General features: G+C 46.2%; 12 protein-coding genes and 1 non-coding gene across 13 annotated transcripts; 8 read left to right on the top strand and 5 right to left on the bottom strand.

The window, feature by feature from the left end:
- Positions 1 to 17,384: 17,384 nt before the first annotated feature.
- On the bottom strand, positions 17,385 to 18,560 carry MYCTH_2306286 (uncharacterized protein). The gene is made up of 4 exons (XM_003663949.1): positions 18,307 to 18,560; positions 18,124 to 18,231; positions 17,965 to 18,051; positions 17,385 to 17,860 (listed from the first exon to the last, which is right to left on the bottom strand). Exons 1-4 carry the CDS (start codon positions 18,500 to 18,502, stop codon positions 17,619 to 17,621), a joined length of 633 nt encoding a protein of 210 aa, XP_003663997.1. The 5' UTR covers positions 18,503 to 18,560; the 3' UTR covers positions 17,385 to 17,618.
- A 1,070-nt stretch (positions 18,561 to 19,630) lies between these two features.
- On the top strand, positions 19,631 to 21,104 carry MYCTH_95158 (dehydrogenase-like protein; the record flags this gene model as incomplete). Its single annotated transcript, XM_003663948.1, has 2 exons — positions 19,631 to 20,272; positions 20,331 to 21,104. The coding sequence occupies 2 exons, from the start codon at positions 19,631 to 19,633 to the stop codon at positions 21,102 to 21,104; spliced, it is 1,416 nt and encodes a 471-aa protein (XP_003663996.1).
- A 559-nt stretch (positions 21,105 to 21,663) lies between these two features.
- MYCTH_2306283 (uncharacterized protein) lies at positions 21,664 to 23,096 on the top strand. Its single transcript, XM_003663947.1, has 2 exons — positions 21,664 to 22,076; positions 22,185 to 23,096. The coding sequence occupies exons 1-2, from the start codon at positions 21,769 to 21,771 to the stop codon at positions 22,963 to 22,965; spliced, it is 1,089 nt and encodes a 362-aa protein (XP_003663995.1). The 5' UTR covers positions 21,664 to 21,768; the 3' UTR covers positions 22,966 to 23,096.
- Positions 23,097 to 23,999: 903 nt separating this feature from the next.
- Positions 24,000 to 26,813, bottom strand: MYCTH_2306279 (uncharacterized protein). The gene is made up of 4 exons (XM_003663946.1): positions 26,472 to 26,813; positions 26,118 to 26,277; positions 25,945 to 26,056; positions 24,000 to 25,890 (listed from the first exon to the last, which is right to left on the bottom strand). Exons 1-4 carry the CDS (start codon positions 26,478 to 26,480, stop codon positions 24,123 to 24,125), a joined length of 2,049 nt encoding a protein of 682 aa, XP_003663994.1. The 5' UTR covers positions 26,481 to 26,813; the 3' UTR covers positions 24,000 to 24,122.
- Positions 26,814 to 28,076: 1,263 nt separating this feature from the next.
- Positions 28,077 to 31,530, bottom strand: MYCTH_2306276 (uncharacterized protein). The gene is made up of 3 exons (XM_003663945.1): positions 31,295 to 31,530; positions 28,526 to 31,084; positions 28,077 to 28,469 (listed from the first exon to the last, which is right to left on the bottom strand). Exons 2-3 carry the CDS (start codon positions 30,971 to 30,973, stop codon positions 28,218 to 28,220), a joined length of 2,700 nt encoding a protein of 899 aa, XP_003663993.1. The 5' UTR covers positions 30,974 to 31,084; positions 31,295 to 31,530; the 3' UTR covers positions 28,077 to 28,217.
- Positions 31,531 to 31,621: 91 nt separating this feature from the next.
- MYCTH_2127797 (uncharacterized protein) lies at positions 31,622 to 32,171 on the bottom strand (the record flags this gene model as incomplete). Its single annotated transcript, XM_003663944.1, has 2 exons — positions 31,622 to 31,775; positions 31,843 to 32,171. The coding sequence occupies 2 exons, from the start codon at positions 32,169 to 32,171 to the stop codon at positions 31,622 to 31,624; spliced, it is 483 nt and encodes a 160-aa protein (XP_003663992.1).
- Positions 32,172 to 33,111: 940 nt separating this feature from the next.
- Positions 33,112 to 35,422, bottom strand: MYCTH_2306275 (uncharacterized protein). Its single transcript, XM_003663943.1, has one exon. The coding sequence runs from the start codon at positions 34,964 to 34,966 to the stop codon at positions 33,284 to 33,286; it is 1,683 nt and encodes a 560-aa protein (XP_003663991.1). The 5' UTR covers positions 34,967 to 35,422; the 3' UTR covers positions 33,112 to 33,283.
- Positions 35,423 to 37,410: 1,988 nt separating this feature from the next.
- On the top strand, positions 37,411 to 39,046 carry MYCTH_2306274 (uncharacterized protein). The gene is made up of 2 exons (XM_003663942.1): positions 37,411 to 37,586; positions 37,735 to 39,046. Exons 1-2 carry the CDS (start codon positions 37,518 to 37,520, stop codon positions 38,920 to 38,922), a joined length of 1,257 nt encoding a protein of 418 aa, XP_003663990.1. The 5' UTR covers positions 37,411 to 37,517; the 3' UTR covers positions 38,923 to 39,046.
- A 661-nt stretch (positions 39,047 to 39,707) lies between these two features.
- MYCTH_2306273 (uncharacterized protein) lies at positions 39,708 to 43,836 on the top strand. Its single transcript, XM_003663941.1, has one exon. The coding sequence runs from the start codon at positions 39,855 to 39,857 to the stop codon at positions 43,683 to 43,685; it is 3,831 nt and encodes a 1,276-aa protein (XP_003663989.1). The 5' UTR covers positions 39,708 to 39,854; the 3' UTR covers positions 43,686 to 43,836.
- Positions 43,837 to 45,376: 1,540 nt separating this feature from the next.
- On the top strand, positions 45,377 to 45,718 carry MYCTH_27318 (uncharacterized protein; the record flags this gene model as incomplete). Its single annotated transcript, XM_003663940.1, has 1 exon — positions 45,377 to 45,718. A coding segment is annotated over one exon (342 nt), but the record flags the coding sequence as incomplete, so codon positions are not given.
- A 2,721-nt stretch (positions 45,719 to 48,439) lies between these two features.
- MYCTH_95166 (uncharacterized protein) lies at positions 48,440 to 49,372 on the top strand (the record flags this gene model as incomplete). The annotated part of the gene is made up of 3 exons (XM_003663939.1): positions 48,440 to 48,729; positions 48,800 to 48,903; positions 48,978 to 49,372. The coding sequence occupies 3 exons, from the start codon at positions 48,440 to 48,442 to the stop codon at positions 49,370 to 49,372; spliced, it is 789 nt and encodes a 262-aa protein (XP_003663987.1).
- A 270-nt stretch (positions 49,373 to 49,642) lies between these two features.
- MYCTH_108294 (cytochrome P450-like protein) lies at positions 49,643 to 51,595 on the top strand (the record flags this gene model as incomplete). The annotated part of the gene is made up of 4 exons (XM_003663938.1): positions 49,643 to 49,948; positions 50,004 to 50,366; positions 50,454 to 51,266; positions 51,351 to 51,595. The coding sequence occupies 4 exons, from the start codon at positions 49,643 to 49,645 to the stop codon at positions 51,483 to 51,485; spliced, it is 1,617 nt and encodes a 538-aa protein (XP_003663986.1). The 3' UTR covers positions 51,486 to 51,595.
- A 501-nt stretch (positions 51,596 to 52,096) lies between these two features.
- MYCTH_t127 lies at positions 52,097 to 52,178 on the top strand. The gene has a single exon. It is a non-coding gene; the product is annotated as a tRNA-Ser (tRNA).
- Positions 52,179 to 66,102: the final 13,924 nt, after the last annotated feature.

Here is a 66,102-nt window from a genome sequence, read left to right as displayed (position 1 = left end):
ATGTATTTAATCTTAAAGTCAAATAGCCAAATCTATACGATCTATTATATTATTAAGGCTCTAGATATATTACTAGCTATACTATTTAACCAGTAAACTAAGATAAAAGCGTCTAGTTTCATAATAAAGTAAATATTGAAGAGGTACTATTAGAAATTCTTTAATAGGAAAAGCAGTTTATAGAGCTTCTATTTAGTAAGGTCGTACCATTTCTCTACCTTAGACTATATTCTACTCTTAAATTAGTATAGATACCTCTTCTTATTAGGCCTAACTTGTTTAATAACTCCTCCTTGACCGAAAAGACTTATATCGGTCATTAGGTATATCTAACTATACCTAGGGTCATCGAAAACAAGCGGTATAAGGACTAGGGTAGTAGTTATCTAGGTTTAGAGTTCCTTTATAGCCTATTATTAAGCAAGGCCTTATTCCTAACAGGTATTCTTCTTTATTAGGTCGTATAGTAGCCAAGTAATAGTAGTAAAGTGCTCTATCTAGATCCGGTAGTAGCTAACGATCCCTAGGAAGGTATAAATATCCTTTAAATCTAAGTAGGAAGTCTACTTAAGGATTTTCGTAACTTTAGCATTATTAGGTAGTCGCCCTTTAGATATATAGAGGTAGCCAAGTAACACTACTTATAGACAGTACTACTAGGATTTCCTAGCTACGATAGTAGCTCTAGCAAGCTTAGTATTTAGGAAAACTATATTAACGTTTTAGAGGTGTTTAACCACGAACGTCTATAACCTAGGGGTAACTTCTTCCCTATTATAATTGGACTATAGCCCCTTTATATAGATATTATATAGATAAATGTAGCAGATATCCAGAATTAGGTTCTAGAAGATCTAGGTCATTGCTTATTGAAACTAGGTAATAGAGTTCGTTCTGCATATAGGGAGGGTATACATCCGAAAGAGGCCGATAGGCGTTTAAAAGGTAGTAAGATCCTAGCTCCTTTTATTAAGGCTGACTTAGTTATACCTAGAAAACAGGTCTAAGAGGGAGATAACTTTATAACTCCTAAAGTCTTTACTAAATTCCTCTATAGCCGGTAATACGAATACGTCCTATATAGTTATAGCGTTAGCTTTCTAGGCGTCATTAATTAGCCGGAGACTACTATCCTTCTTAAGGACCAGGAACTAGTCATTACGGTAGCTCCTATAGCTAGGCTCGATGATCCTATACTAGATCTGCTACTTTAGGAGGTTAATAACCTTTGGTATTAATAACTTCGGGATAGGGATGCTCTTTAATTACCACGTTATATAAAGGATAGTCTAGATAACCTAAAGGGGAATAATATTAGGGTAAATCTATCTACATTTAGTAAAATCCTATATTAGGGTAGCCTCCTTATTCTATAGAACCTATATAAAAAGTTCCTTCTTCTAGTTAGATAAAAAGCTTCCTATAGATATAAGTAACATATTAAGCCGCTTAGCTATAAGCCGTGTCCTAGGCTTTAGGTCCGAAAACCGTAGCGTAATAAGGCTATCTTACTCTAACCTAAACTTTATCTTCTTAGTAACTTCCCCTAGATATTGTTCCTGCTAGTTAGGGTCACCGTTAGGTATTAAACTATCGCTAATAGCTATATCTATAGGGTAAACCTTTCTAGCTATAGACTTCTATATAGTAAACCTCTATACCTTCTATAACTCCTTTCTAACCTCTAATGTAAGTTTCCTAAGCGTTTTCTGTCTATTTAGACGGCTAGGCTCCTCCGTTTCGCCCTTTATTTCCTAGTATCTCCGTTTTAAAGTGTTCTATCTAGTAATACAAAATATCGAAACTTTGATAAGCGTATCGATAAGAGGTAGGCAAGAAATCCTTAGTATTATATTAAAAATGGCTTTATTAGCCTAATTATTAAGAAATCTAAGTAGAATTTTACCGTCCTAAATATTAGCAAACGTAGGGGTAGCGATAGTCGTTATAACTAGGTATTAAAGTTCGTCCCTTATAAGTTAATATTTTCTTTCGAATATCGTTTTAGCTATAATATTTGAGACAACCGACGCTTTAATTAATTTATTCCTAGCGATAATATTTACTATAACTAGATAGCTAGCTTTATAGCTAAATGTTAGGCTTATATTATAGATAAATGGTATACCCAGCAAGATTTAGTAATTACTAGTATCTCTATCTAAAATGAAGAAATGCTTATAGATCGAGATAGCCCCTAAGATAATTATATTAACCGTTTCCCTACTAAACGGCCTACTATTATAAAGACCCTAGGAGATTACTATTATCGTCTATATAGGGAAATAGTATTTCTATACTAGGCTAAGGGTAATTATATTATACTTAGATCTAGTATTAATTAGAGTAAATACCTTCTTACCTATTAGGTCCTTAAAGTTATAATAAAGTATTAGTAGTATATATATCTATATAAGTATACCTATCTAGATTTTCTAGCTAGTAGAGAGTATATAGATTAGAGCCTAGAAGGATATTTTAATCTCTTATAAGTCTAGCTAGTCTTACTATCTAGTAAGGTAGTTACTCTAGAACCTATCTATTATAACGGCCTACTAGCTATTACTAGTAACCTCTAGAAATGCCGGAACTATAATTATAGACTCTTCTCCTTTGATGCTATTCTATCTACCTAGATAGCTAAGATATATCTTAACCTCTTATAGCGCTCTCCCTCTTGCTTATAAAGCCGGCTTATTAGGGAAGGGAATAGCCAAGCCCTTATACTCGATTACCTTCTAAGGACTCTTATAATCTTACTTAAGGAAAGTAATTAGTATGTTCTTAAATGTTAGGGAGATCCTTAAGACCTTATTAATAATAAGTATCTTTACTTAAAGAGCCTTATTAACTAAATAGAGTATATTATAGGCTATATTCTCCTTAGTTAATTTCTTTAATTCCCTAAAGCAAATGGTTTATTTCTATCTAACTAGGGAGAGAGCTCCTTTGCTAGTAGGGTTAGTCGTCCTCTTCATAATAGCTATAACTCCTTAGCTTATAGTTAGAGGTTTAGCTTCTTTTACTTTTATATTCCTTTTTAATAGTTAAATAGTCTTTACTTTATTAGTCCCCTCTTACTAGATAGAATCCTATATTAGCTTATCTTCCGTTTCTATAAAATAGCGCTTTATAGGGGTAGTGCTCTATATTATAGTTACTATATCGCTATCCCTATTAGAAATATCTTTACTATTAACCTCTGACTTAATAGTATTAAAAGCTTGTGTCGCTATCTAATCAGACTATAATATGTCTACTGGTAAGCCCTTATAGTTAGTAGCAAAAACAGGGTCGTCTGTCCGAGACGTTGTCCATTTTACCTGTTAGATAAGAGTATATCTACCTTACTTACGGTCTATCTAAAAATTAATCTCCCTAGCCTTAGTATAATTATAGATTAACTCTGGGGAGACTTTTTTAGTATTAGTAAGACGATTAAAGGAGGTTATAATCACTTCTAATAGGTATAAACCTTTAATATACTAAAGGAAGGCCTTATTAGTAATAAGATTTAGGTCTAGATAGTAGTCCTAATTATATTCCTTTTAGTAGCTCTCTATCAACTATTAATATAGCTTTTAGCTAGGAAGATCTAGCTAAAGAGAGGTATAAGCGTAAATGATATATTACTAGATCCTTTAATTAGCTATAATAGCTATATCCTTACTAAGGATTTCGATTTACTAGCTTTCTGGAAGACTAAAATCTCTCTTACCTAAGATCTACTTAAAACTAAGCCAATAGATAAGACTATTATAGATATCCTCTACTAGGACTAGATACCTATAGGCAAAGTATATCTAGTTACTATAGTAGTAATAGCTATAAGGTATAGCTAAAGTCGAACTTAGCCAGAACCTACTACTCTTCTTCTTCTACTAAGACTTTTAAATAGCCGATAGGTAGGTCCAAATCTCCTTAATCTTATCGTCACTTAGGTCGTCCGTCCGGTTATAGGAATGCCTACCTCTATCTAAGGATTTATAGCTAACTTTGCCCTTATTAATCCGAAGCTTATATAAGGCATCTATAAGCTTATCGACAATCTTATCGAAGGTAGTATCTCTCTAGGCAGATAAACCTAAAGGACTTTCTTATACCTAGGGAGCCAAAGGACTTTTCTTAATAGGTTAGCTTACCTATAGTTTAACCTTGCCTCCTTTTAGATCTAGCTTATAATATACTAACCTAATATTAACTCCCTTATATAGGTACTTCTATATAAAGTTATAGAAGTCTTCCTACTCTATATTATTAACCTGTAAGTCGCCCTTCTTATAGACCTAAAGACTAGTCTAGAGAGTAGGGAGAAATCTATCCTATATCTTCTAGATAGCTAACGACTAGTAGACCGCTTTCTTTTTCTTTGGCACTTAGATAAGCAGGACGTTAACATACTCTAGGTAGTTATAGATAGACTTAGCCAAATCCGTATACTAGGAATCTAAGAGATACTCTAACTTCTAAGTAAAGGTTTCCTAGTAAGAGTCGTTCTACTTCTAACGTTCCTTAATAGTAACTTCGAAAGTAGCCTAGTCCTTCTTCTTCGACTCTAGCTACTAGTCTAGGATTTCCTAAAGGTCGTCTATATACTATTACTTAAAGTAAGAGATCTTATTACTATTATCTCTACTAAAGATCTTATATACCTTTATAAAACGCTTAAGGTACTTAGTAGCGTTATAACTAAAGAAGAGACTAGGTAATCCCTTATTTATTAGTAAAGAGAATATAACCTAAATAACTTTAGTAAGTCTGTCTACTATAATATTTACTTAAGTATAACGTTTAACTTCTAAGTCTAAAGTAAGGTTTCTAAACTCTAGTAATTAGGGCGATTCTAATAGCGTTCTTCCTAATAAGGTTTCGGTATACCTAGATATAAGAGGCATTAAGAGTAGCGATTCCGATTAAGGTATTTACTAAACTAATAAGAAGAGTAATACCTAAGGTTATTATCCTTAATTATACCTTCCTATTTAGGTAACTTCCTTAAAGATGACTCTTTTATCTAAGTAGCTAATCTAGGAAGCCTTCTTCCTTTCTTTTAAGTCTTCCTATAACTAGTAAGATCAAATGTAAACTTAGTCTACCGCTTTTATTCCTTTAAAGTATACCTAGTAAAGCTATTCTTAAACCTTCTAATAGGGGATACCCTATAATAATAGTACTCTAACCCCTAAAGTTAGAACTCCTAAAATAATAAGACAAATCTACACTAGATCGCTAAAGAGTAGTAGTATATAGATAGATACGCCTTTACTAGCAAGCGCTAATACTAAGGTAACTAGGGCTAGGATGGCTATGAAGCTCTCCTCCTATATTTATATAACTCCAAAATCTCGTTTCCGAATCCTAAATAGTTCTAGCGTCACTAATCTGCATTTTAGAGTTTCTATCCCTCTAGACAGACATCAAACTTTTTTAAACTTATCGTCCTACGATTCCTACCGTCTCTACTAGTGGTATTATTATATTAGGGCAAGAGTAGTTCCCTAGCTTACTACTAGATATACCAATCTCTTGGCACTTATATTTGCTCTTCTCACTTTCCTAATAATTTTACTATATATCCCTCTATACGTATATCTTCGCTCTTCTATCGCAAATGTTACCATCCTACTACACTCGAAGTCCGGTAGTCTAGTTTAGACTTAGAGCTAAGCTCTTCTCTAATTAAGCCCCTAAAAATATAAGCTAATACTAACCCTCTAGGGCATTACTTAATATCTCTAGAACTAAACCTCTATCTAGTTAGATAGGGAGGAGCTTCGGCTTAAAATGTCTAGGGTATTTAAGTATTTGTAGTCATAGTAGGCAAGTCTGACTATCTAGATAGTAATAAGAATAGAGGTAAAGGTAGCGATAGCAATATCCCTTTAGACAGACGTAGAAGAGCCTACTTACGTAGAAAAGGATAATCCTAACTTACGAAAGAAAGAAGAATTATATCCTGTTACTCTAATCTATTAAAGTAAATGAGTATTGAAAGCTATTTGTTATTCTTATCTCTCCGTCTAGTGCTCCTCCAGATAGGTAACCCCTATTTATGCCTATTGTATATAGCAAAGCTTAACGGAACCGGAAAAACAAAACTGTACCCTATGCCTCCTCTAGTTATATTAAGAACTCCTAGCCTTAGTCTAATATTGACCTTGGCTTATTATCCCTATTAGTAGGTTAGTTAGATTTAACCTATAGATAGTTAAATATTATAATAAGTACTAGGGGTTCGAAAAAGAAAATAACGACCTATTATAACTTAGTAAATATATTAGCCATTTCATGGTAATAATCTTTATAATTATTCTTATTCTTCTATCCTATAGTTATATCTATCTACTTACCTATTAGTCCTTCTTATTATTAGCTAGGCCTAGGTTGTCCAGGAATGTAGACAGAGCCGATAGACGCTCTTACTATAGGTATATAAGAGTCCTAGCCCTAGCCTATATATCCCTAGCCAGGGTATAGCTACTATAAAATATACTAATAGCCCTTTTATATAAAGGGCTCTCTTATATAGGCGTCTCTGGCTATAGGCGTTTCTAGCTAGTAGTTATAGGTAGTAGGTATATGACTAGGTAGGCGATCGAGCTAGGAGGGGCACCGGCCCTTGTAGTAGCTACTAGTAGTAGCTAAGTTATAAGTACCTAGGCTCTAAGAGCCCTTTATAATATAGTAGCTAATATAGTATGCTTGCTAAGCTAGGTAATTATACCTTTAAGCTGCTATAGCTTCTTATCTATACCCTTCTTCTAGTTAAAGGTAGTTATATAGTTATTATTTATAGCTATTAAAGTCTCTTATAGTTATTTAAGCTCTTCCTTGACCCAGTTAAGGGCCTTAGTAATGCTATTAATAGCCTTATCCTACCTTTAAACTATAGTCTAAGCTAGCCTAAAAAGGTTAGCCTTAATAGCTAATTATTAATGCTTAGTAAAGTCTTTATTATTCTTATTATCTTTAGCTATACTCTAGGTGATAATAATTTATATAGGTATAGGCTATATAGTTTAGTAACTAGGTAAGCTATAGTATAGGTAGCTAAGCTTAAATAGGTAGCTATTAATTAAAGTGTTAGTATCTCCTTTAGGTATATAGATATAGACTATTAATAGTTCCTTAGGCTTAGATATACTAGTAGGCACTATACTAGTAGTATAATATATCTTATATATAGTCTTTAGTTTCTTTTTAAGGCTATATATAGCTAGGTTAGCTCTAAAGGAATTACTACTAGCCTTTTTATAGTAATAGTAGATCTAGTAATAGGTCTAAATAAGTATATCCTTATCATTATAACACTCCTAGCAAGTATAGGTAAGGCAATCCTTAATAGGCCTAATTAATGTACTTATAGATAGGTATAGTAGGCCGGACTTGATGACCCTAGTATTGGTAAAGGGGTTAAACTCTATACCTATAAGGGTATTTTCTGCCTCCTTAAGGCTATCGAAGATAATATAGGCATTATTAAATCTAGCCTATAACTTAGCCTCTTTGTCGTTATCAGGGTCTCTCTTACTCCTATAGATAAACCTACTAGTAGGTGCCTTATGCTAAGTATGCCTGGTTAGTATGATAGGCTAGGGTATAGGCTTAGGTAGGTAGAGTGTCGGATCTAGCTATAGCAAGGCTTAGAATATTAGAGCAGTAATAGTAGTAGCTATAGTTTTAGTAACGACCGATATACTCTTATCGTTATAGTGCTTAGTGTCTTATTATATAGTTATAGGTAGGCTAGTAGGTATATATAGGTATATAGTTATATTCTAGGTAGTGGCGTTAGTAGAGCTAGAGTTCTAGTAGTTCTACTCTAGCTAAGCTATATCTAATTTATAGGATAGGAGGTTAGTAGGCTCGAGCGTTAGAATTGCCTAGTATATAGTTAGGGGCATTAGCAGCCTCCTCTTATTCACTATATCCTATACTTTAGTAATAGTAACCTTGATTAACGATAGTAAGGTCGGCCTAGATTCTTAGTCTATTAGTTTGTTAAGGCTACTAGTAGCTAGTTCTTTATACTTACGTACCTTATATAGGTTAATTAGTATCTATCTAATTATACTAATATATTAGCTATATATAACTATATAGCTACCTTCTATTTTATATGCCATATTACTATTAATAGCACGAGGCTAGAATCCTCCTTATAGGTTTAAGGTCTTATAGTGCCTAGTAAAGAATAGTATTACAGAAATATATATACAGATACCACCTAAGCCACTAGCACAAATAGGCTAATCAAGTCGAAGGAACGAAAGGACCAATTATAACATAGGAAGCATAGTGATCACTACGCTCACCAGCAATCAGGGTGATCACCACCATACGATCACTCACGATCACCGTAATTAGGAGTAATCACTAAGATTATATATATATATAGATAGTCACTCATTAGATAGACTCTAAGAGTTCACTAGTAATAGTAACCTACAATTATGGTACTTATACCAAGTATTGCTAATTACTATAAGAGGCAACTCTAGTATTGTTATAAACCCTTTGGCTTTACTAAATCCCTTAGACGACCTGATTACTTGTCCCGTTTAATCTACCTTCATCTAAACCCTTTTAGAAGAAGTCTAAGTTAGGTTCGTTATACGTTGCTATTACTCCCTTTGTTCTGTTATAGTTTAGAATGGAGGTGACTTCGACCTCGATATCGATATAGCTACTAACGTTACAGCCGAACAGCTGCTCGCTTAGCTTGGTTAACTCTAGTAGCAGATCTAGGAGTTAGACTAGAGAGACAAAGCTACTTAAGCCCGAATTAAGGAACTCGAGAACGGTAAAAAGCACTTGTAGAAGTTAATTAACGAGGCCTATACTAAAATTAAGGCACTCGAGACTACTAAAGTAAGCTATATTAAGATTAAACTACCTAGCAAATACGGAGGAACTAAGGAGGATCTTATAGGATTCCTAATAAACCTCTGATCCTACTTCCGGCTTAATGATGATAAGTTTCCGGACGATAAAGCCAAAGTCCTCTATATAGCTATAAGACTAGAGGGTAAGGCATTTAGATAGTTTAAGCCTATATAGAACGACTACCTTACTAAGGAAGACAAAGATAACTAAGACGCATTTATATAGGTAGTCTTTCGATCTTACGACCGCTTCGAAGAAGAGCTTTAAAAGGTTTTTGGTAATAAAGATAAGAAGATTTATATATAAGAAAGACTTGCTAATCTCTAATAGACTAAGTTAGTAGCCTCCTATATTATATAGTTTAGATAGGATATACTTAAGTCTTAGCTTAATAATAAGGTATTAATATAATTGTTTTATAATAGCTTAAAGAAAAAGGTTAAAGACAAGCTATATAAGTATAATCGGCCTAAGACCCTAGATAAATATATTATATAGGCCATTAAAATTAATAATTAACTCTATATATAGGAGTAGTAAAAACGAGGTTAAATAAATAGAACTACAATTAAGGCTAATAATAAGAAAAAGCGAGCATATATTAATACCTTATATAAGATATACCCTAGAGCTATAGATATAGATATAGCATGGAAGCAAGACTAGAAGAAGACGACTAAAGACAAGTCTAATATTACCTACTATAACTATAGAAAGAAAGGGCATTATAAGCAAGAATGTTGAAGCCCGAAGAAAGAGTAGAAGACAATCCCTAAAAAGGAAATTACAGTCATCGACGAAACTACTAAGGACGTTATCGAAGTAGCGGCTACGAGCTACGAAGATAGGGGTAGTAACACGGATAGTCTCGGACACGACGGTAATAGTAAAGACGAATAAGTACCGTACTCCGAACTAGTTACTATAGACCTAGAAATAGGTCTTGCCAAATAAGATATGGCAAGAGAGTATATACTGCCAATTTCGATTCTTTCAGCCTTGAGGTAGTAGGGTTTTATAGTTATATAGAGGTAGGATAGATCGTAAATGACTAATACCTAAGGAATCGAAAGACCCGGACCTAATGTTCTATTCCTCTAGGAATAAATCGAATAGTACTATAATGAAGTTTTCTAACTTAATACAGAGCTACGTAAACGGGATAGACGCTTGACTTGACTTGCCTAGTAGAGCGATAAGATAAGGGATAAAATAAGGGAACTCTAATATATTATAGAAACTATTAAAGGAGAATAGCCTATAATATATAATAGGCTTGATAGCTATGCTAAGTACCTTGATAACTAGTAACTTAGTAATAATATATAGAACCTAGAATACTAGTTTATATATACGAACTACGGAAAAGACGAGCGTATATAGGAAAGCTACTAGAAGAAATACTCCTACTTTAGCATTAGAGTACCTATAGTCTACATATAATAGGAAGGATTCGGGAAAGAATTCTAATACCTCCTAGGCGACGTTACGTAACTATACCCGCGATATAAGGCATATACGCAAGTGCCCTAGTTCTAGTGTATAGTATACGAATGCTAATATTACTTCCATGATAAATTCGAAAATAATTACTAGCCGACCTAATAAGGAAATAAGAATAGAAGCCTCTACCCTATGGAATAGGTCTATAACGTAAGAAATAGAGCGGCCGAATTGCTCTAGAAAATCGAAGCTTGGAGTCTAGAAGGCATTATAGTAGTTCCAAAACGAGCCTAGCCTAAGCACTACAGAATAGGACAAGATATATAGGACTTATACTAGAGTAACGATTATCTTTATTATATAGACGAAAAGAAATCGCAAATTCGGGAGCTTTAGATAAAGCTATAGCACGTATAATAGAAAGCAGAATAGACTTAATAGTAGGAAGCCGTAAGCACTTAATGGCTTATAGAAATAAGTATAATCGACAAAGCTACTATTAGCTAAATAACTAAAGAGATTAGCACTGACCTAGGAAACGGGTTAGGGCCCTTCGAGGGGCCTGGAAACTATCAACACCTGTGTAACGGTAAGTAGTAGTGTGATATAGGAGGAACTAGCGTAAGAGACTACTATATCGAGATTGCCCGGCAGAAACATAGGAAATTGCCGTAATCTTTAGACGACGGCGGTAAGATAAGCGACTATAGATAATAGTATAATGGAAACAGTATAAAATGCTCGTACTAGTAGATAGTAGAGTAGAGATAAACCTGATTTTGCCGACACTTGTAAATTAGCTACAAATACCCTAGAGAATAAAGCGGAAGTATAGCATAGTCAAAGGGCCATTTCTAATATAATAGGTACGTAGGGAGACTAAACCGATTAATATTACTATGGTAAGGAAGACTATAGTAGTCGTATTTAGCATTATAGATATAAGTAATAACAAAGATATAATATTAGGGTTACTATAATATAAAGATTATAACCCGGACATTAGTTAGAAGAATAATAGCTACCTATGACCCTAAATAGAGTTATATTTGACTAGCAAGATAGAGAGTATATAAGGATTATAAGTAGATGATACTTAAGGGAAGGCATATTCTATAGATCTACTATAAGAGATAGATAGTAGTAGGTAGACTACTATAAACTCTAGAAGAGGTAGTATAATGATATTAATATCATAATAGAAGAAACAAACCGAACCGTCAATAGCTATTCTCTCTATTAATAAATATAAAGCATTGTAACTAGAGCAGTAGGTTAAGATAGGAGAAATCGCTAGCATTGCTATAGATAGAACCAAGTTCGTATACTATTAGAAAACCAAGAGACAAGACGAGACTAAGAAAGTACCAAAAGAATATAAAGGATACCTAGCATTTAAACCGAAGCATCTAGAAGGATTACTAGAACACGGCCTATAGGATCACGAGATCAAGCTTAAGGAAGGAGCACGACTAAAGTTCTTTAAGATTTACTATACAAGCTAGACATAGAATAAAGAACTTAAGCGATATTGAGAGGAGAACCTTCGAAGGGGATATATCTGCCTATTAATATCGCTAGTAGGCTACCTAATCCTATTTATACCTAAGAAAGACAGAAAGCTATAATTATATATCGACTATTAGTAACTTAACGAATAGACTATAAAGAACTAATACCTATTACTACTAATCTTACGGCTCTAAGATTAGTTAGTAGGAGCCTAATATTTCATACGTCTTGACTTACTATTAGCCTATAACTATATATAGATTAAAGAAGGCAATAAGTAGAAAACGGCCTTTAGGATACCCTATAGCTATTATAAGTACCTTGTCATGCTATTTAGATTTATAAACACGCTAGTAACATTCTAAGCCCTAATTAATTAAGCTATCTAACCCTTTCTCGATAAATTTATAGTATATTATCTCGACAATATACTTATCTTCTCTAAGATAATAGATAAATATTAGAAGTATATAAAAGTAATACTAGACACGCTATATATATATAAACTATTAGTTAACAAGGAAAAGAGCAAATTCTATATTAGGAAAACGGTGTTTCTAGGATACGAAATATCCCTAGGACAAATCCAGATAGAACCTTCAAAGGTCAAAGCCATTAAGGAGTAGCTACGACTAACGTTAGTCATGGAAATACAAAGCTTTATCGGATTTGTAAACTTCTATCGAATATTCATTAGGAACTTTAGAGCGATCGTACGACCTTTATACGAACTTACTAGGAAGAACGTTAAATTCTAATAGGAAGAATAGCATAAGCAAGCATTTACGTAGATCCGCGATGCTATTACCAAAGATCTAGTACTAGTATTATTAGATCCTAAGAAGCTATTTAAGATAGAAATAGACGCTTTAGACTATGCTATCGGAGGATAATTAGGATAACGAGACGAACAAGGAAAGCTATATTCTATAGCTTTCTTTTTAAAGAAGCTCGATAGACTACGTCTTAATTATCTAATCTATAACAAGGAACTACTTATAATTATCGAAGCTTTTAAGGAATAACGACTATACCTTAGCGGTATGATTAAACTAGTATAAGTATATATAGATTATAAGAATTTACGATACTTTATGACGACAAAGAAGCTTAATAGACGATAAATACGATAGGTAGAATTCCTTACGGAATTTAACTTTGAGATCTACTATAAGAAGGGCAAAGAGAACATATAAATAGACATCTTAAGCCGACGAACGGATTATATAGAAGGACGAACAGAAACAATACTACCGTTATTTAAGGAACGAATAGACGGAACGCTATATTATAAAACGTAAATACCTATAGAAGATAATCTACTTGACTTGTTCCTAGAATGCTATATAATCTTTCGAGAAGAAAGGATTAATAAGGTATAGTATTAAGTAGCACCTGGACTACTAGTACCTAATAGAGTAGAAGAAAAAGATAGGAAACTCTAGTACCGAGGCAAAGTATATATTTACGATAGGGATTAATAGCTATAGATGATTTAAGAACTTTACAAGTCGAAACTCGGAGGATATAAAGGAGTTATAAAGACTGTCGTATAAGTTAAGAAACACTATGACTTTCTATAGTTAACGGCACGAGCTAAGGAAGTTATACAGAACTATAACATTTGTAATCGAAGCAAAACGGTATGATATAAGCCGTATAGGCTACTTTAGCTACTACTAATAGCTGACAAACTATAGAGCTTGGTTATAATAGACTTTATTACGAAGCTACTGGAATCTAAGGATATAGCTATAGGAATAATCTATAATAGTATTCTTATTATAGTAGATTACCTAACTAAATAGGTATATTTCTTTCTCTATAAGGAGTCCTAGATAGCTAAATAGCTAGTAGACGTAATCTATTAGCAAGTTATATTAGTATATACTTGGCCGTAAGAATAGATTACCGACAGAGATACTAAGTTCGTATCAAAGTTCTGGCAAGCGTTAATATAACGATTAGGCATTAATAGTAAGCTATTAATAGCATATTACCCGTAGACTAATGGACAAATAGAGTAACTAAACCAAGTTATTAAATGGTACCTCTATTCTTACATCAACTACTAGCAAGATAACTAAGTTATACTATTACTAATAGTATAACTCGCTTATGATATAATACTAACGGAAATGACTAAAGTCATACTATTCTTCGTAAACTATAGATATAAAGTAGACCTTAGGCAAAGATTAGAGGTTATAGTGCCGAGAGTAGTAGTCAAAGCGGAACAAATGTATATACTATATAAGAAGCTTAAAAAGGAACTTGAGTTTATCAAGACTAGAATAAAGAACTACTATAACAAATATAGGCTCGAGGGACCTTACCTAGAGAGGGGAGACAAAGTCTACTTAATTATACAAAACCTATAAACCAAACGACTAAACACGAAGCTAGACTTTAAAAAGGTCAGACCTTTTATTATTAAAGAACGAATTTCGATATCTAACTACTAACTATTGTTACCATTATCTATATAACTATAGATAGATGTTTTTCATATTTCGCTTCTCAAACTAGTACCGAAAAACGCTAAAGTTGCTATATATATCGAAGTAGAAGATAAGGAAGAAAAATAGGACGTCGAAGAAATTCTAGATTTATGTATTATTAACAGGAAACTACAATATCTAGTTAAATAGCTTAATTTTGGATTAGAAGATAACTTATAGAAATTAGTTAAGAACTTAAACTACCCTAAGAAACTAGAATAGTTCTATTAGTAGAACCTAGATTGGCTAAAGGCAAACCTAGGACAGAACCGAAAATAACGCTCTAGTTAATAACGTCGACGCCACCGTTAAGTTATATAACAGCCCCCAATTCCTGCTATTCTACTACCTCTAATTTGTCTAGATTTAACAAATCCTATATAACTATGTCTGCTCCCTTCTCTACCAGGAACTCTCGTTGTTTACGAACCCGAGTTAGACGGGCTAACGCCTTAGAAGCTTTACGTTAATATTCTTATAGCAAGGCTTTAGCCTCTTTCTCTTTAGCCTTTAAACGACGTTACTTACGTATAATACGATCTACTATATTGCGATTAGAGACGTACCCTCGTAAGAAAATAGGAACTTATAAGAAGAAACTAGAACGCTAGAACCATTATAAGCACGACCCTAACGTACGTAAGCCTTATAGCGACGAGATTTTTTAATCATTTTATATACTTAGTTATACTCTACGTAATAGGAATATACTATTACTATAAACCCGTAATTAGAAATAAACTAAGCTAAACGCTTATAACGAATAGACGCTAGGGATCTATATACGTTAGATAGTATAATTAATAGTATAAAGGGTAATAAGAGGCTAAGGAGAAAAATATATATAAGGAATATAAGGGATGTTAGCGCTATTTAAAACGACCTAAAGAGGGCTTTTAGGTTGAAAGCCTTAGAGGGAGGGCATCGTATTATAGAAATATATATATAGATGCCGCCTAAGCCACCGGTACAAATAGGCTAATCAAGTCAAAAGAACGAAAGGACTAATTACAACATAGGAAGTATAGTGATTACTATACTCACTAGCGATCAAGATAATCACCACTATACGATTACTTACAATCACTATAATTAGGAGTAATCACTAGGATTATATATATATATAGATAGTCACTCGTTAGGTAGACTCTAAGAGTTTACTAGTAATAGCAACCTATAATCACAATACTCATACCAAGCATTGCTAATTACTGTAAGAGACAACTCTAGTGTTGTTATAAACCCTTTGGCTTTACCGAATCCCTTAGACGACCTGCCTGCTTGTCCCGCTTAATCTACCTTCGTCTGAACCCTTTTAGAAGAAGTCTGAGTTAGGTTCGTCACAAATAGCGTTAGTGTAATATAGTAGATCTTGGCCTTAGTAGCTTTATATAGGTTAACTGTAACTATAGTGCTAGTGATAATACTAAAGAGCATGGCCTTTATCTTGCTATCGACTCTAATAAAGGCAAATCTAGCCTCTAAGTAGGAGATCTTAGTAGTATTATCCTTATCTATATTATGAAAGGTCTTATAGTTAGCTATAATCATTTGCTCTCCCTAGGACTAACAGCTATTAACAAAGTAGTATATAGCTAGGAGACAAACTATATTATACTTACTAATGCTAATATAGACTATATTAATAATATTACCTAAGACTTAGGCTATAGCACCTATCTTACTATTATAATACTATTTAATAATAGCATTATCATTAGTAATACTTCTATTAGATAGGCTATTAGCTAAAGGGTTTAAAAAGACCCCTATTAAGGTTCTTCCCTTTCTAAAAGCTCCCTTAGTATATTAGTTATAATTATAATTTAAATAATTCTAATAGGTCTACTTAATACCTAATTACTCTATTAACTTAGACCTACTAAGTTTAACTTAGGCCTTAGTATCTCTAACAAATCTAATAGGCCGGTAGGCAAAGTTATCCTTTATAAGGCTATTTCTAGTAATATAGTAAATTATTAAACTAGGCCATCAGGACTTAGCATTTTTAAGGTCTCTAAAGGTCTCCTAAGTTAGGATTCCTCCTAAACTTATACTTCTAATATAGCTCTTATTTCTAATAGTAATAGTAGAATAAGCACCTAATCTAAAAGCTAGAGAAGATACTTAATAAAGCGATTTACAAGTCCTTTTAATATATACTTGTTAAGATTCCATAACTCTAGGTAATCTTCGTCAATTAGGTAGTTATTAAAGTCTTATATATAAGCTAAATACTAGTTAGCCTCCTTAAAGGATACTATTAACTCAAGGATTCGAAGTTCTATTAGAGTAAGCCTCTAAACCTAGCGCTAGTAAGCGTTCCTAATGATAAAGTAGTAGGTCTAATATACCTATTATAGTTTAGGCTTATTTATTAGATCTTAATGGAGTTACTATTACCGTTATATCTAACCATTTAGGCATTTACTTAAGCAGAGGGATATAGTCGCTTATCTAGGTAAATAGTCTCTTATAACATTCGAACGCTTGTAATTAGTAACAAGATCATAGATTCGAACTAGTAGTAGGTACTACTTCCTATAGCTTAGTAACTATAATTAGTATAGCTTAGAAAGGCTATAAAGGTATAATACTATAATGGTATTTACGTTATAGGCGGTACTCCTAGACTAACTATTATAGTCTGTAAAAGTAGGTAATAAAAGCGTTGATTATTCTAAGTGCCAGAGGCACTTAGAGAAGCTGTCTAAATACATGTTAACCCTAGCTCGTCATCCCTGTTGGTAGGTCAGTCAGATTTGACCTATAGACAGTCAAATACTATAACAAGAGTAGTCTAAGTTACAAATTATGACCTAGGTTAGTCTCTGCTGCCAGTGGGTCGGTCGGTCAGATCTGACCCCTGGCAGCCGAGTCCTGTAACACAAGCAGACGGTATCAAGACGGTGGATTGATGAAACAAACTTCCTAGTTAAAGACAGAAGAGCGGGACATTTGAGCGGAAGGGGGATGAAGAGACTGGATAGAGTGAGGGGTGACGTCGAAGGAAGTTGGTGCAGACGGAGGGGAAGGCAACCATGAGCAAAACACTTTTCTCAAACGGTATTGTTGGTTCTCTGCCGGAATAACTTGATGCGAACATAGAAATCTCTTAAGTAGGTAATATTCAGATAGTAGCTCTTTGAGATACGCCAGCAACACCGACCACGCACATATAATTGTACATTTCCACGCCACAACCCTTGCCACAGACAAATCGCTGAGAGCGGAGCAAAGAGCAGTCCTCCTCTGGAAGGCTTGTCGGAAAAGGACTCAGAACTTGGGCCCTTTGAAAGCCCCAAATGCATACCGTCCTTCATAGTCTCTCCGCCACCGTTTCTTTGGACGCTCGATCGACCGTTTGGCGGCTTCGTTATTTTGCCCGGGGTTGATGATACTCCGGACAATGTGTGCGCCTTCGATCTTGATAGGCCTCGGATACGCCTCTAGGAACTGCTTCTTGGTGTAGACTCTTCCATTGGTTTGCAGAAACTGGGTGACCACCTTGTTGAACTCTGGGAAGAGTAGACCAAACTTTTGGGTCAGTAAGCCGGCCTGGGTGTGACAGGACGGAATGGGAGTATGTGTCTGGAAGTAGGCAGGGTAACAGTTTCAGTACCTGAGAGAAGCATCCTTGTATCTGGTTGGAGGGAGAAAACATCGCTGCGCTCGTGAACGAGCGTCAGACCTTGAGTAACCTCGGTCCCTTTGATGTTAACAGCGTCAGTACAGCTGCGGTTGTCGCCTTATAAGTCATGGAACATGCTCCGAGAAATACCTTGCTCAATCTCATAAATGACCGCACCTTCGTCCCTATGCATCCAGTGCTTGGTGAGGACAGCGTGTAGCATGGGGCTGTTCGGCCTCATGATGGCGCCATTTGGGCCTGCGGCACTGGGGTTAGAGGATGTCTAGGTACTCAGTCGCGATAGCAATGAATGAAAATATGAGTTCAGCGTACCCAGATAAGTCCCAGCGTCTACATCTTCAGCTCTCGAGTAGACATAACCTTCGCGGTCCGTTTTGATGTCGAACAGCGCCGACGCGAACTTCCACGGTCGCAGGACAACATCGGGGCCGCCGAAGTTTACACGGAAAAGCTTAGTGGGAAAAGATTGATAGATCCTTGGTAGTCTCGTGGTTACCCTGAAGCTCATTTCCAGATTAGAAAGCAGTGGGTTGCTCTTTGTTTGCTACTAGCACTAGTTATCCCAAGCCAGCGGATTCCTGCAAAATGGCGTCGAGATGAATATGTGGACCCGCGCCTTTCGCCGGGGGCAAATGCAACCACAGTTTGCATGCGTCGTCCCGTACTGTGCGGTCCATGGTGCCTAACTAACTTCAAGGGAGCAGGACTGTGCCACAATGTTTCGTAAAGCAAAACACTACAAAACTCCGTCGTGAATGAGTGCTCATCTGTAGGGCTAGGGCTACCAATGGACGAGACTCTTTCGTTCGAACCACCGACCTGGTCTGGTCGACCAACCGAGTGCTAAGTACAGATTACTGCGTACTATGATTACTATGGTATTGCATACTGCGAGCAGTACAGTAATGTACGGATTACATACTGTACCTTCGTGGATTTGCATGGAACCCCAGCGCTGTTAAGCTTTCCTTGGCGCACCTCATCCGCTGCCAATTACGGAGCACCTTTCCGCGTACGGAATATCGTCTTTCCAGAAGGATAGGTACTGTAGAGAAGTTCCTGGTAATCATCATAATGTGAATGCCGGTAGCTTCCTACACCAGGAGAGTTGTGTCTTGACCTCTAACTAGTTTGGGTGCGCTATTTGGTTAACGCCTCTGGCAAGATTTCGGTTATTCAGCCTTTGGATAAGGGAGATTGCCAAAGCCCTTTACACAGGAAAGCCGCAGTTCCCCGGTGAGTCTGAAATCGCCAAAGCGCTGCTGGACGCCACCGTACGGAATGCACCACTCCGGAACCAATACATACACCACGCTGTATGCTGGCGTGCTGCGTACACACGAAGCGCGGACGAGACGAATACTCTGCAGCAGCAGTACTCCGTACCTGAGGTTGATTGGGGGAGACCCCTGAGCGCCAAGACTGGGGGGCATGCGACGGCTTGCGTCGGCACAAGTGACGTCGTTTACCCCAGATGGGATCCTCCCCAGCCGACCTCCTCCCTCTTCTTCCGGATCTCGAGGGACAATATGCTCCCCAACTTCCTCTTAATTGATGGGAACGGCGACGAGATCTTGACCTCTCCCACCTCACACCTCGGCATCCTCGTCCAACTCAGGCTCGCTACGTTCCGAAGATGAAGGGAATCCGGTTGTCCCGCCCTCACGGGCCCCTCTTGCGCCGTGGAGGAGCTCGGCTCTGTCCCTCTGTGCGGCCGGCACCGCTGCTCGCCCCTCCCTTGGGCGCGCTCGCGGACCACCAGCAACGCCTACAACACCGCCGAGATGCTAGCTCCCTCTCGCAGCGGCTTGACTCGAAGCATGTCATGTTCCCCGGCGCGGTCAAGTCGGCCTTCAGCAACACGATGCGCTTCGAGCAGCCCGCGGACTACCCGGCACTGCCGACGTACCGGGTAGTCGACCAACACGGTGTCGTCGTGGACCCCGACTTCAAGCCCGACCTCAGCGACGAGGAGGTGATCAAGCTGTATCGCGACATGCTGACCGTGTCCATCATGGACGTGATCATGTTCGAAGCGCAGCGCCAGGGCCGGCTGAGCTTCTACATGGTTTCAGCCGGCGAGGAGGCCGTATCGGTGGGGTCTGCCTCGGCGCTGACCAAGGACGATGTCGTGTTCTGCCAGTACCGCGAGCAGGGCGTGTTCAAGCAGCGGGGCTTCGCGCTGGCCGACTTCATGAACCAGCTATTTGCGAACCACAAGGACCCGGGAAAGGGCAGGAACATGCCGGTACATTACGGGAGCCGGGAGTTGAATATTGTCAGTTCACCTTGGTTGCCCTCCGTAACGACCGCAGGCCCATGCTAACCCGTCGCAGCACACCATCTCCTCGCCCCTCGCGACGCAACTCCCGCAGGCTTCTGGGGCGGCGTACGCGCTTAAGATCCAGCGGATGCAGGACCCCAGCACACCGCCGCGGGTGGTAGTGGCGTACTTTGGCGAGGGCGCGGCGAGTGAGGGTGACTTCCACGCAGCCCTCAACATCGCCGCGACGAGGTCCTGCCCGGTTATCTTTATCTGCCGCAACAACGGGTACGCCATCTCGACGCCGACGCTGGAGCAGTATCGCGGCGACGGGATCGCCAGCCGCGGCATCGGCTACGGCATCGAGACGATCCGCGTGGACGGCAACGACTTCTGGGCGGTCCGTGAGGTGACGAAGAAGGCGCGCGAGCTGGCGCTGCAGGACGGTGGCCGACCGGTCCTGATCGAGGCGATGACATACCGAGTCAGCCACCACAGCACGTCGGATGACTCGTTTGCGTACCGCGCCAGGGTGGAGGTGGAGGACTGGAAGCGGCGAGACAACCCGATTGCAAGGCTGCGCAAGTGGATGGAGGCCAAGGGCTGCTGGGATGAGAATAAGGAGAAGGAGGCTCGCGAGAGCATCCGGCGGGATGTGCTCAAGGCCTTCTCCGAGGCTGAGCGCGAGAAGAAGCCGCCACTCAGGACCATGTTTGAGGACGTGTACGAAGAGCTGACGCCGGACCTGAAGCAGCAGATGAAGGAGCTGAAGAGCCAGTTGGAGAGATACCCTGACGAGTATGAGCTTGAGCAATTTCTGGGCGGAAAGGAGAGTTTAGATAAATAAACCAAGCCAGTGAGCTGGCCAATTTCGTCTGATGAAAGCAGTTTCCGAAGATAGTGGTAACCACAGACCTTGGTGACTGCCTTTCTGTGCAACGGTCCGCTCTCGAAAAATAACAACCAGCTGCACGCGAATCATCAAAGTAAAAACAAAATCTGGATCAACAACTACCTTGCCGCCGCATCAACATTCTCGGGAAAACAATCCGCTCACGACAGGATGACGGACGAGGGCCGCATTGTCATCGCCGTGCTTTGTGTGTTGAGCATCACTGCGCTTCTCGGAGTCGTCGGCATTAAATACGTTCGCAGCGTTTCCCGTGCTTTGATAGAGCCAAAGAAAGCTCGAGACGCCGAAGCACATCAATAAAGGTACGTGAAACACCACAGCCAACCCCGGATGATGGGTATGAGCACCGTTTGCGGTGAACCCCCACACAACTAGGCAGCTTGGGCTACCCCGCATTCAGGGCTGCTGTTGAGGACCGCCCGATTGGGTCGAACGAGCCACATGTAACAGGGGGAAACAGCCACAAACCCTCCCGGGCCGACCCGATGATTTTTCGCATCCGAAGTCGAGCGCGCGCGTTGCATCAATAAGCTGATCCCGCGAGCTGCCTTTCCAGATCCGGTCCCGAAGCTGCGCCGGTGCCGTCAATTCGCTCAGCATGGCTGCCCGGACAGCTCTCAGAAGGGCGCTCCGTCCCGTGCGGAACGCCGTCACGCACCCCGCCCAACAAGTACATTTTACACGGCCCTTTTCGACAACCGTTCCCTCCCTTGCCGCGAGTTCCTCCCCGTCCTCGGCAACCCCCGAATATGCGATCCCCGACCCGTCCAGGCCAACACACTTTGGCTTCCAGACGGTAACGGAAGGCGAGAAGAGGGAGCGGGTGGCCGGCGTGTTCACGAGCGTCGCCGAGTCATACGATCGCATGAATGATCTGATGTCCTTTGGTTGGCACCGGGTGTGGAAGTGCGTGTTCCCTCCTCCCCCAATATCGCCGTCACCTCTCAATTCCCCTTAAAGAAGAGAAAAGGAAAAAAAAAAAAAAATTAGCTTATTTCTGACAATGGGCCGCAGAGACCATTTTGTCGCCTCCCTCAACCCGGGCTTCTCCCCCCTCACCAGCGACGGGGACCCCCGCGGGCCGCAACACATCCTCGACGTCGCCGGCGGCACCGGCGACATCGCCTTCCGCATGCTGCACACGGCCCACGTGCTCAACGGCAACCCGTCCGTGCGGGTGACCATGTCGGACATCAACCGGGCCATGCTCACGGTGGGCAAGCAGCGCTCGGCCCAGCTCCCGGCCTCGCAGCGAGCGGCCCTCTCCTTTGTCGAGGCCAACGCCGAGGACCTCAGCCGAACCCGGCCGCTGCACCCGTACCCGTCCCCCTCGGAGCCGACGACGCACGACAGCCAGACGCAGAAGCCCGAGCAGGCCTTCTTCGACCCGGCCACCGCGACCGGCTCCATCCCGGATTCGAGCGTCGACCTCTACACGGTCGCCTTCGGCATCCGCAACTTCAGCAACATCCCCGCCGCCCTGCGCGAGGCCCGCCGCGTGCTCAAGCCCGGCGGCGTCTTCGCCTGTCTCGAGTTCAGCAAGGCCGACAAGCACCCGCTCTTCAACAGCCTGTACAAGGAGTGGTCCTTTCGCGCCATCCCCCTCATCGGCCAGCTCGTCGCCGCCGACCGCGACAGCTACCAGTACCTCGTCGAGAGCATCGAGCGCTTCCCGAGCCAGACCGAGTTCCGCGACATGATCGTCGACGCCGGCTTCGTCGTCGCCGGCGAAGGCTACGAGGACCTCACCGGCGGCGTGGCCGCCATTCATAAGGGCATGAAGCCCCGGGATTGATCTCCTACTTGTCTACCTCAATGGTCCGGCAATTAAAAGAAAAATAAATAACTTGATATCAACAATAATAAACAAAACCAAGCCGGTTCGAAAGAAAGGGGAGGCGGAGAGGAGGGTTGGGCCCGCGGGGGGGGGGGGGGGGGGCGGGGCTGAGAACCTAAAGGGACGAGAAGAATGTACGAGAGGCGCGGTTCTTGTATGTATGTAACATGTACAGTACGATGCTTGAGTGTACCATATCATGATTAGATCTTTGGCATGCCACTCATTCCCCACCGCAAAGACCGCGGTTAATGTTCATCTGTTGGCAGGAATGAAGTACCCAGCGTTTGGTACAGTGCGGCGGCTCTCTGATTCAGGGCATCGATTGTAATTAATAAAATTCAAGGCACCTTAGCTCCTGGCGTGGTATCATTGAACTCGTGGAGAATTGAAAACGCATGCCATAAAAATAAAACCGCACCCATCATATAGGCACATCAGAACCCTCCGGCACCAGCAATGCTAATATTCACTATCCGAACTACCATACCGTCCTAGCAGAAGCAGAAGCTACCGCTACTTCGCTGAAGCTGCCGTTATTTCCTCTGCTCTCGGGATTGTAGCGTAGGCAAGTATGCTGCTGAGTGTACCGGAACGGACGAGGGCAAGGAGCAAGACAACCAACGACCAACGCAACTTTAGAACTCCATCAACCGGTTCCTTCCCCCCAAACGACGCAGGTCCAAGAAAAAAAACCAGAGAGTCACAGAGACCTGTCGCTTCTTTTTCCTCCCGAACCTCCTCCCGCTCCGCCGCCGTTTATTATCTTCGAAGCCATAAAACAAGCAGCGAGCCTCATCCATCTAGGCTCCGCCGCTCCGAATGATAAAAAAAAAAGTGAAACAATAAGATTGACCTGCTAGGAGGCAAGTCGGATATCGTCACACCGAAAAGAAGCTTCTTGTGAGGCTGCGGTGGTCGATGTGAGCAGTTTTCTTGTCGTCCTGGAGTTCGATTTCGGGTCGTCTTCGAGGGAGGCGGGGGGGGGGGGGGGGGGGGGAGGGGTTTATCAGCGACAGGACGGAACCCTATGAGAAAATTTATCCGGACGTTGAGCGACCATGTCGGTACCACTCATCCGTCTTGGGCAGTACTCTGACTGCAGGCTGAGGCCCCTAAGAGTCAGCCGATGGAGCAGAGCCAGCACCCTCGCCCTTCGCGCCGCCACCTCGCGGGCCTCTGCCCCGTCCGCGCTCACCACCGCGGCCTCGGCCACCACGCCCACCGCGGCGTCCAGCACCTTCGCTGTCGCTAGCACCTCCGCCACCAGCGCTGCGGTAGCCACTTTGCGAGTTACCGCCGTCCCTGCCACCACGGCTGCTGCCCCAGTTACCAGCACCGCCGCGTGAGAACTGGCGCGGAGGCGGTGAAAAGATCTTGACGAGCGGCTTCGAGCGATCCTCCTGCCCGGGCGCGCGGTTCTTGACTTCATCCGGGAGTCGCTCCATGGCAGCGTCTCGGTCTTCCGTCGTCTTGAACTGCGCCACCTTGTTGTTTGCGCCCCACCGGTCGATCTTCACGATCTTGGCCTTGTCCTCCTCAGCGAACAGGTCGCGTACTTGCTCATCACTCTGAGCGTTCATGATGAAGAGCCCAATAATATTGTCTGCCGGGGTCTTCGACGCTGGAGCAGGTGCTGTTTCGGACGAAGCGGCAGCGCCGTTAGCAGCGGCCGGGGCCGCCTTCTGTTCCTTGAGTGCCGGGGAAGTAGCCGGCGCGGGCTGGGGGGTTGCAGGCTTGCTCTGGGCCGGAGCAGGTGTCGGAGCCGAGGGTTTAGGCTGCTGGGCGGGAGTGGGGGCTTTCGGTTGAGCTGCAGGGGTGGCTGCTGGCGGCGCAGAAGGACCTGTGGGGGCGGCTGGGCTCGTACCCGCGCCCGAGGGGCCCGGGGCGGGCTGCACATTCGGCTGTTGTTTGGCTCCACGGTGCGAGAAGTTGAATCCCTGAGCCCGCATCTCGGTACCAATTCGACCATCCTGAATCTCCAGGACAAGCCAGCCAAAGGTAGCATCCGCAAGGTTGAAGTTCCACAGGTTCTTGAAGGCGCTTTCGTCGACCTGACCGAGAGCCGCGGCCGATTGGCCGGCAGGCGCTCCGCCAAAGGGGTTTCCGCCGGCTGCGGTCGAGGGCATCTTCTCAACAACGGCCAACGCATTCTTAAGCAAGGTTTGTTGGGCCTCGACCTGGCTGATAGCCGGCTCGACTTCACCCTTGACCGTCTCCCATACGTCATTGAATGACGCCTTGGACGCCGCCAGTTTGCCGCGGTAATGGTCCAGGGTGGGATTGACACTGAACTCGTTGTACGAGCTTCCATACCTAAAGTGGAGGCCGGCCGAGATGGAAAAGTCCGCCTTGAGGGTCACTGAGAGTTGGTTCAAGATGCCCTCGCGAGCCGGGGATGCGTGCGTGATGAAGATGCGGGTTTCGGTGGGATCGTAGACGCGGTTCGCCGTATCGACGAGTTCGCCCATCTGCAACAACGTTGTCCACATTGTTCCCTGGCCACCGGCAATCGTTGTCCGGCCTTCGCCATTGTCGAACAGCTTGTGCATGACCACCGCGCCGCCCAAGCCGAGAAGCCGGAGCTTCACACCGCCAACCTCGAGCAGCATGGACTGCGCCTCATCGATGATGTAGAGATTGGGTACCTTGTACTCCTTTGATCGGAACTTCTCCAGCACCCGCACGTCCTCACAAGCGCCCCATACTGTGTAGACGGGTACGTCCAATTTCAGCTCGCCGCTGAGGAGCTGCGGAAGCTCTGACAGGGGGAGCTCGCTTGCTGGAAACCGCGACTTGACCGAACCCTGAACGCCTTGTGCGATGGCTTTCTTCGTGGTTTCCGAAATCAAGGGGGAATACTGCGCGACATGCTTCAGGGTCCTGTTGCGACGAGAGTCAGCAAGCCTCGCAAGAAATCTTTCGATACCGACCTACTTTTCAGCAATGCGCTCAAGGGATGTCTCATCGTAGAAACCAAAATCGCCGGTGTGAATGATGTAATCGGCGCGGGCCGAGCGGGCGAGTTCGTTAAGGGAGCGGAGGTTGCCTGTGTCGCTCGTGTCAATAAACCGGCGCAGAGTCCGGACTGTCGCAAAGCATGTTCGCACCTCGCACGTCTGCGATGCAGAGAATTCTGATGGGCCCGGTCTGAATGATGCGGCCATGGTTCGGAAGCAGAGGAGTGGCTCCAGGGACCGGAGCGGTCTGATGGGGGGGGGCTGCGCCGTTGGGCATGTAGCCCTGGTTGTAGGGGTTCTGCCGAGGTTGCTGGTGAGGCATTAGCATCGAATGTCCGCGATAACTTGTCCTTGCGTCCGTCGGAAGCTTGTCAGGCACGGTAGCAGCTTCGACCTGAATGGATTCGTCTGGCAAAATCGACGAGGCTGAAAGATACCGAGCCGGGAAGAGGACGGGCGGACACTCCGTGGAGCCGGCAGAGACTGAAGAGGAAAAGAACTCACAGAGGCCATTCCGCCAATCAATTCGTGCACGAGTCGAGTCGATGCGGGCTGGGAGGTTGAAGGGAAAGGAGAGTGTTGTTAATGTTGTTAACAGTTAGACTCGGTAACTGGCGAACGCCGAGAATCGAGGCGCGACCGTTGTTCGCAAGTCACCCGTAGCTAGCACAACCGACGCGGGTATCAAAGGAAAGAAAAGGCCCCCGTGAGGCAACGGTAAATGGCACAAATCGCGCAGATGGCGACTATGGTCGAGGCGGGAGGGACAAAGCGGTGATTATGCTCGCCGAGGATGAAGATTTTCGAAAGTTGCCCAGCGCTACTGCGAATCTGTGAATGGCTGAGAAACTGAAGTGCAACTTGCTGCTGCAGCTGCGAGTGCACGGCAAGGGGAGGTCCCATTAACGTTAGCTTCGCCCCTTTCGGTTTAGCGCGTGATTTTATGACCCCACAACGCAGGCGGGGAGTTAACACAGGCTACCACAGAAACAAGAGAATCAATCGACTTGCAAAGTGGGTTTCCTCGTCGGCGTGATTCAACGGCCTCAACGGCCTCAACAACCTCAAGAGAGCCTACCTCTTCGGCCAAGTTGACAACGAGCTGCCGACACCTGCGAACGGTCATGGAGAACAATACAATCCTAACTACTTCCATAGTTTATCGTGATGTGCTCGAGGGAGTGAACCAACGAGCAGAGATCGAAGAGACAGGAGAGCCGCAAGGGTAATTTTTTTTTTTTTTTTTTTTTTTTGGGGTCCCTCGCTATGAAGCTAAAATCGGGGGGGCTGTGGGCCAGACTTCTTTCGAGTTCAGTTATCGTTGTATTCCGTACATGCCATAGCACAACGCTCGGTGAGAAGGCAAGGGCAAGGTCTCCTTCTACTACCGAAAAGTACACAATAATAACCACATCCCCGTACCAGTCGAATTGCAAACGCCTATACCGATACCCGCTCATTTGCCTGTAAGTAAGGGGGGTACGTAGGTTTGTATATATACCCAGGCAGTACAACGCCTTGCTTATCTGAGGCAACAAACTGTCCAACAGCCTTTCGCCAACCCCAGCAAAAAGGCCCGACTCATTGCCTCCCTTCCTTTGAAACCCATTCCCTCCGCCTAAGTCAACCCATCCATGCCAGGCTATGCTTGGAACAATACAGATACGGAAAAAAAGCAAAAGGGGAATAAGTAGAGAAACTCATGCGTCTCAAGTCCGCTCAATCCAACCCAATCGAGAGATACATGGACAAATGCTCGCTGTGTCAGTGCATAGCTCGATCGTACGTCGTGCCGCACTTGCTGTACTGCTGTTGTTGTGCTATGCCCCAAGGAGTTCTCCTCCTCCCAAGGCGGGAGAAAAAAAGAACTGACTCAAAGAATCAGGGCGTTGGCGATTTTCGGACGGGAGGCGACCTGCCTTTCGCTGCACGGCTGCTCTCGACACCAACCGAGAAACACGAGACGTAGAGTCCGCATGCCGATGGTGGCAGTAACTCTGGTGGCTGCGGTACCTATAAGGGCGATGCCGACGACACCGGCGATGGCAGAGGTTGCGGTCCCAGTATGCTAGCCCAGACACGCATGCGCTTGTACAGAGACCGCCGGCGCCCTGTCGTTCCTCGGTTCTTGCCATTGTCTGCCGAAGGAGAGGTGCCTCGCTTTTGCTTGGGTGCTTTGCTCAGTTTGGCATCCTCACCCACCTCGGACGATTGAGCATCCTCGTCGACTCGCACGCGACGATGGTAGTTCTACCACATATCGCTGTTCTCGTCATCGTTATCTGGTCGTCTGTTGCTGCCCTGTGCATAGTAGTAGCTGTCCTGCTGGCCGCTGCCGCTGCCGCTGGCCTGACGCACATGGCCCCGGCCATGTCCTTGCGCCTGTGCATCGGCATCCCAATCCCCGCCATTTTGCGGATGGTCGCCATGATCATAATCGTAGATTTGTGCATCATCTACGTAATCATGCTGGACTGGAGCGTCGCCGTAGTTGCTGCCAGACTAGGAACACGGTCAGTCGATGTTGGGGTTGGAAGGGTCTCGCAACGAGAACTTACTCGATGGTACTCAAAGTCGAAGCTCCCATCCTGGACAGCCTGCTGCGCCATTTGCTGCTCCATCCGCAACTGCGCCTCCTCGGCTTCGCGACGTTTCCTTTCCTCTTCCTGCCTCTTTTGTTGCGGCGAAGTGGGAATTTGAAGCTGCGGGTGCATGGCCTGAACCTTTGCAAGGTACGAGTACATGAAGTTGCTGAGGAGCACCTGGCTGTGCAATGGCCTGCGCGGGTTGGCGAGCTTGATGTGAGCCATCCGATAGATCGCCCTCTCCTCAATGATAGGGAACCGTGTCCAGGGGTAGTCGATATCTGGTCGAAGCGGTCGCGGCGGCGGGTCAGGTGTCAACGGACGGTGCTCTTTCTTCTTGTGACTCGACTCCTTGTCCCGATTCTTCTTCGAAACTCCAAACAAGCCGCCGAAAAAGCCTTCCTTCTCTTTCTTACCCTCGCTCGCCTTCCGGTTTGTCTCTTTCTTCCGTTCCTCCTGTGGTATACCTTCGAGACTATCCCGGTCCAAGCGGAGACTCTCGCGGCCCTTGGCAACGTTGTCGATTGAACTCTGAAGAACATCCATTCGAGCGTGATCATGGGTCTTGTCGCCAGACCTGGCTTTTGCCTTTCGAGCTTGCTCCTCCCGTTCCCTTTCCCGCTCACGCTCGCGCTCTTTCTCCTTCTCCTTCTCCCGCTTTTTCTTCTCCTTGTCCTCGCTCTTGAACCACTTCCAACTCGAAGTAGACTTGTGAGAAGCGATGCTTTCGTTGTCGTCCTTTTCCTTACTCTTCTTGTCAAACTTCTTCTCGATGCTGTCGAACGTGGGGATGAAGGTCAAACTGCTCGTGGTGGTGTTGCTGCTTCCAGGCAATGCTTGGGGCTGGTTGATCTCAGCCAAGGGGTTCTGGGCAGACGAGCCCTGCTCTTTTACGCTGTTCGACCTTGCAGCAGATACCGATACAGAGGACTTGGTAAGGGCAGGGCGTTTGGTCGAGCGCGTTGGGGAGTCCACAGGAGACTGTTCAGGATGGCTCTGCAACGAGGCTTTCTGTGGAGGAGAAAACTTCTCGGGAGGCGGCTGCGTTGGCTGCGAACTCTCGTCTGCGGGCGGCGTTTCGACAATTTGCGGCACAGGAACAGCGGGCGAATGCACTGCCGACGTTGAAGAGGAGCGGACAGGAAGCGCCTGGGTTTTTGGTGGTGAGGTGGTTGTAGCGGGGCTCGCATCCTCACCTATGGCCGGCTCATCCGCTACCGCTGTAGGTGATGAAATAGATGCAGGGGCTTCCCTCGAAAAGTTTTGCTGCCTGCGCACGGTCCGGGTCGGGCGCGAGTAATTCTCAGTGATGGGCTCGGACTGGACTCTCGTAAGGGGCTTTCCTATGGACGGATCAAGTGCCGGGACCGGGGGTGGTTCCTCCTTGGTCTCATTCCCGGACTGCCTCGCCGCGAGACGTTTCGAAAACGGCGCGCGATCGCCGTAGCGCTGACTTCCCCCTTTTCTGTAAGTTGTTTTGGTGGACCGCCGGAGACCCATGCCGGGAGCCATGGGCAGAATCGGGCTGTCAGTCTCGCCGTTTTCCTGCCTCGTATCTTGCGCCAACTTCTGCACGACCTTGGTGGGGTCGCTGACTAGCTCGGACAGGCTGAGCTCGGCAGCGTGCTCATGTAAGGACCGTTGACGGCCAAGCCCTTCCGTTCCGTCATTGTTCCCTTCTCCGCTGTCGCTATTCGTGTTCACCTGTCGAGAGAGCATGGACTTCTTCCGTCTCAAGCTGCCCGAGTTATTTCCCTGCAACCCGTCGGCAGACAGGAGCGACTCGCCCGACCTCCGCTTTAACGTCTGCACTCGCTTCTCAAGGAAGTTTTTGAAAGCCGTCGGTTCGAGCTCGGGGTGGACCCTCGCCGGAACCCAGAGCAACCGGGACGGATCCGCCTCGTCGTCATCGCCTTTCGGTGCTATCGATGGCATTTCCACCAACGACACGCCAGAAAACTGAAGAAGGTCCGGGTCCGTAGTGTTTCCGACATCCATCGACATGCGGCGTAGCGCCTGCAGATTGCTAAGTTCCTGCGCAATGTCGTCCGCATTGTCCATGCCGTTCAGCGGATACTGCGAGGCCTCGGCATTCTGAACGTCCCGCAAGGACGGATTTGGCGACAACTGCGGTAGAGGAGACTTGGGGCGGTCGCTCGAGCTGCCCCGGTCGGTAGACAACGGAGCGGGAAGTGTCTGCGCCTTCCTGAGACCGCCGCCATTCAGACCGTTGGCATCCGTGGGGGAAAGATGAGTGGTAGCGCTCGTCTGGTCAGATGTGGCGCGCATCAGCCGCAACCGGTCGCCAACCGGCTGGTCCGGCTCCAGAGCCTTGTCCAAGTGCTCACCGCCGTACTTGGCCGCTATAAAACTGAGCGGCCGGTTGTCCTCGGCACCCGAGTCCTCATCGTCGCCGTACATTGTCCCTATCGTCTCGGTGACGTGGTGGCTAGGGTCGGATATCGAGAGTTGGCTGGCGTGACCGCGTCGGCTCGCAAAACTGTCATCCACATCTCGGAGTCGAGTTGAGGTCTGGGGAAGAGAGAGAGAAGAGGTTAGTCAACCATCGCACAACAGCTCCTGGTCCACCGGGACCCATAAATCTGATCCATGTAAAACGAGCCGCCGTTCCGCAGTCGTGGGCTCCATATCGAAGCGCATGTGCAACGGGACCTAATGCCGAACGTATCATCCCAGCAACAACAGCAAGGCAAGGCAATACCAAGAGGAATCGGGACGCACCATCATCGGGAATCGCGTTCTTGGTGCCTCGGAGAGGCTACAACCGAGGATGAGCGCCCTGGGGTGCTTCGACGGCAGGAGGTAGAAAACGGAAGCAGTTTGGTGTATTTATTATCATCGGCAGGAAAGAAGAACACGGTAGGAGATAGAAAAATCCAGTGCTCTGTCGTACTGGCGGCGAATGAGAGAGATGCGTGCCCTAACGGTGCTGGGGGGCTCGGCGGTGAATGTGCCAGTCACGGTGGGGGGGGAGGGGGGGAGCGCGAGGGGACCGACGATGCGCAAGGCGAGAGAAGGCAGCAGCAGAGGAACTGGCGCAGGATCGACCTAGCTGGCCATGAAGGAGGACGAGTGACGGACGGAGTTCGCGGGTGCGTTTGGGGTTATTGGGTCGACGGCGTCGGGGGGAGGGCTGCGACAGCTCCTCACGGTTGATGAACTACCTCCGATCCGCGCGATAAGGTAGCTATGGTCGGTGATGCTGTGCCGCCAGTGCTGCCGCTGTACTAGGCTCCGGGGTGCAGTAATGCGGGATAGAAGGTGCTGACAAAGGCGTAGGTTGAAAGTAGTTCTTCGGCACTGCCTTGGACGGAGACACAGGCACAGATTGCCAGGATGGCGTCTTCTCCTTGTTTAGCAACGGCAAAATCAGTCCCGCTTGGGGGGCTGCCCTGTCGGAGGTCGAGTGGTCGAGATCAGGCGGGCACCCCCTGGGCCCCTGGCACTCCTGGGTGCATTCGCGAAGCCGCCACAGGGCCTCCATCACGTGTGCAGGGATCAGGATGCTCAATTTGGCGGCTAGGCTCCACCGTCTGAACTCCCGTCGTGCCTGCTCTGCTGAATGTTTCTCGCCTAATTTGGTGCAAGTGAGGAACATTATGGAAAGCGCGCCACCCCACTAACAATGCCAAAATAAAGGAAAGGAAGGAAGAAGTCAAAGGCTAGATTCACATAACGGTACGGAGTAAGATCTTGCCTAAATTACTGGCATTTCGTGCGTTTTTTTTTTCATCCTGCACGAGCAAATTTTATCCCTTTTGCTACCAGCTTCGGCTGCCTTTCAACAGCAACCGAAACAGCCTGCGGGGATTCGTCCGTGGTATGTATGTATGTATGTACGGATTACATACATACATATGTACTCCATACCTAGCCTGGTTTTGTCCGCTCTACGAATCCAACTGCTCATGGGATTGGGGTTTCACATCTCGCCATATTCATGTATGCTGTCACGATTTATCCCTTGATTCATTTTATTTCGATGCCAAACACGACTCAGGTGGTCAACAGTGCTGGAGTCCATCATGAACGGACCTATGTCCGCGAGTTCCGCCGTTGAGAAACTTGCTGATTACCAGAGCGAACTTCCCGCTTAGCCGTTGGGGCCGGCCCACCCATTTATTTTGGGGACCGGTAGCGTAGTGTATGATCATGGATAGATGTACATTCAATCGGTATGTCAAACCCAGAGATGCCTTTTCAGCATGAAGAATACGAATTACATTCGCAGTGATACCCGATGCGGCTCCTCTCGCTTCAAAGCATCGTCCCAAGTCAGGACTGGCAGCATACGCGCTCGTGCTAATGTTCTCTTTGCATGGTTTACACACCTCAGCAACCAATCAAGGCTGCGGGGCATTCAGTGAGTGTCCCTTCTACAGCCGGTGAGGTTACAATGAAAGGCACGGCAGGCCTTGGTTAGGGGATCGTTCGGTCTTTGGTTCTGGCTAAGGCAAGCGGGGCAATGTGTAACGGAAGAGCCAAGGTTTTACGTCGCCTTCCTGGTGAATATCTCACAGGAAGCTAGTCGAAGCCGCCGTCACTCCCGTGCTTGATACTGCCGTGTATGTATGTACGAGGCACATCAGTCGCTGGGTACCAGCCCGACGTGACACTCAAACGTACCAGTTTCAGAAGGGCAGGGAGTAGGTTCATTTCTCGCCCCACATATACCTCCCCGACGGCGTCGACCCCTTGGAGAGCCACCCCTTACGTCCTCCTCTTCTTACTCTCGGCAACAACATCGACCCATACCTTGGGCCTCCTCCTCCTATCAGCCCCAACCTCCTCCAGCAACCTCCCGAACCTCAGCAGCTGCTCCTCGGCACACCACTCCCCGGTAGCCATCAACCCAACCGGCACATCCGCCGTCCCCTTCCTGCCGGGCACGAACCCAGCGGGCACGCTCAGGCTGGGAAGCCCGCAGAAATTGGCCAGCCAGACGTACTCCATGCTCTCCATGGTGCGGTCGCCTTCGTTGACGCCCCAGCGCATTTCGGCCGCGGCGTCCAGGATCGGCAGGCCCTCGCACGCCGTCGTCGGCGTGATGATGAGCATGCCCGGGTGCTCCTGCCACAGCCACGCCAGGTGCTGCATCAGCAGGCGGCGCAGCTTCTGCGCCAGCGTGTAGTCGGTCGCCGGGGTGACACGCCCCAGCGCCAGCAGGATGCGGTTGGCCGGGGTGAGGTTCCTCGTTTTATCGGGCGGCAGCAGGGTCGCTGCGTCGGTGAGCACCGTCATGGCGTGCGCAAGCTGGCCCTCGCGGAGGAAGGGGATCTCGATGGGGACCGTGGTGTAGCCGTGCGAGGTGACCAGCTCGTGGACCAGGCTGTTGCATAGGGCTTGGATGGCCGGCGTGGCGCGGGCGGTCCAGGCGGAGGGGATGCCGAGGATTTTGGGGTCGTCCGGCCTTGGGAGCCGGAGAGATAAGGGGGTGGGGAGCGGGGGGAAGGGGGAGGACGGGTCTGGGACTGAGATGACGGAGAACACGGCCGCGAGGGAGGACATGTCGGACGCGATAGGCCCGAGGCAGGCACAGCTTATGCAGTGGTTCGCGCCCGGGCGGAAGGACAAGCGGCCGTGGGTGGGTTTGAGGCCGAAGACGCCACAGAGGCTGGATGGGATGCGGATGCTGCCCCCGCCATCGCTGCCGAGGCCGATAGGGATGAGCCCCGCGCTGACGGCATAGGCGGTGCCCGAAGAGGAGCCACCCGTGTAGTAGGTTGGATTGTGCGGGTTGCGGGGGGTGCCATAGATCGGGTTGTTGCCGGTAGTGTCGAGCCCGAACTCGTGCATCGAGAGCTTGCCGAGGTTGAGGGCGCCTGCAGCTTCGAGCTTTTGCACGCACCAGGAGGTGCCGTGGTCTTCGGGAGAAAAGTAGGTGTTGCGCGAACCGAGGCAGGTGCGGTAGCCCTCAACGTCATACTCGTCCTTGACCGCAGTCGGGACGCCGTCCAACGGCCCAAGTGAGCGGCCTTCTTTGTAACGTCGGGTGGATGCCTTCGCTGCCGCGAGGACCTTCTCGGCCCGGGTCTCGAAGAAAGCTTTCGAGTGCTCCGTGGGGTTGTCAACGTCTCGCCGAATCAGGGGCAGCAATGCCTCAGCCACGTCGGTTGGCGTCAGGGTCCCCGAGAGATAGAGCTCACGATAGTCTGCCACCGAGTAGTACCGGGCTTTTGGGTAAACGACCGAGGGAGCTGGTTCTTGATCCTCTCCCGCCCCATTCGCCGACGAATTCCCATCAGTGTTGCTGCTCTCCGCCGCCGCCGGCAGCGGAATGATTTGGGGCTCAAACCACGGCTCGTAGTCCTCAATGAAAGGTATGATCTTTCTCAACGAACCAAAACCGCTATTGTGCCAGACTATCTCCCGGATGAAACGGAACCACTCCATGCTGGGCTCTGTTAGTCACAAGCTACCTTGCTCGAGGACCTTCTCGGCCCGGGTCTCGAAGAAAGCTTTCGAGTGCTCCGTGGGGTTGTCAACGTCTCGCCGAATCAGGGGCAGCAATGCCTCAGCCACGTCGGTTGGCGTCAGGGTCCCCGAGAGATAGAGCTCACGATAGTCTGCCACCGAGTAGTACCGGGCTTTTGGGTAAACGACCGAGGGAGCTGGTTCTTGATCCTCTCCCGCCCCATTCGCCGACGAATTCCCATCAGTGTTGCTGCTCTCCGCCGCCGCCGGCAGCGGAATGATTTGGGGCTCAAACCACGGCTCGTAGTCCTCAATGAAAGGTATGATCTTTCTCAACGAACCAAAACCGCTATTGTGCCAGACTATCTCCCGGATGAAACGGAACCACTCCATGCTGGGCTCTGTTAGTCACAAGCTACCTTGCTCGAGGACCTTCTCGGCCCGGGTCTCGAAGAAAGCTTTCGAGTGCTCCGTGGGGTTGTCAACGTCTCGCCGAATCAGGGGCAGCAATGCCTCAGCCACGTCGGTTGGCGTCAGGGTCCCCGAGAGATAGAGCTCACGATAGTCTGCCACCGAGTAGTACCGGGCTTTTGGGTAAACGACCGAGGGAGCTGGTTCTTGATCCTCTCCCGCCCCATTCGCCGACGAATTCCCATCAGTGTTGCTGCTCTCCGCCGCCGCCGGCAGCGGAATGATTTGGGGCTCAAACCACGGCTCGTAGTCCTCAATGAAAGGTATGATCTTTCTCAACGAACCAAAACCGCTATTGTGCCAGACTATCTCCCGGATGAAACGGAACCACTCCATGCTGGGCTCTGTTAGTCACAAGCTACCTTGCTCGAGGACCTTCTCGGCCCGGGTCTCGAAGAAAGCTTTCGAGTGCTCCGTGGGGTTGTCAACGTCTCGCCGAATCAGGGGCAGCAATGCCTCAGCCACGTCGGTTGGCGTCAGGGTCCCCGAGAGATAGAGCTCACGATAGTCTGCCACCGAGTAGTACCGGGCTTTTGGGTAAACGACCGAGGGAGCTGGTTCTTGATCCTCTCCCGCCCCATTCGCCGACGAATTCCCATCAGTGTTGCTGCTCTCCGCCGCCGCCGGCAGCGGAATGATTTGGGGCTCAAACCACGGCTCGTAGTCCTCAATGAAAGGTATGATCTTTCTCAACGAACCAAAACCGCTATTGTGCCAGACTATCTCCCGGATGAAACGGAACCACTCCATGCTGGGCTCTGTTAGTCACAAGCTACCTTGAACACGCTCGAGGTCCAATGCAGGCACTCCTACAGATATGCCGCTGCAACAAGGACAGGGCCCCTAAGGGCAGGATTCTTTTTCTTCTTCTCATTTCTGTATGGCACATCTGGGCTGCTGCGAAGTTAGCTTGGCTAGATGAACAGATACTGCAGGAAAGCGGTTGCCGAAACGCACCCTTTGAGGGGCTCAGGGCCGTTGAGGAATTTCCGACGATGCATCTCGAGCGCTCTCGTATTCTCAGTGAGTGAAGCGAGGTGGAGTGGCTATCGACGTCGAGCCTCAGGGCGCAAGATGGCGGTCGGGAACAAATAGGAAAACCCTGGGCGATAGAGATACGAAAGCTCAAAAAAGCTGGTTTGCGACGACGGATATCGGGCTGAGATGATTGACAAGTCCCGTCATCCGGCTAGGTGGCCGAGGAACCGGGAACGCGCCAGAGAACCAAGTGGGCAACATTCCCGTCAACCCTTGTCAGATCATCCGGGGCATCCGAATGGAGTTGTCCATTGCCTGGAACGAGCGATTCACATCCCTCTTGATTGATTGGGCGGTTGTTCGTCGATCATGTCTTTTCACTTCCAAAGACCTGACGAAGAGCGAGAGAAAGATCGATTGCTTGAATGTTTGAGCTTGAGCTACATTTGTATTAGAATGCATCTTCGAGGAACTGCTCTCGACGTGCCTTGTTCGGTCAATACTGATGTTCTCATGAAAGCAGGTTTATTGACGAGAAAGCAAGGCAATTTAGCAGGTAAACAGTTGAGGTTACTCCATTCTCACGTGCCTTTTTGAATGCAGCAAGTGGGCAAAAAGAGAAAAGAGAAAAAAGAGAAAAAGAGAAAAAAGAGAGAAGAAGCGAAAAGAAGAGAAAATGACAGGTCGCTGGACAAGCCATTTTAGTTGGCCCGGATATCTGCCAGTTTCCGGCCGCTCACCAACGGCGGGATGTCGCATCCGCCAGCCTTATCGAATCGATAGTTAAACGGTACGGAGCTACTCCGGAGGGACACTGGCAGATTGGCTAGGTGCAAGTCGCTTCCGTTGTGGAGGGTTCGCGGGCTCGGCTTGTTGCATCCAACTCCGCCAGAATGGCCCAGGCGCCAACGGCACCCGGCCCAAAAACGAGTCGGGCACTCCCCACCTCGAACCGATCAGAACCGACGCTCACCTGAAACATCGCCATGTCGCTTCACACCAACAACCTTATCGCGTATAGTTTGTTTCATACAACGTCTGTGATTGTGCTTTTTCTAAGAGAAGCAAAAATTGACCGGGGATGAATGAACCTCGCCCGCCGGACGACGCAGACGGAGACGTTGCTGACCAAAATCGGAAGAGGCTTCTTGTGCGTGTTTTCCTTATTGTGCCTTCGACCTGGAGGAGGGTTTATTCAGTGCTTGCGAGTGTTCTAGAGCGCCGTCTGTTGCTAGCAACCCCTTCCACCAGGGCCGCTCCGCCTGTCAGAACAGGCTCGTACTGACTGTCATTTGCAGGCGGAGTATGGATCAGTCCTGGATGAGTCTCTTATCCTCTCAATCTCCAACGAACGGGACCTTGTGAAGGACTACGATGAGATTAAAGATGTTCTGAGTCAGCTAGCCGAACCGGCACGCGCTGAAGCAGCTAGTGGGTTTGACCCCTCGGGCCTGAGTAGCGTGGCCGAAATTGAAGGGTTGTTGCTTGATGAGACGACGACCAGCGGCAATGGGGTCGACTCATCGGCCGAGTATGCCACTACCATCTCGGATTTCTCTGATCGTTCCGAGAATCAGAGACTCACCGAGCAGACCGATCTAAGCGAAGATGAAAAGATGCAGGAACTGAAGCTGGTCTTCCAGGACAGGTGGAAGGACTACAAGCTCAAGCTGGTGCTCAAGCGGTATGACGGCAACCTGGAACGCGCGTTTGACGAGCTTCTCAATTTCCAGTATCTCGAGGAGGAAGGTCTCCTTCCCAAGGGTATTGATGGATTCTTTGCCCCGGATGACGATGGGAAACCCTCCAACAGTGGAGCTGGCCGTGCGCACAAAGGCAATGCGAAGAACAAGAAGAAGCTCGTGGCGGTAAAGTACAACGTCGTGTCGTCTACCGTGGACGATAGCGAACTGGAGGGTGCCAAGGACTTCGTCGCTCCGACGAACTCGAGGGGCGCACGTGCAGGGCGGGCTCCTGCAGCGCAGCCGCTTGCTGCCCTTCCAGCACCATCAGTCCGACCACTCCAGCCGCCAATATTGCCCCCGCCGACAAACACCGATTTTGGTGCCTCCAGCCTACGCTCCGCCGCCGCCCTCCGCCGAATGGGCCCCCTCGGCCGACAAGGCGCCGTTGTCTACACCGACCGTGCCAGAGAGGAGAGGAACTTGCTGAGGGCTCATCTCTCGAGGGCGGCCGAGGCACACGTCGACCAACAGAGCACCGCCACCGTCCTTGATCTCCACGGGGTCTTCGTTATGGACGGAGTGCGCATCACCAAGCAGCGGGTTTGGGCCTGGTGGAACAGCCTCGGAGAGGACCGCAAGGCGCTGGCGAAACGGGAGGGCTTCACTGTCGTTACCGGCGTGGGGAAGCACAGCGCCGGAGGGGTGTCGCGGCTGCGGCAGGCGGTCGGGGCGTACCTTAAAAACGATGGATGGCGTGTGGAGACGTTGACCGGCGGCTTTTATGTGACGGGAAGGATCTGAGGGGCGCGGGCTGACGCGCGCCTTGTGCGTACCAGCATACCGCGGAAGTGGCCGAGCCGGCCGTACTCACGGTTTATGGATGGAACCAATTCGGCTAGGGCTAGGGTCTTGTTTCGGCTGACTTATGGTGGTGGTCTGCGTTATGGGGTTATTGGTACAGTGATGGTACAATTTTGGAGAACACACTGAGAGATACCCATGTGTTTGTTTGGATGAGATCTGCCTGGCAACCTTGGGTTGAGGTGAGATGACAGGAAGAGCCAGACCAAGCTTGAAACATAAGATTCAGCGTGCTGTTTGTGGAACGGTCTCGGAAGTTTTTCAGACACTTAACCCGGTAGAGTGGTGTAGGTACGGAGTTCTCGATAGGAAGTACGGAGTACTCCGTAGTGGAATCCGTGAATACAAACTATGGCACACGTCTCACACAAGCACGTGTCTGGTCTCAGTATCCGTCTGTGTTAGCTCCGCTGTCCATGTTCCTTTGTGCTGCTTTTTCCTTCCTGGGCCACAACCCGAGGCCGAAACAGAGGCCTCGTGGTCCCCTGACAGGGCCTAGTGTACGTGGTGTAGCCTAGCTCCAACCCCAGCCACCAAACGGCAACCCAGGAACAGGGGCCAACACCCCAGAAAGACCCACCAATCAACGCTCGATCTGCGCGTCTGTCCGCGACCCGCATGACGCATGAGGGCATGACAGCGCAGCAGGCAGGCGGCCGGTTCCGGGGGTGGTCGTCGGCTTGGGCCTTTCCAGGTTTGGGGTAACAGTTTCAGCAGCTTCCCAACAAACCTCATCACCCACACCGCAAAACCTCGATTGTCACGATACTCGCATCTGCATCTACAATCGACACGAAGGGACATTGATTCGGCATTTACTAGTTTGAGATTTCCCGCTCGGTCGTGCCGCTGAGCGGCTAATCTCAACGACCATGACGAAACTTCCTGGACTCGTCGCATCGGGCGGGCTCCTGCTGACGACGCTCGGTTCCGTCGCCGCCGACGTCTATACTCCGAAACACGAAGCCGGACGCTGCGCGATTCGAGGGCATTGCGGCTCAAAGAGCTTTTTCGGCAGCCAGCTGCCCTGCGTCGACAATGGGCTCGCCGAGGAACCAGACGCCAAACTGCGTGGGCAGCTGGTTGAGCTCTGCGGTCCGAAATGGGCCCAGGGCCCCGTTTGCTGCACCGCGGAGCAGGTCGACGCGCTCAAGTCGAATCTACAGACGGCGAATCAGATTATCTCCACGTGTCCCGCGTGCAAAGACAACTTCTACAACATGTTCTGCACATTCACCTGCTCGCCCGATCAGTCCCTCTTCATCAACGTGACCAAGACGATGGAGAAGAACGGGAAGACGCTGGTGAGGGAGCTGGACCAGCTGATATCGGAGGAGTACGGATCAGGCTTCTATAACAGTTGCAAGGACGTCAAGTTTGGGCCGACCAACTCGAGGGCCATGGATCTGATCGGAGGCGGCGCCAAGAACCACGCCCAATTGCTCAAGTTTCTCGGCCAGGAGCGGTTCGGGGGTTCGCCCTTCCAGATCAACTTCCCGACGAGCTATCCCGAGGAGAACATGGGTCCGCTCGAGATGACGCCCAAGAAGTGCAACGACGAGGACCCCAGCTTCCGGTGCGCCTGCATCGACTGTCCCCAAGTCTGCCCCAAGCTGCCGGCGGTCAAAGAAGAGGGCTCGTGTCATGTCGGTGCGCTGCCATGCCTGTCGTTCGCGTCTATCCTCACATACGGCGTCGCGCTCTTCGTCTTCCTCGCTGCCGTGGTCGGACGCTTTGTATGGACCAGACACGCGAAGCGGAGGAGCGAGCGCTTACGGCTGCTCACGGACGCGACACCGAGCGACGATGAGGACGAGGGATACCTCACCCAAAACGGTGCCATGTTCGATCGCCCTCGAAACGCATACATTGTCAACACCTGGTGCGATGCCGCCTTCTCGCGGTTGGGACACACGGCTGCGCGGTTCCCCGCCTTGACTATCGCTACTAGCACGCTGGTGGTGCTGTTGCTCAGCTTCGGCTGGTTCCACTTTGAGATCGAGAAGGACCCGGCCCGCCTGTGGGTGAGCCCGACGTCCGAGGCGGCGCAAGAGAAGGCCTTCTTCGACGAGAACTTTGGGCCATTTTACCGCACGGAGAAGATCTTCCTGGTTAACGACCTCAACGCCTCGGCACCGGGCCCGGTCTTGAGCTACGACACGCTCCTTTGGTGGATCGACGTGGAGGCGAGCATCCGGAACCTCAGGGGTAGCAAGTACGGCAGCACGCTCCAGGATCTCTGCCTCAAACCTGCTGGGGATGCTTGCGTCGTTCAGTCCGTCGCGGCTTACTTCCACAACGACCCGGAGGAAGTAGACCGACATGGCTGGAAGGCCAAGTTGAGGGAGTGCGCCGATTCCCCGGTTGGGTGCCGTCCCGAATACGGCCAGCCTTTGGAGCCGAATATGATTCTCGGAGGCTACTCCGAGTCGGGTGACCCCGCTGACGCGACAGCCATGACGGTCACCTGGGTCTTAAACAACTACCCCGAAGGTTCACCCGAGGCAGCCCGCGCGATGGACTGGGAGGAAGCGATGAATAACCGGCTGCTGGCCCTTCAGGACGAAGCCAAGGAGCGAAACCTTAGGCTCTCATTCTCTACCGAGATCAGCCTGGAGGAGGAGCTCAACAAGTCGACCAACACGGATGCCAAGATCATCGTCATCAGCTATATCATCATGTTCCTCTATGCATCCATCGCCCTTGGTTCCACGACGCTGTCGTTCCGCGATCTGCTGCGCAACCCGGCCATCTCGTTCGTGGAGTCCAAGTTTACGCTCGGCGTGGTGGGCATCGTCATCGTTCTCATGTCCATCACGGCGTCCATTGGTCTCTTTTCCTGGGCAGGACTCAAGGCTACCCTCATCATTGTCGACGTCATTCCCTTCATTGTTCTGGCTGTTGGCGTCGACAACATCTTCCTCATCGTCCACGAGTTTGAGCGGATCAACATCAGTCATCCTGATGACGTGGTCGAGGTTCGAATCTCCCGAGCGCTCGGCCGTATGGGCCCCTCGATCCTGTTCTCCGCCATCACCGAGACGATCTGCTTTGCGCTAGGCGCATTTGTCGGAATGCCCGCCGTGCGCAATTTTGCCATCTACGCTGCCGGAGCGGTGTTCATCAATGCCCTCCTCCAAGTCACCATGTTCGTCTCTGTCCTCACGCTCAGCCAGATCAGGGTCGAGGACTCGCGGGCGGATTGCTTTCCGTGCGTGCAGGTCAAGTCGGCGAGGATACATCTGAACGGGAACGGCGGGAGCAACGGCGCCCGCTACTATGAGGTGCCTGCGGAGGGCATGCTGCAGCAGTTCGTCGGCAAGACGTACGCACCGAGGCTGCTGAAGAAGAAGACCAAGGCGGCCGTCATCGCCGCCTTCCTCGGAGTCTTTGCTGCTGCGGTCGCGCTGCTGCCGGAGGTTAAGCTTGGATTGGATCAGCGTGTTGCTATTCCCGATGACTCGTACCTTATCCCGTACTTCAACGACCTCTACGACTACTTCGACTCCGGCCCGCCCGTATATTTCGTCACGCGAGAGTTCAACGCCACGCAGAGGGAGCAGCAGCAGAAGATCTGCTCACGCTTCACTACCTGCCAGCAGCTCTCGCTGACCAATATCCTCGAGCAGGAACGCAAGCGGGAGGGCGTGTCGTACATCGCGTCTCCCACCGCCGGGTGGCTGGATGATTTCTTCCAGTGGCTGAACCCCGACAACGAGGCTTGCTGCGTCGACCGCCGCAAGCCGTGCTTCTGGCGGCGCGACCCGCCATGGAATATCACCATGGCCGGCATGCCCGAAGGGGACGAGTTTATTTACTATCTCGAAAGGTTCCTGACCTCCCCGACCAACGAGGACTGCCCCCTGGCGGGGCAGGCGTCGTACGGGTCCGCCGTTGCCGTGGACTCGGAGCGTAGCACGATCCGCGCCAGCCACTTCCGTACCATGCACTCCCCGCTCCGCAGCCAAGACGACTTCATCAAGGCGTACGCCTCGGCCCGTCGCATTGCGCACGACATCAGCTCCAGCACGGGTCTCTCCGTCTTCCCTTACTCCGTCTTCTACATCTTCTTCGACCAGTACGCCTCCATCATCCGGCTGACAGCCGCCCTCCTCGGCTCGGCCGGTGCCATCGTCTTTGTCGTCTCTTCTCTCCTGCTCGGATCCGTCCTCACCGCCGCGGTCGTGACGGCCACGGTGGCCATGGCCCTCGTGGACATCCTCGGCGCCATGGCGCTCATGGGCGTCAGCCTCAACGCCGTCTCGCTCGTCAACCTCATTATCTGCGTCGGCATTGCCGTCGAATTCTGCGCCCACGTCGCCCGCGCCTTCATGTTCCCCTCGCGCACCTTCATGGAGCGCGCTCGCAACCGGTTCCGCGGCCGCGACGCCCGCGCGTGGACGGCGCTGGCGAACGTCGGGGGCAGCGTGTTTTCGGGTATCACGATCACAAAGGTCCTCGGCGTGGCGGTGCTTGCCTTCACGCGGAGCAAGATATTCGAGATTTATTACTTCCGAGTATGGGTGGCGCTGGTGGTGTTTGCGGCCACCCATGCGCTGGTCTTCCTGCCTGTCGCCCTGTCGCTCGTCGGTGGGGAGGGGTACGTTGACCCGGAGAGCGAGGGCAGCCTAGAGGAGGATCTTGCCAGTCGGCGGTATCGGGCTCTTATGCCGGAGGGGGAGTCGGATTCGGAAGAGGACTAGGGGGCTGATGCGTTGGGGACTCGGCTGAGCAATGGAGGTGAAAGTGCGGGAGTGAAGGGAGCCCCACGCTGATCGTGTCTGGGTGCGGCGTCGGGTGTGGCGACACCGTCGACGCCTAGACCAACCCTCGGTTCGCTGCCGCGTGCTGCCGGGGCGTGAGGGTCTGTCGGCATTGGACAACGAGGCGTTTCCGGTGCTCGACCGGAAGGCGTTTTTCTCTGACGAGGATTCGGCGGCCTAGATGGCCCCGAACGAAGAGGAAGAGACACGCCTGGATTCCGCTGTTGTCTCGAGGACGCCATCACCCGCCGACTCGGCCGCGTCTCGCCACGACGCGGAAAGCCCCAACAACAACACCCCGCTGCGCCTTGACGTCCCCTCCCCCTTCTCGCTCTTCGCCTATTCCTATACCTGCTTCTGATTCGAGGTCCCGTTCTGCATCGAAACTTGGGCCAGACTTGGTCGCTGTTAGCTTCGGAACGGCGAGCAATGCTCGTAGGACATGCATTTTTCTTCTTCTTTGGTTTATTGGGCGCTTCGGGAGCATTGGTTTCGGTTGGCAACTTGGCAGCGAGTAATTATCTTACAGTTTGTGTCCTTCCATCTGCTTATATAAACGTACCATTTACCGTGTAAGACAGGGACCATGGAGATGGCTTTTGGTCCTTTATATTGGTTCGTGCACAATTTGCGTGGCCTGGTAGATAAGTTGCCGAAAAGAGCGAGCCTAGGATAATACCGGGGACATCAGGGCGAAGAAGCTCGGTCTCTGCGGCATTGCGCGTCAGAGTTCCCGTCTCAACCACCAGGATCTCGAGCAATTATACAGAACATTCCCAGCCGCCCTCGAATGCTCCAGATATATTGATGAAGTCCTTCCCCCGATCAAGGAAGAAAACAAGGCTCCTGGGTCTCTCCTGTCATTCCTGATATCCGTGGCGCAACAAAGTCCGCAAAGAATCCCACTGCGTGTCCGGAGGAGAATCCGCCGACCACGAAGTTGAAGTTCCCGACGTTGGGCACCGTCGCCCAGTGGCCGCCGAGCCGTAAGATCCCCGTACTGAGCCTGGAATAGCCTCTTCACAACGACCTCAAAAGCGCATCCCTTTTAAGCCTTTAATCGAGCATCGATTACGCCAACCGACTTGTCTTGAGAAGCATCCGGAAACACTGGACAAGACGCCTGTCTATTGGCATCCCATCTACACTTGGGACGTAGGAGGGAGAGGAGGACATTTAATTAAATGTCCTACCACAATGAGAGATTCACACTGAATCTCCGCAATCTTGTCAAGACAACCTCCCTGGACGACCACCCGCCGGGCGCTTAAGCGGGTTAGTTATTGGCCTATCGGACAAGGTTGGGGTCCAAATCCGTAAGAAACATCGCTTAAGGGCCCTGGCAACGGGAAATGCTCCCATTCGAGGAACCTACACGTTGTGTAGCCGCCAGTGGCCCACAGCGCGTCAGCAGCAGGATCACATCGGGGCAACCTGCGCTCTCAATCGTTACCTCGTGGTTTGTTGGGGGCCGAAGGGGGTGGCGTAGAAAAAAAATGCTGGTCCCCTCCGCACCCCACGGGCGACCGACCTGACCGCGTTGATTTTGTGTGTGATCACGGCGGTGGGCGTCCTAGGATCTCTATAGAGGTCGAGTCCTTCAAGAAAACACAACAATGCCGGCCACCGCCACCCAGCCGACAGTGGGCAATCTGTCCGGTACCCCCGTCCTCTTCTACCCGGTGCCGACACCATGGCCCTCCGCACCGGGGTGCGAGAAATACCTGTATCGGGCCCTCATGGAGACTACCATGGTCGCCTACGATCCCCGCGCCGTAGTCGCTGGAGCCAACCCGGAGGCATCGAGCTGCTACGTCCCACAGCACTCGGCATGGCTGGGGCAGAACCCTAACACGACCCCGTCGACGGCGTTGGGGCCGACCTTTGTCTGTCCCGAGGCCTGGAGCGCTGTTCACAGCACCGTCTTGAAGAGCAACTCGGCGGGCGAGACACAGTTTACCTACTGCTGTCCTCCGTATGTTTGTCCCCTGGGTCCCCTAACTCAGCCCGGGGGGGGGAGAAGGGGGGGGGAGGGCAGGATAGTCAGGAGAGAGAGGGGGAGAGGGGGATGGGATGGCTAATAACCTTGGAATCACAGAAAATTCACGTTGGCTGCGCTCCAACCGCCAACTGATAGATACTACATCCAGTGCACGTCGACAGTTGAGCCAGGCATAACGCTATCGTACAAAACTTTTATCGGCACCGAGGTCCCAATATCGGATGGCGGAGTTGGCGAGGCGAGCAAGCAGGCGATCATCACCTTTGCTCCAACCGAGACGGTCGTAGCGTCATCTCCCGAGACCATCTACGCGTTCCCGGTCAACGGATACAACATCATAACCCGTGATGCCGGCAGCGGCAGCACGCACACGGGGACACTGTCGCACACCACACCGACAGCATCAACGGGCGACACTCCGGCACAGACGGACGGAGCAGCGGGCGGCGCGGCGGGTGACACAGCGGGCGGCGGATCAGCAGGGGGGGGGTCGTCTTCGCCCGGTCTATCGCCGGCCGCCATCGCCGGCACCGTGGTCGGTGCCGTCCTCGGCCTCGGGCTGATGGCTCTCGCTGCCTTCTTCATCCGGCGGAGATACCCGCGTTCGGCAGCGGCAGCGGCGGGGGCGACCCACAGTGACCGACCCGACGCAGCGGCCGCCGCGGCAGCATGGGGGGAAGGAGGGGGAGGGCAGCCCGGCGACGACTACCATGCCTATCAGAAGCATCCGCAGCACGGCGCCCCGTCCTTCGTGAACGAGGCCCCCTCCGAGGCCTACGCGCACGAGCTGCCGCATGCCGGCGTGTATGCACACGAGTTGCCCGTGCCCGCGAAGTGAAGAAGAGGAGGAACAGAGCCTGAATTTTTTTTTTTTTTTTTTTTTTTTTTTTTTTTTTGGTTTGGTTTGGTTTGGTTTTTGGGGGCGGGGGTTGGGGGGTTGGGGGGTTGGTGGGGGCCCTTTTTTCGCTCGTATGCGTGCCCGACGCCTTGAACAAGCCTAGCTGGCGGGCTGCGTACCTTCTTCCTAGGCAAGCGCGCTAGTTATGGTTTGTTTTTGGTTTCACCGCAATCCCGGACGTGATTCAGCCATGGCACGGCACTACACAACATCGCAACACGGACAATGAATGCTTCAACCGAGAAACATCATCGCGCCGGCTTCAGCCTCCCCGCAGATCCCGCTGTGTCAGTTGCTGAAGTATAATGAGAAAGCTGAGAACGGGGGGGGACGAAGCTTCCAGCCGATGACGATTCCCAAGCCAAGAGTGCCCGACAGCATGGCGAGCGACTAGGGTGTTGTGGATGCTTCCCGGGGCATGTAAGCGGCTGTGGTGAGGACGGTACAGCAGGTGGCTCTGTGGTTGCCCAAAGAGTGGGCACGTGGCATTGTGAATATGGTGTTGGATGCTGTAATTGATGTTCAGTGTGTACATTTATTGCAAGTTATGTTTGAGGTGTTGGAGGTGTTTAAAAAAGAGGTTTGGAAAGAGGTTACGTCTGCGGATTTGGGCTGAACAGTGGAGGGGAGGGCTTAGGGAAGGGGAAGGCGAGACCTGGTTTCTGAGTTTATAAATTGAAAATGAGTTGATGCAATTACCTGTGTGTTTGTGCGTGGGAAGGTACCCAGGCAGCATGTCGTCCTCAGTTCTCAGGCCTGTGGCATCACCTTGATTCTAATTACTCTGGAATATTTAAGCAGCTTGCACATCGCGCATGCACAGGCACCATCACTTGCGAGGTACAGCTGGTACCGGCTGACTATTCGGCATTACAGATCCATCGATGGCTTCAAAGGATCTGGTGGTCGGATTGATAGCTCAGAGAGGCCGAGAGCGAAGGGCAGGCGCAAGGGGTAGGGTGAAGTACTGTATACGGACGTATATATTTGTTAGGGATAAGGTCACATGATTAACTTGGTGCTACGGAGAACTGTGCACCTCCCCCCATGTCCGTCGTTACATAAGCCTATTCTCCTATAGTGTAAATCATCTGCCGAAACGGCCCCAAGACACGCGAGCTCAGCAGTGCAGCGAGGCTAGCGCCACGACTCAGCACCGTCCTTCGGCACATGTTTCGACCGCTCTTTTGGGCGCCGCGCACAATGCCAACGGCCTTGCGGCGAGGCGAAGCGAAGCCTCCCGCCAGTCTCTCAAGGTGTTTACTTTTTCCGGTTGATCGGCCAAAGTTCGAGCAAGGGCCCTGATCGCAGCGACGTGAGCTTCTTTAGCCATTGTTTGAAGCGTTGTGAAACGTTTCCAGCTTTTTGGGACTCGTCCTTGCCTGCCCCGGCACGCAGCAAGTGATGTCCCGAATCCGAGTCATATCATATCATCGCTAGCCGAGAAAGCTTTTTTATTGCTGCAGGATTCTCGCGGTTTGCGCATTCACGTCTCTCACCGTCTTGCTGCCTGCTCTGTTTGATAATATTGCATTTCTGGGTGGTATTCATTATGCAGTCTGCATTAAGTCAAGAGGGCTACCCAGGCATTGGGACGATGACGAGACAGTTCGAATTCATCTTAACACCATCTTCTAACGTTTCTTTTCCTTTTCTTCCTTTTCTTCCTTTTCCCCTTCTATTTCGTTTCATATGTTGTTGTCTTATTCTTGCATTCTCCATCACATGACAAAAGCACTAGCGGACAGTAACCTGCCAGTGTTTATATAACTACACCCACAGCATTTCCTTATCATGGTGTGCCCAGCCGTGATGCCATGCGGTGGCGTCCAGGTGACAGGACTCCATGAACTGCAGCGCGCCATCTGCACTCCGTATGTACGGGTAGCGCAACCGCAGCCGGCCAAGAACACGGGAAGCCAGCCCATGGATGTGGAGACACCAGAAGTTGGGGCTCGTTTGGCCCGAGCTGCCAAGGCATGGAGAGCTCGTGGCCAGGCCACCGGGATTCCGGGTCTGGCAGTCTTTGCTGCAAATTGGGCTGCGCGATTGGACCTGACATCTGCCGATGGGATATTGGGGGGGTAAGGGAAGACCGGGACCCGACGTTGCCTCCCCCTCACTGACTACCTGCGCTCCACAGCCCCACCCAAGACTTTCTCCATGGGCATCTTCGGGCACCGGCAATACAATTCCAACATCGCCTGCTCAGCTCTCCATGCCCAGCACCGAGACCCGGCTCCGCCAGTGGAGCGGCTGTATGTACGAACACGCACATAGACAGCACCGCAAATGATACGCGACGGATGACGTGGGTTGCTGGCGAGTTTAGTTCCTCGCTCGCCTCGCGAGAATTCTGCCGACGCAGCGGTCTCCAGCAGCACCGGAACACGTCAAGTGTTCTTTGCTTTCCGGGTTAGGAAAGGAGGTGTCGGCTTGGGAATCATCACGAGTACTCCCAGGCACAAGGACCCCGATCCCATCGTTCCACTATGGGGTCATGCCGCGCGGCTCTCTTTCATAGATGGGATGTCAACCGAAGAGGGAACCATTGTGCGCGACATCCGGGCTCGCGGCCGTTGTTGCCCTGGGGCTGTCGGTCGCTTCCGGGTTGCGCTAACTGACCATGTAATATCTTCCCGTTCCCGTGGAATGCCGGGATCGCTCGTGCAGGACCGCCAGCCAGGGACTGGCCTCCTTGTCAAGATTAACGACCTACCAGGATAGATTGCTCCCCGATCCGGCCTCTCGTCGGGCGGCTATTCGACCGCCATCCCCGCGGCCTGCTACCCCCAAACAGCTCGGCACTGGCGGGGAACGCACACCTGACGGTACGGCCACTTCTAAAGGATAAAGAGCCTCGCATACACCCCCCCGCCTCTAATATTGGAACCGCCACGCACCACCACCCCCCTTTCAACAACTCGCCAGCTGACGTAGCCGGCCTGGCCTGGCCTTCTCAACAAGGAAAGCCGTGCCGACCTGACCGAGTGCACAATGATAACAGACCAGATAGCACGTGTCCTCAGCCAGCACTGGCCTTCCATCCTAGTCACCGTCGTCGTCGCCTGGCTGGTGAGGAACAGGTACCACAATGGGTTGAACAAGTATCCAGGGCCGTTCCTGGCCTCCTTGACGGACTGGTGGAGGTTCTTTGATGTGTACGGGCGCCGGCCGGAGAGGTCGCACATTGCGCTCCATAAGAAATACGGCCCGGTCGTCCGTCTCGGACCAAACGCTCTGTCGTTTTCCGACCCAGAGGCGCTCAAGACGATTTACGGTCTCAACAAGGGCTTCATCAAGGTGTGTCCCGGCTTCTGATTCTAAATCTCTCGAAGGCCCTGCTGACCCCGCCCAGTCCGACTTCTATGTCGTCCAGCAGTCGGTGGTCAAAGGCCACAGCCTGCCGTCGCTCTTTAGCACCACCGATAATGACTTCCACATGCAGTTCCGCCGCTGCGTCAACTCGGCCTTTGCCATGTCCGCCCTGGTGCAGTACGAGCCGTTTGTTGACAACACGACCAAGCTGTTCCTCAAGCAGACCGAGCGCTTGTACATCGACAAGTCGGAGCCCTGCGACTTTACCCGCTGGCTGCAGTTTTACGCTTTCGATGTCATTGGCGAGATCACGTATAGCAAACGGCACGGCTTCATTGAGAGGAACGAAGATGTCGACGGCATCGTGGCCTATCTGACCAAACTGTTCCTCTACGTGGCCCCCGTACGTCCCCCAGCCCTTTTCCCCCCGCGGCTTCTCCGGCGCACTAGCTGTTTTATCACTCCTGAGGTTTCTAACAAATGGTGGTAGGTTGGCCAAATCCCTATCCTGGACCGCTTCTTCCTCAAGAACCCCATCTACCTCAAGCTTTCCGAATGGGGCATCCTCGACGCCACCTTCCCCGTGGCCAAGTTCGCCCGCGCCCGCATGGCCGAACGGCTGCCCGAGCTCGAAAAGGGCGAGCCCGTCCTGCCCACTTCGGAGAAGCCGACGGTCAAGTCGCCGGACCTCCTCTCCAAGTTCCTGGCCGCGCGCGAGGCCCGTCCGGACTTCATGACGGACACGCTGGTGCAGACCATGGCGGTGAGCATGGCGTTTGCCGGCTCCGAGACGACGGCCATCTCGCTCTCGGCCGTCTTCTACTTCCTCCTCAAGAACCCGCCCGCGCTGGAGCGCCTGCGCCGCGAGATCGACGACGCCGCCCGCGAGGGCCGCTTCAGCGACTACGAGACCGGCCTCGTCACCTGGCAGGAGAGCCAGACCCTGCCCTACCTCGACATGTGCATCAAGGAGGCCTTCCGGCTGCACCCCGCCCCGGGCCTGCCCATGGAGCGCGTCGTGCCCCCCGGCGGCATCGAGATCGCCGGCCGGAGGATCGAGGGCGGCACCATCGTCGGCTGCTCCGCCTGGGTCATCCACCGGGACCCGGCCATCTTCGGCGACGACGTGGACGCGTACCGGCCCGAGCGGTGGGAGGTCAAGGGGGAAGGCGACGAGGCCAGGGTCAAGGTCATGAACGGGACCATGCTGCAGTTCGGCATGGGCAGCCGCACGTGCATCGGGAAGAACATTAGCCTGTTGGAGATTTACAAGCTGGTCCCGACCATGTTGCGACGCTTTGAGGTATTTTTTTTTTTTTTCCTTTTTCTTCTTGTTCCCTTTCCGAGACTGTTTTGCTGAAGTAACCGCTGACCGGACCCCTTACAGATTCGCTTCGACGATCCCAACTCGGAGTGGGAGATTGTCAATGCCTGGTTTGTCAAGCAGAAAAACTTCATCACGCGGTTCAGCCTGCGGGATATCGTCATGCCCGAGAAGGGGGTCAAGGCTGCGGAGAAGTAGGAGCTTTGTTGCAAGCATTGAGCGCCTTGTTGGGTTCTGGCTTAGATGGCGTTGGTGTCGGTGACCTGATAATTGCTGTTTCCCGAGTAATCGTATTTCTTGTGCTGTTGCTTTCTCGCTTGTTTTGTGTCTGATTTGTAGCTCTTCCCCCCCCCCCCCCCCCTTTTTTTTTTCCCCAAATTGGCAACCGCCTTGTAAGAAGAGACTTCTGCTGGGTAGGCTCCACAACCTCCAGGTCACTGTTCTACGAGAAATGCGTCGATGACTAACTAGAACGAAAGATTTAATTAAACTTTGAGCATGATGTTTCTTGAGTAAACTTGATATGAGTCTTGAACGTCATTAGTTCAACGAGCAAAAGAACAATATAAGAAACAAGTGGCAAAATGCTCAGAGAAGGCTTCTCCAAATCGCATAGAGAGTATGAATCTAGAAGCCTCAACCCCCTTATTAAAGATGAAGGCCTATCAACCCTGGGCCTTACGTACCTACATATTAGCAGAAACAACTTTCCAGCAAGAGAAGCTGAGAATCGAAGCTAGACGAGAGGATTTGTGTGTGGGGCATGGCAAAACTTTATAAGTTAATGCTTAGAAAAGTTCTGTCACCAAGGCGCGATGGCTGAGTGGTCTAAAGCGTGAGACTCGAAATCTCATCTCTTCGGAGGCGTCGGTTCAAATCCGGCTCGCGTCGACTTTTTGGCCTCTCTACACAAAGGCCCCATTTTGTCTCGCGACCTCGTCGCCATATATCCTGCCGAACGTAGTGATGAGCTTCCGGGAGCGTTGAAAGCAGTCTGTAGTAGGAGGCTATACGAAGGAAAAGAGTGCCTTGTTAAAACTATCTATAAAGGAGACAAAACGAGTGATATTTATAGACAAAGGAGCTGGCCAATGTGTTAAATAGCCTTATATAGCTATAGTAAATGCGTGGCTAATATGTTTGGAAGCTCTATAGCTTCCGACATACCCCCTAGTTAAATGTAGTAGTCGTTTAATTACACTTTATAGTTATACTATTCTTAGTGTTATATCCTTTGTTGCTCTTACCTTGATGGCTCCTTTAGGGGCCTGCCTTCTGTATTTAGAAGTCTAAAAAAGTTAAGTATAGTAGAACGATTCCTTTAAAGCTATAGATTAAATATAGTTATTGTAACTATAGTAGTAATAGTATTACTAGTTTTAATTATAGTAATAATAGGATAATGCCTCTTATGCTTAAATTAATAGATAACTTGTTAAGTATGACTATTACAAATACTATAACTACTGGTAGGTCGACTCCTACTCTTATAATGCCTTAAAAGTGTAAGCATGCTAAAGCTTCTAGACTATAAGTGTTCTAGTCATGTTAAGATCGTTCGAGCTAACTAAATATAGTGACATTATAGCTAGCAAGCTTTGCAAGGTGCCCTATAGAATGTATATATAGTCGGCTCTAGTAGGACATTCTTTCGGTAAATGTTATAATCATTCCGGTGCTAGCTCTTACTACTACTATTGTACCTATAGCTCCTATAATGTCATCTATACCCTACCTAGCCATATACCCGATTTGGCCAGGCTCATTTCTAGCAAATTTTATCAAATTAGAATATCTACTAGAGCAACCTAACTTTCTTAATTTTCTTCTAAACACTACTCTTCGACTCCTTTCGACATTACGATCACAATTACCGATAAGAAGAATCCCCCCGAGCTGTCGCCGTACCGCTAGGACGAAGACCGATATCGAGACCTCGAAACCTTCTATATTTTACTAGATATAAGCGCTATATTATAGGGGCTTAAAGAGGGGGTAGTCTTTTAGGGTAATATAGGGTGAAGGGAGGGTAATAAATGGGATAATTGATATCTCTAGATTATTCTGGTTCGAATGTAATAGATTTAGTACTTCTAAAGCTAGAATTGGTCGAGTTATTATACTACTATTTGTCGTGTTTTTGCTTGCGAATTAAGTGGCCGAATTAGGTATGTAGCCGAAAAGGGTATAAGATACGTTAAGTATAAGGATATATACGCTAATCGCCTATACGTCTAATAGCTCTTATAATACTTATACTAACTATAATAGTAGTCCTACTTTTTATGTTAGGTTAGTAAAGGATTTGACGAAGGCTCTACTAGATAGAGCTAAGGCTTCTATAAGTCCTTAGATCCCAAACCTCTACCCCTAACGTATAGGTAAATCGCTAATAGTTATATATAAAATCTTAAGAAGTTACGTATAGTTCTTCGGAATGACCTTAAATGCCCCGGCGTAGACGATATAGAGGAGTATACGCTAGATAAGGCTAAACTCGTACGTTTTACAAAGATCGCCTACTCTATATACGACATCTTTTACTAGTTAGGCAAGATTAAGGAGGCTTGTAATACTTGCGCTAGCGCGTCTAATGACGCGTTAGGCGCTATATCGTCGCCTAGCTGGGATAAAGGCAAGGGCAAGGCTATTAATCCTAGTGACGGCTAATAGTAATAGATAGGGAGTATTAGGCGGTATTTTGTTTGACGAATTTAACTTATCTTCTACCCCCTAGTTATATAAGCCTGTAACTAATATTTTAAAGATTAAGGAAAGCCCTCTAGCGCTTGAAGGTTTATCGGCCAAGTTGTTTGGTAAGCCTATCTACTAGTATCTAACTAGTTAGTAGATATATAGCTTTAAACGTTCCTTTTGCTACTTCCTAGCGTAACTATATATTATGGATGTCTATATACTATAGGCAAGTATTAATATGTTCGTTTTTAGCTATTACTAGTCTGATTGTTTGCTAATTATTATAGTAGATATTCTAGGGTTCTCTAAGCTTAAGATCGATATTGGTAAATAGCCTTTTAAGTACTATAGCCTCTCTTATTATAAGGGAGAGCGTCAGAAGTTCTACTTTAGTGCTTGACGTTATGACTATCTCCTAGCGTAACGCCTTCTACGTAATAGGACCTCCGAACAGGAAGAAGATATATCTCTATAATGAATATTACATATCTAGATTATCTATATATAATATGTCCCTAGCAATTATAAGCGTTAAACTATCTAGCGCTTACTTGCCTTTATATTAAATTAATAGGTAAGAGCTCCTAAATAGATATCTTACTACTTACTATACCTCTAACAAGTAGTCTAGTCTTAGGTTAGTTAGATATTAAGAGAGTATTAAATAGATATATATAATGTCTAGACATAGTATAACTATATAGTATAGGATTAATCTAACAAGCTCTTAATACTCTTTAATCTATATACTAGTAGTACTCCTTTTAAACTTCTTAAGTTCTTTATAGCTTAAAGGAGTTAGCTTATATATATTAGGCACGTCTAGCTTATATCTTCTTACTCCCTTTCTAATATATTAGTTATAGACTAACTATATCTTATATATAGATCGGTCTTGGATTACTTTAATGCCAAGGAACTAACCGATATTACCCTACTTGTAGACGTCGTACTAAGCTTTGATTCCTTTTATTACCTACTTAGCCGCTATGGCGTTACTTTTATAAAAGAAGACCAAGAAGTTGTCAATATGGAAGATCAAGATAATACGTTTATTATAGCTTAGGAAGAGATACTTCTCTTTGCCTAATGGTTCTATACCTAGTTCTAATAACGTTTTATAGAACTCCTTATACTATAAGAATAGCAAGTCTCTTAAGCCGTATAGAGCTCTTTGTAACTCTATATATTTCCCTAGCTACTTAAATCCTTCTAGTAATTCGTAGATAATAGGATCGTCTTCCGGTCGTTCGGCGTTAAGGAACGCTTACGCTACATCGAACTGCTTGACTTCTAGGTCGAAGTACGTAGTAATTGCTATTATTATATAGAATGACTATACCACCAGAGTAGCTATATATATACTTTCTACTAAGCTAATATCTTATAGATCTCCTTATATATAGATCCTTGCCTTATACTTCTCTAAGAAACCGTCCTTGTTAAACTTATATACGAAGACCTATTTTAACAGGATAGGTTGTACTTTCGCCTGCTCGCGCGGTATGATCTTCTACGTTCCCCTGCTCTCTAAGTTATATATCTCCTTATAAGCCGTATCTTTGAACTATTATTCTAACAGGTAGTTATATAGGTCTTACTAGTTAGTAGGAATACAAGTAAGATTATTAATATACTAATACGGCTTATTTAGGGCTGCTCTAAGATATATAGTATCCTTCTATTATATAGTAGTAGCAAATACTATATATATCATTCTTATGCTCTAGTCCTCTAGGTAAGCTTCCTATTAATCAGGTAGGTAAGTCTTATAGAACTATCGCTAGAGTTCCTTAGTTGTATAGATAAAGGAGTAGTAGTAATTAACCCTCTCTTTATTTTATAGCCTTTCGCTTGACTAGACAGGGTCTCTAAGCTTGTAGGCCCTCCTCTTACCTCTGCCTCTCCTTATAGGAGGTTGCTAAATAGCTTCTCCTTTACTTCTACCTTCTAGAGGATACGTTAGCTAATCTAGACTTCGCTTAACGCTTTATTTCTCTAGCCTAGCTAGGTATAATATATCGGTAGTACTATCCCTAGCTTCTAGCTCTTCTATTAATACACTACGTACGCTTAACTCTTCTATAGAAGGCATTTCTCCGTTAGATTTGACGGCTCCCCTACTCTCCCTAGCATCTAGTTAGCTAGCTAGCGGCTAGGAAGGCCCTGATTTAAATCTTCCTACTTCCTAGTAGATATCCCCTTTACTAGCCGGTATAGGGCAAGTTACCAAAGACTTAGGCGTATATTTAGGGGTCAAGAGTTCTCTAAAGCTCTCTATCTATTTAGTAAATTCGTCTATTACTTATATCTTTACTATAAGAGTCTCTAGAACTAATTACTCGCTTATAGGCTATATATTAGAGAGCTCCCTTACCCCTAAGTCTTAACCCTATTAGAGAGGTTAGTCTACTACCAGACTCTCTTATAATAGAGGTAGCTAAGCCACTATAATAGAGTCTTCTACTAGTTATTAGGTCTATTATAACGCTTCCTAGAGAAAGTTAGTATCCTAGGAATCTTTGCTAAGATCGAATTAACTGACTTCCTAGCTTGCTACCGCTAGTAATAACTCTATTAGCTACTCTTTACCTAGACGGTAGAAAGTCTTCTTATTAAAGTAAACGTTATAAGTTATAATAACCCTGTCAAGCTCAGGTATCTAAACGTAATAGATATTAGATATATAATATCCTATAAGATACCTTATTAGCCTATATAGTAGCATCTTAAAGTCTTTTATACGCTACTTAGCTTCCCTATCTATGACAAACCTAACTTAGACTTCTTCTAAAAGGGTTCAGACGAAGGTAGGTGAAACAGGACAAGTATATAGGTCGTCTAAGGGATTCGGTAAAGCCAAAGGGTTTATAACAACACTAGAGTTGTCTCTTACAGTAATTAGCGATGCCGGTATAAGTACTATAATTATAAGTTACTATTACTAGTGAACTCCCAGAGTCTACTATAACAAGTAACTAGCTAGCTATATATATATAATTATCTATCCCTCTTTAATAGTTATTACTAATATCATTTCTCCTTTTACTCTGTAATTCCGCGTTATTAACGGTGATATGTTATTATTACTAGTGAAAACCTTAGTCTTGGCGGTGATAATCTTCTGATTGGTCCGTCAAGTGATTGGCTGTTAGAATGTCCTATGTCCTAGCTATAGCCTGCCAGGCCGTCTATATGCTTATCTATAATATGATGCCCCTCCTTTAAGGCTTTCGACCTAAAAGCCCTCTTAGGCTATTTCAAATAGCGCTAACAACCCTTTGCTTATAAGTACTACATTCTTCCTATTTTTACGTTATAGTCGCTATATTAACAAAATGCTAATAGAGAAATGGAAGTTACATTCTATACATTACTATACTTCCCTTACTTAGAACATCGCTAAGAATGGTTTTATTGTTATACCTTACTCTTAGTATACGTTATAAGGCCTTGTCTGTGAAATGATTATACGTATAAAGTATTATAAAGCCTACGTTTATCGAGGTCGTTCTTACGGTAGCTCTAGTATACCGCTTTCTTCCTATAAGTACGTCTCCTTTCCTTTTTTTTTAAGTATAATTCCTAATGTTCATTCTAGTAGATTATATTCTCTAGAAGTAGCGTCATATCAAGGATACTAAATGTCGTACCAAACTTAAGCTAGATAAATCCTAATGCTGTCTAGAAGAAGCCTAGCGCAAGTTATCCGAAAAGCTTATATAGCTCTAGCGTCTTCGTTAATAGAAGGAGTTTTTAGTGGAGAAAGGTACTAATATAGTAGTATATAGTCCATCGACCTTAGACAAGTTAGAGGAGGTTAAGCGGTAAGAGTGGTAAGAGACGCTTACTATACTCTTATTATAGATTAATGATACCGTCGATACTATTAACTAGGGCGCTATCTTTAGTTCTATCCTAGGTTTTCCTTTAGTTAATCTAGGTTCTACCGGTAGAACTATTCTAGTTTCTTAGGGTAGTTTAAATTCTTAACTAGTTTCTATAAGTTATCTTTTAGTCTAAAATCAAGCTATTTGTCTAGATATTGTAGTTCCCTATTAATGATATATAAATCTAGAATTTCTTTAATATTCTATTCTTTCTCTTTGTCCTCTGCTTCGATGTTTATAGCGGTCTTAGCATTCTTTAATGCTGGTTTAAGAAGTGAAATATGAAAAATATCTGTCTGTAATTATATAGATAATAGTAATAATAGTCGGTAGTTAGATGTTGAAATTCGTTCTTTAATAACGAAGGGTCTAACCTTCTTAAAGTCTAGCTTTATGCTTAGTCGTTTGGTTCGTAAGTTTTGTACAATCAGATAGACTTTATCTCTCCTCTCTAGGCGAGGTCCCTTGAGCCTATATTTGTTATAGTAGTTCTTTATTCTGGTTCTGACAAACTTAAGTTCCTTTTTAAGCTTCTTATATAGTATATACATTTGTTCTACTTTAACCGTTGCTCTTAGTACTATGACCTTTGGTCCTTACCTAAGGTTTGCTTTATATCTATAGTTTGCGAAGAACGGTATAACCTTAGTCGTTTCTATTAGTATTATATTATAGGTAAGTTATACTATTAGTAATAGTATAACCTAGTTATCTTGCTAGTAGTTAACGTAAGAATAGAGATATTACTTAATAACTTGGTTTACTTATTCCATTTGTTTATTAGTCTATAGGTAATATACTATTAATAACTTACTATTAACGCCTAATCATTATATTAACGCTTGCTAAAACTTTAATACGAACTTAGTATCTCTATCGGTAATCTATTCTTACGGCTAAGCGTATACTAATGTAACTTGCCGATAGATTACGTCTACTAGCCATTTAGCTATTTAGGACTCCTTATATAGGAAGAAGTATACCTATTTAGTTAGGCGATCTACTATAGTAAGAATACTATTGTAGATTACTCCTATAGCTATATCCTTAGATCCTAGTAGCTTTATAATAAAGTCTATCGTAACTAAACTCTATAGTTTATTAGCTATTAGCAATAGCTAAAGTAGCCTATACGGCTTATATTATGCCGTTTTGCTTCGATTATGGATATTATAGCTCCATATAACTTCCTTAACTTATACCGTTAACTATAGAAAGTCGTGTTATTTCTTAACTTATATAACAGTCTTCGTAACTCCTTTATATCCTCCAAGTTTCGACTTATAAAGTTCTTAAATTATTCGTAGCTATTAGTCTTTATTATGGATATATACTTTACCTCGGTACCAGAGTTTCCTATCTTTTTCTTCTACTTTATTAGATGCTACTAGTCCAGATGCTACTTAATATTATACCTTGTTAATCCTTTCTTCTCGAAAGATTACGTAATATTCTAGGAACAAGTCAAGTAGATCATCTTCTATAGGTATCTACGTTTCGTGATATAGCGTTTTATCTATTCGTTCCTTAAATAACGGTAGCGTTGTTTCCATTTGTCCTTCCGTATGATCCGTTCGTCGGCTTAAGGCGTCCGCTTATACGTTCTCTTTACCCTTCTTATAGCAGATCCTAAAATTAAATTCCGCAAGGAATTCTATCTACTATATTTATCGTCTGTTAAGTTCTTTTATCGTTATAAAGTATTATAAGTTCTTATGATCTATATATACTTATACTAGTTTAATCGTACTATTAAGGTATAGTCATTACTCCTTAAAAGCTTTGACAATTGTAAATAGTTCCTTATTATGGATTAGATAATTAAGATATAGTCTATCAAGCTTCTTTAAAAAGAAGGCTATAGGATGTAGCTTCCTTTGTTTATCTCGTTATCCTAATTGTCCTCTAATAGTATAGTCCAAAGCGTCTATTTCCATCTTAAATGACTTCTTAAGGTCTGGTAATACTAGTATTAGATCTTTAGTAATGGCGTTACAGATCTATATAAATGCTTACTTGTACTATTCTTCCTATTAGAATTTAGCGTTCTTTTTAGTAAGTTCGTATAAAGGTCGTACGATCGTTCTAAAGTTCCTAATAAACATTTAGTAGAAGTTTACGAATCTAATGAAGCTTCGTACTTCTATAACTAACGTTAGTTATAGCTATTCCTTGATGGCTTCGACCTTTGAAGGTTCTATCTAGATTTGTCCTAGGGATATCTTATATCCTGGAAACACCGTTTTCTTAATATAGAATTTGCTCTTTTCCTTGTTAATTAATAGCTTATATATATATAATATATCTAATACTACTTTTATATACTTCTAGTATTTGTCTATCGTCTTAGAGAAGATAAGTATATCGTTAAGATAATATACTATAAATTTATTAAGAAAGGGTCGGATAGCTTAAATTAATTAGGGCTTAGAACGTTACTAGCACGTTCGTAAGTCCGAATAGTATAACAAGGTACTTATAGTAACTATAGGGTATCCTGAAAGCTATTTTCTACTTATTGCCTTTTTTAATCTATATATAGTTATAGGCTAATAGTAAGTTAAGACGTATAAAATATTAGGCTCTTACTAACTAATCTTAGAGCTATAAGATTAGTAATAATAGGTATCAATTTTTTATAATTTATTCGTTAAGTTACTAATAGTTAACGTATAACCATAGCTTTCTATTTTTCTTAGATATAAATAGAATTAGATAGCCTACTAGCAATATTAATAGGCAGATATATCCTCTTCGAAGGTTTTCCTCTAAATATCGCTTAAGTTTTTCGTTCTATATCTAGCTTATATAGTAGATCTTAAAGAACTTTAGTCATGTTCCTTCCTTAAGCTTGATCTCGTAATCCTATAGGCCGTGTTCTGGTAATCCTTCTAGATGCTTTGGTTCGAATGCTAGGTGTCCTTTGTATTCCTTTGGTACTTCCCTAGTCTTATCTCGTTTCTTGGTTTTCTAATAGTATACGAACTTGGTTCTATCTATAGTAATACTAGCGATTTCTCTTATCTTAACCTATTACTCTAATTATAGTGCTCTACATTTATTAATAGAGAGAATAGCTATCGGCGGTTTAGCTCGTTCCTCTTATTATAACGTTAGTATTGTTATACTACTTCTTCTAGAGTCTATAGTGGTCTGCCTACTATTATCTGTCTCTTACGGTAAATCTGTAGGATATACCTTCCTCTAAGCATTGTCCTTTTACGATCCTTGTATACTCCTTATCTTGCTAGTCAAATACGACTCTATTTAGGGTCGTAAGTAGTTACCATTCTTCTAGCTAATGTCTAAGTTATAATCTTTATACTATAGTAACCTTAATATTATATCTTTATCATTACCTATATTTATAATACTAAATATAATTACTATAGTCTTCCTTACTATAGTAATATTAATTAGTTCGGTCTTCCTATATACCTATTATGTTAGAAATAGCCCTTTAACTATACTATACTTCCGCTTTATTCTCTAGGGTATCTATAGCTAATTTACAAATGTTAGCGAAATTAGGTTTATCTCTGCTCTACTGTCTACTAGTACAAGCATTTCGTGCTATTTCTATTATACTATTATCTATAATTGCTTGTCTTGCCGCTATCGTCTAAAGATTGTAGCGATTTCCTATATTTCTGCTAAGAGGTCTCGATATAATAGTCTCTTACGCTAGTTCCTCCTATACTATGCTACTACTTGCCGCTATATAAGTGTTAATGGTTTTCGGGCCCCTTAAAGGGCCTTGACCTATTTCCTAGGTTAGTACTAACTTCTTCGATTGTTCGGCTGCTAGTAGCTTCGTTAATCGTGCTTATTTCCGAGTGCTATTATATATTTATAGCTTCCTATTATTAGGTCCGTTCTGCTTTCTATCATACATGCTATAGCTTCATCCGAAGCTCCCGAATTTGCGATTTCTTTTTATCCGTATAATAAAGACAATTGTTACTCTAGTACGAGTCTTATATATCTTGTCCTATTCCGTAGTACCTAGGCTAGGTTCGTTTTAGAACTACTATAATACCTTCTAGATCGTAGGCTTCGATCTTCTAGAGCAATTCGGCCACTCTGTTTCCTACGTTATAGACCTATTCCATAGAGTATAGGCTTCCGTCCCTATTTTCCTATCAGGTCGGCTAGTGATTGTTTCGAATTTATCGTAGAAGTGATATCGGCATTTATATACTATATACTAGAACTAGGGCACTTATATATATGCCTTGTATTAAGGGTATAGTTATATAGTATCGCCTAGAAGGTATTAGAATTCTTTTCCAAATCCTTCCTATTATATATAGACTATAGGTACTCTAATGCTAAGGTAGGAGTATTTTTTTCTAGTAGCTTTCCTATATACGTTTATCTTCTCTACGGTTTGTATATATAAACTAGTACTCTAGATTCTATATATCGTAGCTAAGTTACTAATTATTAAAGCATCTAGTATAACTATTAGGTCTATTATATATTATAGGCTATTCCCCTTCAATAGTTTTTACGATACATTAGAGTTTCCTTATCTTATTCCTAAGCTCTTTACTCTACTAAGTAAGTCAAGTTAAACATCTATCTCGTTCGTATAACTCTATATTAAGTCAAAAGACTTTGTCACGATACTATTCGATCCGTTTTCAAAGGAACAAGACATTTGGTCTAGGTCTTTTAACTCCTTAGGTATCGGTTATCTACGATCTATCCTATCTCTATATAACCATGAAACCTTACTATCTTAAGGCTAGGATAATCGAAATCGGTAATATATATTCTCCTGCCGTGTCCTATTTGGCAATACCTATCTCTAGGTCTATAGTAACTAGTTCGGAGTATAGTATTTATTTATCTTTACCGTCGCTATTATATCTAAGACTATCTATATCGCTATCCCTATTTTTGTAGCTCGTGGCCGCTACTTCGATAATATCCTTGGTGGTTTCGTCGATAACCGTAATTTCCTTTCTAGGGACTGTTTTCTACTCTTTCTTCGGGCTTTAATATTCTTATTTATAATGTCCTTTCTTTCTATAGTTATAGTAGGTAATATTAAACTTGTCTTTGGTTGTCTTCTTCTAGTCCTACTTCTATACTATATCTATATCTATAGCTCCAGAATACGTCCTATATAAGATGTTAACGTATATCCGTTTTTTCTTGTCATTAGCCTTGACCGTAGTTCTATTTATGTAACCTTATTTTTATTACTCTTATATATAGAGTCGATTATCGATTTTAATAGCCTATATGATATATTTATCTAGTGTCTTAGGCTATTTATATTTATATAGCTTATCTTTAACCTTTTCTTTCAAGCCGTTATAGAATAATTATATTAACGCCTTATCATTAAGCTAAGACTTAAGTATATCCTATCTAAACTATATAATATAAGAGGCTACTAACTTAGTCTATCAGAGATCAGCAAGTCTTTCTTATATATAAATCTTCTTATCTTTATTACTAAAGACCTTCTAAAGCTCTTCTTTAAAATAGTCGTAGGATCGAAAGACTGCCTATATAAATGCGTCTTAGTCGTCTTTATCTTCCTTAGTAAGGTAGTCATTCTACGTAGGCTCGAACTATCTAAGTACCTTACTCTCTAATCTTATAGCTATATAGAGGACTTTGGCTTTATCATCCAGAAACTTGTCGTTATTAAGCCAGAAGTAGGATTAGAGGTTTATTAGGAACCTTACGAAATCATCCTTAGTTCCTTTGTATTTACTAGGTGGTTTGATCTTGATATAGCTTGCTTTGGTAATCTCGAGCGCCTTAACTTTAGTATAGACCTTATTAACCAGTTTCTATAAGTGCTTTTCGCCGTTCTCGAGTTCCTTAATTCGAGCTTAAGTAGCCTTATCTCTCTATAGTCTAACTCCTAGATCTGCTACTAGAGTTATCTAAGCTAAGCAAGTAGCTATTTAGCTATAACGTTAGTAGCTATATTGATATCGAGGTCAAAGTTACCTTCGTCCTAAACTATAGAAGAATAAAGGGAGTAATAGCAACGTATAACGAACCTAACTTAGACTTCTTCTAAAAGGGTTTAGACAAAGGTAGGTAAAATAGGACAAGTATATAGGTCGTCTAAGGGATTTGGTAAAGCTAAAGGGTTTATAATAATATTAGAGTTATCTTTTATAATAATTAGCGATACTAGTATAAGTACTATAATTATAAGTTACTATTACTAGTAAACTCCTAGAGTCTAGTATAATAAGTGACTAGTTAGCTATATATATATAATTATCTATCTTTCTTTAATAGTTATTACTAGTACTATTTCTCCTTTCACTTTGTAATTCCGTGTTATTAACGGTGACATATGACAAACCTAACTCAGACTTCTTCTAAAAGGGTTCAGACGAAGGTAGATTAAGCGGGACAAGCAGGCAGGTCGTCTAAGGGATTCGGTAAAGCCAAAGGGTTTATAATAACACTAGAGTTGTCTCTTACAGTAATTAGCAATGCTTGGTATAAGTACTGTAATTGTAAGTTACTATTACTGGTAAACTCCTAGAGTCTACTATAACGAGTAACTATCTATATGTATATATAATCCTAGGATTACTCTTTACTTAGTAATCCTTTACTATAAAAATCATGGCTATATTAGTGATCCTGTAGTATATAGATCACTTTGCCAAGCGTGATCCTTCCCTGATTAGCCCGTTCGTGCCTATTGTCCTATTGGCCTGCCGAGGAAGGCGGCTTAGGCGGCATTCTGCATGTATATTTCCGTGATACGATGCCCTTCCTTTAAGGCTTTCGACCCGAAAGCCTATCTTAGGCCGTTTTAAATAGCGCTAACTCCCTTAAGTAAGTTATATCCCTTTTTCCCCTTTTTCCTTCGTATACTACTAATAATATGTCTTGTATAGCAAAGCGTTCGACAAAAAGGTCTATAAAGACCGAGGAGCGTATTGCCCTGGCTGCTGCTATTAACAAGCTAGGGTTCGAAGTAATGCCTTGTTTTTATTGTTTTTCTCGTGGCCTCTACTGCCATATAATAGAGAGTTCTTCTTATTATAGCGAATACGTTTGTCACGGGAGGTTGTATAACGGTTCTAGGGTTCTAGTCTCGTCTTGTCTATATTCCCTCATTAGTATATTTTTCCTATACTAACTTCTATAGTGTTCTGTATCGTAGACGAGTTAAAGTGCCTCGACCGATTAGAACAAGATGCTAAGGAGGCTCTCCATGCCGATCGCGATTCGTTAGTAAAAGCGTAGCGTCGTCTAGACGAGTCTCTAGCTCGTTTAGACTATATTCGTCGTTAAAAGCGATTGTTATTATCTTAAGGGTTGGAGATAGTTTGCCGGGGTCTTATATCTTTAGATAAATTAGAAGAGGTAGGGTAGCAGGAATCGGAGGCGGTTCTAGGTATATAGCTTAATGGTAGCGTTAATGTTATTAACTAGGGCGCTATTTTCGGTTCTGTCCTAGGTTTGCCTTTGGCCGATCTAGGTTCTGCCGATGGAACTGTTCTAGTTTCTTAGGGCAGTTCAAGTTCTTAACTAGTTCCTATAAGTTATCTTTTAATCCGAAATCGAGCCATTTAACTAGATACTATAGTTCCCTGTTAATAATATATAAATCTAGAATTTCTTCGATGTCTTATTCTTCTTCCTTGTCTTCTGCTTTGATATATATAGTAACCTTGGCGTTTTTCGGTACTAGTTCAAGGAGCGAAATATAAAAAATATCTATCTATAGTCGTATAGATAATAGTAACAATAGTTAGTAGTTAGATGTTAAAATTCGTTCTTTAATAATAAAGGGTCTAACCTTTTTAAAGTCTAGCTTCGTGCTTAGTCGTTTGGTTTATAGGTTTTATATGATTAGATAGACTTTATCTCCCCTCTCTAAGCAAGGTCCTTCGAGCCTATATTTGTCATAGTAGTTCTTTATTCTGATCTTAATAAACTCGAGTTCCTTTTTAAGCTTCTTATATAGTACGTACATTTGTTCCGCTTTGACTACTACTTTTAGCACTATAACCTCTAGTCCTTGCCTAAGGTCTGCTTTATATCTATAGTTTACGAAGAACGGTATAACTTTGGTTGTTTCTATTAATATCGTATTATAAGTAAGTTATACTATTAGTAATAGTATAACCTAGTTGTCTTGCTAGTAATTAACGTAAAAGCGGAGGTACTACTTAATAACTTAGTTTAGTCGCTCTATTTGTCTATTAGTCTATAGGTAATATATTATT

The sequence above is a fragment of the Thermothelomyces thermophilus genome, chromosome 4, assembly GCF_000226095.1.
Source record: "Thermothelomyces thermophilus ATCC 42464 chromosome 4, complete sequence".
In the NCBI taxonomy this organism is placed as follows: Eukaryota; Fungi; Ascomycota; class Sordariomycetes; order Sordariales; family Chaetomiaceae; genus Thermothelomyces; species Thermothelomyces thermophilus.
This window is presented reverse-complemented; position numbering and strand designations above follow the sequence as displayed.

What these genes read in the sequence shown, in the direction of transcription:
- MYCTH_2306286 (XM_003663949.1), bottom strand. Translation starts at nt 18,502, where the DNA reads ATGAGCTTCAGGGTAACCACGAGACTACCAAGGATCTATCAATCTTTT. An exon ending in AGACGCTGGGACTTATCTGG is followed by an intron (nt 18,232 to 18,306) that starts GTACGCTGAACT and finishes CCAGTGCCGCAG; the next exon opens with GCCCAAATGGCGCCATCATG. An exon ending in TACAAGGATGCTTCTCTCAG is followed by an intron (nt 17,861 to 17,964) that starts GTACTGAAACTG and finishes TACTCTTCCCAG; the next exon opens with AGTTCAACAAGGTGGTCACC.
- MYCTH_2306283 (XM_003663947.1), top strand. Translation starts at nt 21,769, where the DNA reads ATGGCTGCCCGGACAGCTCTCAGAAGGGCGCTCCGTCCCGTGCGGAAC. An exon ending in GGTTGGCACCGGGTGTGGAA is followed by an intron (nt 22,077 to 22,184) that starts GTGCGTGTTCCC and finishes AATGGGCCGCAG; the next exon opens with AGACCATTTTGTCGCCTCCC.
- MYCTH_2306279 (XM_003663946.1), bottom strand. An exon ending in CTGCATCGCAGACGTGCGAG is followed by an intron (nt 26,057 to 26,117) that starts GTGCGAACATGC and finishes CGAGCGACACAG; the next exon opens with GCAACCTCCGCTCCCTTAAC. An exon ending in CTTGAGCGCATTGCTGAAAA is followed by an intron (nt 25,891 to 25,944) that starts GTAGGTCGGTAT and finishes TCGTCGCAACAG; the next exon opens with GACCCTGAAGCATGTCGCGC.
- MYCTH_2306276 (XM_003663945.1), bottom strand. Translation starts at nt 30,973, where the DNA reads ATGTACGGCGACGATGAGGACTCGGGTGCCGAGGACAACCGGCCGCTC. An exon ending in TCGACTTTGAGTACCATCGA is followed by an intron (nt 28,470 to 28,525) that starts GTAAGTTCTCGT and finishes CCGTGTTCCTAG; the next exon opens with TCTGGCAGCAACTACGGCGA.
- MYCTH_2306275 (XM_003663943.1), bottom strand. Translation starts at nt 34,966, where the DNA reads ATGGAGTGGTTCCGTTTCATCCGGGAGATAGTCTGGCACAATAGCGGT.
- MYCTH_2306274 (XM_003663942.1), top strand. Translation starts at nt 37,518, where the DNA reads ATGAATGAACCTCGCCCGCCGGACGACGCAGACGGAGACGTTGCTGAC. An exon ending in AAAATCGGAAGAGGCTTCTT is followed by an intron (nt 37,587 to 37,734) that starts GTGCGTGTTTTC and finishes TGTCATTTGCAG; the next exon opens with GCGGAGTATGGATCAGTCCT.
- MYCTH_2306273 (XM_003663941.1), top strand. Translation starts at nt 39,855, where the DNA reads ATGACGAAACTTCCTGGACTCGTCGCATCGGGCGGGCTCCTGCTGACG.